We start from the raw sequence: 72,089 nt of genomic DNA on the forward strand, positions 1-72,089 counted from the left end.
ATTGGTGCATTCACAATCCCTCAGGTAGACATAAAGGCTCTCCAAGTCCCCACTAGACCCAGGAGCCCAGCTGGCTTCCCCTAGTGGATACCGCCCCAGGGCCGCAGGCGGAGCTGCCTGCCCGCCAGTCCCTCACTGTGCGCCCTCAGCCGGCACTCCTCAGCCCTTGGGCGATTGATGGCACCAGGTGCTGCCGGGCAGGGGGTAGCACCTGTCAGGGAGGCTCCAGCTCTGCAGGAGCCCATGGCAGAGGGGAGGCTCGGGCATGGCGGTCTGTGGGTCCTGAGCCCTGGGAGGCAGCTGAGGCCCAGCAAGAATTCGAGCGCAGCGCTGGCTGGCCGGCACTGCTGGGGTACCCGGCACACCCTCTGTAGCTGCTGGCCCAGGTGCTAAGCCTCTCACTGCCTAGGGCCCGGCCCAGCCGCTCCAAGTGCAGGGGCCGCGGAGCCCGTGCCTGCCCGGAACTCACACTGGCTGGCGAGCACCTTGCAGCCTTGGTTCCCGCGGGTGCCTCTCCCTCTACACCTCCCCACAAGCAGAGGGAGCAGGCTCTGGCCTCCGTCAGCCCAGAGAGGGGCTCCCACAGTTCAGCTGCGGGCTGAAGGGCTCCTCAAGTGCGGCTAGAGTGGGTGCCCAGGCCGAGGAGGTGCTGAGAGCGAGTGAGGGCTGCCAGCACGTTGTCACCTCTCACCTTTCCCAAGAACATCAGTCCTAATTTGATGGAAGATAAGTGACAAAAGGAATAGAAGTCTGGCTAGATCAAATACAGAGAAAGGATATAAGGATATAATAAGATGATACAAGATTTAGAAACATAACATCATTTTATTGTGTGTGTATATATATATCTTTTGTACTTCATATTTTTTCGTGCTATGTTACAAAACATTAGAGAAGTCTACTGTTTTATTCACTTCCAGGTGATGAGAAGTCAACTCAAAATCAGTACTCATAATGTCAGTCCGTGCCTTTCCGTTCCTAGAAGAGAAGTAAGGTAGCATTGAAGATGGAAGAAGGTCACCATAAGGAAAAATTCCCAAAGCAGGAAACAAGCTTTGTGTACCACCATTCCATCCTATGCATCCGAGGTACACTGGGTCTGGCACAAATTACCTCCTCAATTAATAAATAAAATCTCTAAATAAATAGTAAGTCTAGGAATAGTTATTTATTTTTATATATTCATTCCTAATGTTGACAAGGATCTAATTCACTTAAAGTTTAGTCCATATTACATTATCAAATTCAAAAAAGAAGACTAAAGCTTAATACACCCAATGCATTCTTGCCCTTCAATGAAAAGATTCCCTAGCTTTGAAATTAAAAACTAATAAATTTAAGTAAAACAACATAACCTATAAAATCAAATGTTCTAATCTACCTTTTACATTCTGAAACTTGGAGAGTAACTGAGTTTTTAGTGCCTGAGAATAGGAAATCAATCCCTAACAATTTTCTAAGGGATCATGGGAACCAATACATCTAGGTCTCTCAATGGGAAAGAACTCTGAATTAAGTGCTAACAAAAGCAGCACCTTACCAATTTAACATGGGAGGCAGAATTAGCAATCATGGAAAACATACAAAAGTGGCAGATGAGATGATAGTTTAGAAAAAAAAATTTACACAGCTAGATGTCTACCAATCCCAGTCAACCTGGAAGCTTTCTCCCCAAGCCTACTTTCACTCTGAAGGATGTAAGTAGGGACTGGCTATAAAAATTGCTAGTTGCCTGGAGGCTTCATCTGGAATGACATGAATCTCATGTATCAGCCAAATTACACTCTGCTTTGAATTCATAAAAAATGTTTTCATAATGTGATAAAATTTTGAGTTGTGTCTCCAAACTGTTGAGTGGACACCACCTGAAATATAAACTGAAATACCTTGTATAAATGAATCCTCATTTTCCATCAACTCTGGAAACAAGAGGAGATAAAGGACAAATAATCTGTTTTTCCAGACCCAGCAAGATGTTTACCAGATACCATTCCACTGAGCCAACACTGAAACATGAAAACAATATTTATTTGCTAACTTGAAGTTAGCTACATTCATATGCTTGCCGTTTACTTCATATTTTTAATGGACACGTCTCCATGTCTTATTTATTTTTCTCAACACGTTCTCCTCAAAGTCAGAGCCTCTGCAGAATAGTTACTCAATTAACAATTAGTTAAAATGTACTTTAGCAGATTATTATTATATCTCAAAATTCTAATAATGATCTGCCAGGAATTTCAGGGTGGGTGTGAGTAAATTTATGTTCATCTTAATTCCTCTATTTTTTCAATATAAAGAGGAATTAATAGAGAAAAATTATAGTAAAATTTAAAGAACACAAATGAAAGGAGGAAGTGAATGCAGCATTATTACTGCAAATACTTCCTGCTTTAGGACAACGATCCTCAGGAGGACTATAAAATGTATAATTTATCTTTCACTTCTCTTTACACAAGATATATTTGGTGACCAACTTCCTCATGGCTACCTTTACTTCCTTGTTTCTCAGTGTGTAAATAATGGGATTAAGTAAAGGGAATATTACAGTATGAAACACAGATATCACTTTATCTAGGGAAAAAGAGTCAAATGGGCGAGCATAAATGTAGATGGATGGCCCAAACATTAGCACCACAATGGTAATGTGGGAATAGCAGGTGGACATGGCCCTGTTGGTATTCTCACCTGAGCCTGAATGTTTCTTGAGCATGGCCAGAAGGAAGGCATAGGACATTAACAGAGCAATGAAACACACCACAGAGATCAGACCACTGCTACAGATCATCACTAACTCCTCTGGGAAGGTGTTGGCACAGGCGATCCGGACAACCTGTGTGATGTCACAGAAGTAACTGTCTAACTCATTGGGCCCACAGAAAGGAAGTCGAACAATGAGAGCCACCTGTATTATAGAATGAATGAAGCCGCCCATCCAGGAGAGAGCCACCAGGATACAGCAGAGACGTCGATTCATGATGGTAGCATAGTGGAGGGGTCGGCAGATAGCAGCATAGCGGTCAAAGGCCATCACTGTGAGCAAGAACATCTCCGAAGCCCCAACAAAGTGTAAGAAGAACAGCTGTGCAATGCATCCACCAAAGGAAATTATCTTCCTCTCCACAAAGAAGTCTATGAGCATTTTAGGGGCTGTAATGGAAGAGTACCAAATATCAAGGAAGGCCAGATTAGCCAACAGGAAATACATAGGAGAAGCCAGATGAGGGTCAAGCCTGATGGCGCAAATGATAAGGATATTTCCCGGTAGGATGAACAAATAGAAGGATAGAAATATAACAAATAGGACTAGTTGGACCTCCCGAGTCTGGGATAGGCCAGTGAGAACAAATTCTGTCACCTTGGTGTAATTTGCAGTTTCCATTTCTTCAACTTACTTTTTTCATAATATAGCTATGAAAATTAAAGAAACTATAATTAGTCCACATAGTATTTAACTAGAGTTATATCACCGCTTTCAAAATTGTCATATGTTCCCTATCATTAACAGATTACATGAGGATACATTTGGTTTCCCATTTTATATTTGATAAACCAAGAGGGAGAGAGTATATGATGAACTTATAAATTGGAAACATTAAAACTATATGAAGTGTGGCATGTATTTGAAATTCAAATCTCAGCTTGTTAATGTTAACAATCTTACTTTTTGTGAAATTCGGCAATGCACTACTTCTTCCCCCAAACATCTGCGTTAGTAAGAAATATGTGAAGCTACTTCTGAGTGTAGCCAAATTTTAGACTGGCAATCAGAGATGTGGCCTCTTTTTTCTAGATCTTTTTTTATTGTGAAATCTTGCCAACCTGCACACTTAGGCTTGCATTCTAATAGTACACATATAGATCTAGCAGTATTTTAGTTGTAATACAGAAAAGAGGTCCCAAGGCTTCATGAGTAGTGAATGGACATATTTTTCCATAACTGAAACCTGTACAGCTTGATCCTTGGTAACAGGCAACCAGCCACAATCTACAGCTATGCAAAGCCCTATATAAAAATTCTTCTAGCTGTGACCAGATTTATCAATACTGGATACTACACTGACTATAAAATTTTCTCAACATTGCAGGAATGTAAGTGGGTGTAGTGATCTGAGAAATGGGTATGCTTGCTACCCAATTTGATACTGAGCTGATCTGCTCTGCTGTTTCAAGGTGACAATGGGAATAATATTATTTTTAAAATTTTGCTTACTGCCCTGTATTGAACCTGACACCACTAAGTAGAGCAAAACTTGTCAAATAAAAATGAAATAACAATTCACATTACCAAACATGCTTTTCTTTAAGTAAGGTTACAAACTGCCCCACCAAAGTAAGTTTTGTTGTAACCAACAGCCAATATAAGAGAGTTGTTTCTTTTCTGCTTTTCTGCTGATGTGATATTTTTTGGTATTGCCTCTCTTATTAGTTTTTTTTTGCTTTGTTTTGTTGGGTTTTTTTTTTTTTTTTTTTTTTTGAGATGGAGTCTCACTCTGTGGCCCAGGCTGGAGTGCAATGGCGTAATCTTGGCTCACTACAAGCTCCGCCTCCCAGGTTCACGCCATTCTCCTGCCTCAGCCTCCCGAGTAGCTGGGACTACAGGTGCCCACTACCACACCCAGCTAATTTTTTGTATTTTTAGTAGAGATGGTGTTTCACTGTGTTAGCCAGGATGGTCTCTATCTCCTGACCTCGTGATCCACCTGCCTCGGCCTCCCAAAGTGCTGGGATTACAGGCATGAGCCACTACACCCAGCCTAACCTCTCTTATTACTTAAAAAGTTAAACATAAAAAAGAATATTTAAAAAGTTAAGGTTCTGTAATACCAAACAATGTGGCTGTGTCCAAACACTTATTGGCACTATGTATACTACTGAGTAAAGAAATTAAGTGTGCCATTTTCAGAACCTACTGACTCAATTTGTACATAATTTTAACATAGATAAATGACCTTCAGTATCTTATAGAAGCATTGCATTTTGAAGAAGGGATGGCTTACTACAAGCAGACACAAAGAAAAAAAGACCAGTGTTTTCCAGGAATCTGGTAGCAAGAGGAAGAAAGGTAAAAATATTCAGAAAGTGAGTAGTGTGGGACTATTTAGAAAAGGGATCAATTTCCCCATGTCCATAAATTGCCCAGAGTGGACCTCACTGAGTTAATTAAGCATATTTAGTAAGATAGAAACATTTTAAATTTGACTTAGGAAGATTTTAATCAAAAGAAAGATAATAAGTTTATCCAGGATGACATATTTCCTGAGATTCCACAAAACAATGATTTTACTGTACTTACCTGGAGGAGGCAGCTCATAGCCCCCATAACTAATAACACAACAGGTATAGCTTATAATTATATACTTGTTGTGTTATTAGTTATGAGGGTTATGAGCTAGTTATATACTAACTCATTTACATTCACTGATAAGTCAACTATGAGGTTCCAACAATCAAATAAATTTCTACCAAAGGCATCTGAAATAATACAATTACTCAGCTCATTTACATATTTTGCTATTATGCTATGTAGTTTTTGACCAGATGGAAGTGATTATTTGTTCTTAAGTAAATAATTGCCCCTTTATTATTGAAAGGAGATGAATATTTTAAAGCAGTAAATACCATTACAAGACCATATGCTTTTTTTTATTATTATGGGGACATGATACAGTGATTCTGAGTGTCGTCATACAAATCACCCCTTCCTCCTCTGCTCTGCTCCGTACCCATTCCACCAAAACACAAGTAGAAAATGGCACTGATCTAGAAAGAATTGAGGTGAATGAGTGTTGATGTCTTGAAAAGACAAACATACATCAGGTATTATGGAATAGAAAGGGTGATTTTACCAGAAAAAGTGTCAAAGATTTTCTTTTGTACCTCAGTGTTCAAGATATGACATAAAATTAGAAACCAATGATGTATACTTTGCATTAAGAACCAAAATCAACCACATTTATTCCTTAGGACAAAAATACAAAGGATTCATCCCTCCACACTCCTTGATGAATGTCTCTCTCCTCTACCCTTCACAAGTGTGAAGTGGAAAAGAAATATTTTGCTGGAGCATCTCAATCCGATAGTCAGGCAGCCAGTCAAACCCTCTACTCCCAAAGCTAGTAATGCTCAGCCACTACTCATAACACACACACACACACACACACACACACACACACACACACACACCACTACACCATTTCACTTCCTCAAGGAAGAACAAACACCTAGTTTCCCTACATTAACATAACCATGACCTAAAATACCATAAAAGACGCAACAATTCTTATTCTGTCCAGCACTTGTCATTTAACGCATGTCAAAACAAAGCTATCTACATGTGATAGTAAAAAGTATATTCCTAAATATAGAGCCTCTGTGTCACTTCTATAAACTATTCGTTTATTCCACAAACATTTAGAGAGGATCTACTATATGCTACCTGCTGAGACACAACAATGAACAAGGAAGATTCAATATCTGCCTCATCAAACTTCCATTCTGAAAATATAGACAGACAATAAATAAGTAAACAAATAAAAATAAAATATAAATAAGTAAAATAATTGCTACTAGTGCTAAAAGACAAGCAGAAAATAAAAAGGGGGTGATGGTAGAGTAAATGACGATGGTGTGTGTGATGGAGTATTTTAGAAAAGGTTCTGAGTTGGTGACCTTTTGCTAGCTTTGAAAGTTTGAAGAAAAGCATTTTAAGAAGAGAGAATAGTAATTGAAAAGGCCTTGTGGCATGAAAGAGTTTCTAAGAACTGTAGAAGACCCGCAACTGGTAGAAGAAGAACAGAATAAAGAGTTAGTTAAAGACCAAGTAATGTAACCCACAATAATAAAATTGGATTTCCAATTTTCTTTCAATATGTTTTACAATAAAACTTGGGAGAATAGCTTAATACAATTTGCAATTTAGAAATATCACCCTGGCTGCTATGTGAATAAATTGGAGTAAGACAACATTGCAGGAAAAAAATACATGGCTTAAACTAACAATACAGCAATAACTATTTGGAGAAAGGAATAATTTGTTTAGAAAATATTTAGGAGATGCAACAGGCAGGATTTATCAGTGGATCATATGTTGCTATTGTCATACTACCAAAGGCAGCTGGAATTTAAACTCCACAATGGCAATTTAAAAATATTGTCTTTCTATCTTCTGTGTCTAAAATGAGTCTCATCTAGCACACTCCAGGTCCTTAATAAAATTGGGCTAAATAAACTATACATACTTGGGTATGCACGGCAACACCCCAAGAAAGGCTGGGAATTGTGCCAAGAAAACCCAAAGCAAGCAATTATGTTTGTGGGAAATTCTTGGGGGAGATAAGCCACTCATGAAGACTGACTTAGGGCATTTTTTTCCAAGGTTGCCATTTAGGAGGGGATGTCTATTCCAAATTAGTGCTTATTCTTAGAGCAGTGGTTGCATAAGTTGCTTAAGAAGATTTACTTCATCTTACATCCACCCACCTACTCCTCCTAAGCTTCTGCTCCTCTTTTAACAACATCTAGAAAATTCCCATTCTTAATCTGCAGGGACATAGTACCTAGAGGATGACTATGAAAATACCAGGGAGTACAGGCGCATTCCCTGTAGGTGAGTAAACTGTGAAATCTCCTCAAGAGAACCAATGCTTTGGGGGAAAACAAGAATCTGGGTGATGCTGAGGTCATGAAATCTTCCTCTATGATAGTTTCTTCGTAGCAACAGAAGGGATTTTAACTAGAATTTTAAGAAATGCTCTACCTCTAAAATCCTATGATTCCATTAAAGTAAAAGTAGGTTGAGAGTAAAATTATCAGAAAGGTAAATTAAGAATGATTTGGGTAGCAATAGGGAGAAACAGTGATGTAATCACCATTGTGGGTATATACAACACTTAGAAATAATGTGAATTAATTTTCCTATTTTTAGGATATTGAGCTCACTTATTCTTTAGGATGGCGAGGAAGGAGTATACAGAAGCATCTTCACCATATAGATAGGCATATGGACGCCCAAGGACCTCGAATATCATAAATAAATCAGTAGCAGAAAATATCAATATGTAGTAATTACATTGATTTTCTGTATGCATTGTTGTGCACAGTAAACTAGGCAAGAAGAAACCATTAGGATCAGAGGAGGGCTGATCTCAATATTAGAATATTTTGAAGATCATTTGCTGCTTATTTCTGTCTTAATATACTTTAATATATTATTATTATATTTAATAATATACTTTAATGTTATTAACATATGTTAAAATTAATATATAGTAATATACATTAATATATTATTAAAGTATATTAAAAATATTTTTATATACAACTAATATATATTTTAATATATTCTTTTAATTTACTTTAATATATTAAAGTATATTAAAATATATTTTATATATAATATAAATTACATATAAATATATATTATAATTATATATTTACATGTATTACACATTTATGTTATAATATATATTATATATATTTGCTGCTTATTTCTCTTTTAATATACTTAGATATGGGATGTTAGTGGTGTCAACTGAAGAATGATGAGGTTCATAAATTTGGAAAGGAGGACCTTTATTTCTCTTAGAGTTGCAGCCTGCAGGGTGGCTATTATGACAGGCTGGGAAATATAGCCTCTGGCCAGGAGCCAGAAACAAATATTTCGAGGGAATGTCAAAAGGAGTATGTACTGAGTGAGATGGCCAAATATATAGGCTCAATAAGCTATAGGAGGAGTCATGAATATTTATGAAAGGAGAACCATGTACATGCACAATTGTGCTTCATGCCCCTTCATGAGTAACACAAAGTTGGTCTCTTGTCAGGAAGGAATGCTGGTTAATTGTTGTGTTAAAACCACAAAAAAGAGGGACAGCTTCAGTGGTTGGTTGATATCAGCAGTGGAGTCTTTCAAAAGAGCAGGTTTGTATTTAGCACTTAGGTAGGAAAGTCTAATGGCAGGTCAGTGAGGGCGGGGATGTAAGAAGGCACGTCTGACTGCCCATCTTGTCATGGCTGAAAACTCAGCTTTTAAGGTTATTCTAGTGTCCCCTTGGCCAAGAGAGGGTCCATTCAGTAGCTTGGGGAGCTAAGGGTTTCATTTTTATTTCTCAGTGCCTTCGTTCTAACCATAGCTGAACCACTTACTAGCTGTGTAAACCTGGGCAACTCACTTACCTCTCTTTGCCTCAATGTGCCTGATTAGTGCAATGGAAATAATGACAGTACCTACTTCATAGGTATTGTAGTGATTAATGCATATAATGCTCCCCGTATTTTTCCCAGACCCACAGTCCTGTTACATTGTTGATGTATCACTATTTTTAAATCCTTCAGCTATTCTCAGAAGGCTGTTTTCTAAAATGCCTGAAATTTTGAATGAATTTTGTATACATAAGTTCCACAGTAATGCCCTATTTCTATGGCTCCCATAATAGTACTCTGTTTACACCTCCATAAAAATTTTAACTCATTACATTGTAATTTTTCAGTTTGTATTTTGCAAAATATAACAGAAACTCTGAGCTTCTTGAGGTCATGAAGTATGTCTTATTTACATATCTAGTGCCTAAGGTAGTTCCTAGCATGCTATGGTCTTCAATACGTGTTTGTTAAATGGATGGATGGATGGATGGATGGATGGATGGATGGATGGATGGGATGATTATATGGATTTTTATTGAATAAATAAATCATTAGACTTTGAAAAAAATTAAATACCACAACATCTAATTGTTTTTATTAATTCATTTAGTCTTTCCCTACTCTGCTACATAATTCCTAATTTTGCTTTATAGAATCCTTTTATTTAAAATACATATTTCACCCACATTTATTTCAAGTAAGAGTCTCGTTGCTTTTAAGTTTCTTTTTTGCTTTTCTATTTATTTTCAAAGTTTTTACTACTACTAACACTAATCCGTTTGAAATGAAACATTTGAAGCCTCACCTTTCCCATCCCCTTCACAGAGATCATCCTGAAGAACTATAATAAGAAGTAACTGGTTTTCCTGACTTTCTTTCAGGAGTAAAGGGATTCAAAATTTTGGAAGTTTATTTTAATAATTTGTCACTCTCTGAAGACCCATAAATCAAAACAGCCTTCTCTGAGCTTGTTTACAAATGGTTCATCCTATGAGTATAAAATGACCAAGCTGTCTCCTCAATGCCCTGTTCAACCCTGACTTTAAAATGCTTTAATTATTGAGATCAAGGCACAGAAGAAACAATTTGTCCATCCACTGCACAGCTAAGACCCACAGTTCCCTAAGACATTTCCTTACATGCTGCTTTCTGTTTCTTACTACTGATCTCTGCGCATTTTACATAGTTATTCCCATAATTATATCTATCCTACTGTCTCAAAAATAGGATGGTTTATGTAAACTTTATAACAACATTCCACCTACCAATTACTGTGACAGTCTTGGTGCATTCAGGAACTATGGGGAGGAGGTAGAAGAAGCGTCTTCCACCATCCACTGTGGAGGACTTTATCCTCTATATGTTGGTATGTATCAGTTTCTGCCCTGATGTAACAGTAGACTAACTAGCAGCATGGGGTGTAACTACAAAATATCAATCCTCTGGAGGCCAGGGGAAGCCAGGTAGGAACATAAGCCCTGAGGGAATAATTTAAAAGTTGATCTGTGCTTCATCCAAAGAGCATAGAAACACAACTTTTAAGTTTCACAGAAGAAAAATGGCGAATCCTTACAGGATTAGGGGTGGAAAATGCTACGATGTACAATATGTGTTCTCTAGAGTATGATGTGCATTTTCAATTCTATTGTCCCAGAGGACACAATAAGTTGTGTTGGAACAGCTAGTTAACCAGATTTTTTAAAAGATTTATATTTTATAACTTATACTTAACATAAATTGCAAAGGAGTAATTTTTTAATTACTATAAATATAGACTATTTAAATTATTTTGGAATGAATAAAAACTTCTAAGTATATCCTGCCCCTATGAAGGAAAAACAATAGGAAAAGAGTTATAGCATATTTGATAATGAAATTTAAAACTTATCAATGGCAGACACAAATATAGGGGAAAATGTTAGAAATTAAAACAATTTAAAATTATTAGAAAATAAAGACAAGTTTAACAGGAAAATAATAAATAGAAAAAAGTAAATTTAAATAACTCCAATTTATAAGAAGCACTTAAAAATCAGTCCTACTATGGCAAAAATAATAATGATAATATGCAGTTTCCCAGTGGGCGAAAAACTTGAAGACATTTCTCTAAAGAAAATATACAAATGGCCAACAGGTATATGCAAATATGTTCAGCATCACTAGTCATCAAGGAAATGCATATCCAAACACCAATGAGATATTGCCTCATGCCTATTAGCATGCCTATTATCAAAAAACAAAAGAAGCGTTGGCTAGAATTTAGGGAATTGAAACTCCTGTACACTGTTAGTGGAAACAGAAAATGGTGCAGTCACTATGAAAAATAATATGTCAGTTCCTCAAAACATTAAAAACAGAGTTATTATATGATTCAGCAGTCCCACTTTTAGGAATATGTCCAAAAGAAATGAAATCAGAACCTCAAAGAGTTACCTTCACACCCATGTTTACTGCAGCATTATTCACAAAAGCCAAGATATGGAAACAGCCTAAATGTCCATAGTCAGATGAACAAAGAAAATGTGTTAGACATCAGCTAGAATGGCAGAGTAGGTGATCTCAGTCTTTATTCCTCCTACAAGGAACAACAATTGGGCAAATATCCACAAATGAAAATAACTAGAAGAGATCAGGAATCCACTTAAGAAGTTTAAACAATAGAGCAGACCAAAAAAACCACAAGAATAACCACAAAAAAAAAATGGTAGAAAAAAACTGTTTCATTTTGCCTGCATCATCTCCTTCAGGCTGGCAGTGCTCAGCATGGAGAGGGCACTGCTCAGCTTGCAAGTTCCCCTTGCAGAGAAAAGGAGAGTGGGGTGAACCATCTTACACAGCCTACTGGAGCATTGCCCAAACAACCAGCTTAAGTTTCACCCATCCCAGATTGCTAGGGAGACCAACATAGCTGAGAAATCTGTAGACTGCTGGTAACAAAGAGAAATGATGAGGTCTATCAGTATCAGTCATGTGGTAGGAATCAATGCAGTCCCCAATAGCCTGATCTGAGCAGAATTCTGGTAGCCTTCTATACTGAGAACCTCAACAGTCCTCATGGATGTGACACAGGATTCTTTCAGTGACACTTTGCCAAGTGGAAATCTCCATGGCCAGCAGAGCCTCTGCTGAGGCTTCACTGAGGCCCCCTGAACTCGTTCCACTCACTTGGCCTGGCAGGCTATGCTCCACTTATGCTTACTCACCGAGATCCCATGACACCCACCATAGCTCAGTGCTCAGCCCATGGCTGGTCTGGGTGTGCTGTGACTGACTTCCACCTTGAGTACTGGTATCTGGATGAGGGGGGTGCAGCAGTGCCCAAAAACTCAAGAGATGCCAGCAACCATGGAGCCCAAAGAGATGTTACAGCTTTTGCTCTGGGAGTCAAGGTCTGAGCCCCCAGGAAGTGTTACAGTTCTTGTTCGTTCTCACTACCAGCAGCTTCAGCAAATGGGGGTGTGTCACAGCTCATTCAGTCCTACTGCCCACAGCTCAACAACTGGGGGTGTGTGGCACCCAGCAATTTTTTTTCACTCCTGTAGCTTAGTGAACAGGAGCGTGTGTTACAGCTCTTTTCACACCCACTGTTCAGCGGGTTGTGGATTCTTGTCCCACAACCAAGAGGAATGAAGCATGAAGACACCACAGAGTGAGCAAGGCTGATGAGGTTTTTATTGAGCGGCAGAAAAACTCGTAACAACAAGGGAGTAGCCAAAGTGGGTAGCCCTCTGTGTGAGAGTGGGGCTGAAAGCAGAGAGCCATCTGTGAGGCCGAGTCTGGGGTTTTTATGGGCTCAGAATGGAGGAATCTGTGCTGTCCATGGGCAGGCCTGGAAAAAACACCATTCGATTCAGTAAAAGGCATTGAGGAACTTCTCAGTTCGGTTGTGGACTCCACCTGCAACTGGCAGCTCGGTTTTCAGGCTTCAGGTTGTCTTTGGCTTGAAGGTTGGGATTCACCACGGACTCATCCCTGTCTGCCTAGAATCTGTCTGTCTCCTGCCTTTATCAGCTGCACATACTACACTGCTTTCACTACCAGGGAACCCACAATGATAATTGCACAAACTACAGTACTTAACTCCACAGAGGACTCCAGCAGGTTTAGTCACTGACAAAATCAACATCCAAAGATCACAAAGAAGCAGGAAAACATGACATCGCCAAAGGAACAAAATTAATTTCTAGTCACCAACCCCAAAGAATTGGAGATCTATAAATTGCCTGGAAAAAATCAAAATAATTACCTAAGGAATCTTGGGGAACTACAAGAGAACACAAATAAATAGTTTAATGAAATCAGGAAGACAATCCAAGAACAAAATGAGAAGCTCAATAAAGAGACAGAAAATATTTTTAAAGAACCAAACAGAAATGTTGGAGCTGAAAAATACAACAGCTAAACTAAAAAAAAAAATGTAATAGAGGCTTGAACATCAGACTAAATGAAGCAGAATAAAAAAATAAGTGAACTCAAGACAGAGTATTTTAAATCATCCAGTAAGTGGAGATAAAATTTTAAAAAATGAATAAAACCTACAAAAGCCATGGAATACCATCAAGAGAGCTAACATTAGAATTATAGTAGGTTCAGAAGAAAAATAGAGAGAGCATTAGATAGAAAGCTTATTTAAGGGAATAATCATGGGAAACTTAGCAAGTATCAGGAAAGAAATGATCATCCAGTTGCATGAAGCCTAAAGTTCTCCAGTCAATTCAACCAAAAAAAAAAAAAAAAAAAAATCCACAAACATACATTATCATCAAACTGGCAAAAATTAAAAACAAAGAGAGAAGCTTGTAAGCAGCAAGAGAAAAGAAGCATGTCATATACAAAAGGACCTAAATAAAGCTATCAGTGGATTTATCAGCAAGAACCTTGAGGATCAGGAGAGAATGAAATAATATATTCAAAGTGATGGAAGAAAAATAAAACTGCCATCCGGCAATATTTTTCCAGCAAAGCTGTCCTTCAGAAATGAAGAAGATAAATACTTCTTTAGGAAAAAAAAATAAAAGTTGAGTGAATCTTCACTATTGCCTGCCTTACAAGAAATTCTAAAGGGGGATTTTTAAGATTAAATAAAAGGCAGATAATTAGTAACTTTAAATATAAAACTAACTGGGAAAGTATATATATGGTTAAATTTAGAATATTCAAATACTATAATGGTGGTGGTGTAAATCACACCATCATTATAAAGTTATAAGGTGAAAGTATGAAAAATGACTATAGCTATAACAAATTCTTAAGACATATAAAAAATGTAAACTGTAACATCAAAAGCAAAATGTAAGAGAAGGGAAGTAAAAGTACAGAGCTTCTTTAGCAATCAAAGTTAAGATGTTATCATCTTTAAATGAATGGTAAAACAAGACGAATACTTATGTAAGCCTCATGGCAACCACATATTAAAAACCTATAGTAAATACACAAAAGATAAACAGAAAGGAATCAAAGCACACCACTGGAAAAAAAAAGGATCAAATCAAAAAGGAAAACAACAAAGGAGTAATAAAGGAATAAAGGATCTACAAAACAACCAGAAAACAATAAATTGACAATAGTAAATCTTTACTTACCAACTATAAATAAACAAATTTTGCCAATCAAAAGACAAAGAGTGGCTGAATTGATTTATAAAAATAAGATCCAACTAAATGCTGCCTACAAGAAACTCACTTCACCTTTAATAACACACATAGACTAAAAGTAAAGGGACAAAAAATAAAAATATTCCATGAAAATGAAAACCAAAAAGGAGCAGTAGCAGTTACATGTATATCAGACAAAATAGACTTTAAACACTGTCACAAGAGACAAAGAAGGTCATTAGATATTGATAAGTCAGTTCCTCAAAATAATATAACAGTTATAAATACAAATACATCCAACATCAGAGCACCGAAATATATAAATCAAATACTAACAAATCTAAAGCAAGAGATAAACAGCAAGGCAACAATAATGGAGAGCTTTAATATCCTATTTTCAACAATGGATAAATCATCCAGAAAGAATGTTATTAAGAAAACACTGTCTTGAACAACTTCAGCCTAAATGAATCTAACAGACATTCACAGAATATTCAATCCAACAGCAGAACACACATTCTTCTCAAGCTCACATAGAATATTCTCCAGGACAGATTGTATGTTAAGCCACAAACAAGTCTTAACAAATTTCAGAAGACTAAAATCATATCAAATATATTTTCTGACCATAGTGGTATGAGACTAAAATCAATAATAAGAGGAAAACTGGAAAATTCATGTACATATAGAAATTAAACAACCATCAATGGGCCAAATGGACATGACATACAAAAAGGTTTGGGATGCAGCAAAAGTAGTTTTAAGGGAGAAATGTATAGTAATAAATGTTTACAAAAATAAAAGAGGAAAGTCCTCAAATTAACAACCAAACATTACAGCTCAATGAACTAAAAAAAGAACAAAGCCAAAGTTAGTAGAAAAAAAGGAAATAACAAAGATTAGAAAAGAAATCAATGAAATTGAGACTAGAGAAACAGTAGAAAAGATCATGAAACTAAGATTGATTTTTGGAAATATAAATAAAATCAATAATACTTGATCTACACTGAGAAAAAATAAAATAGGAGATTTAAATAAATAAAAGCCAAAATGAAAAAGGAGACATTACAACTAATGCTACAAAAAATATAAAAAATCATAAGATAATGCTATGAACCATTACTAGTCAAAAGATTGGATAACCTAAAAGAAATGGATAAATTCCTAGACACATACAGCCTACAAGACTGAATCATGAAGAAATAGAAAATCTTAACAGTAATGAGTAAGGAGATTGAATCAATAATAAAATCTCCTATCAAAGAAAATCCTAGGACCTGATGGCTTCATAATTGAATTCCACCAAATATTTTGAAAAGAACTAATACCAATCCTTCTAAAATCCTTCAAAAAAATTGAAGAGGAGGGGATATTTTAAACTCATTTTACAATGCCATCATTGCCCTCATACCAAAGCCAGATAAGGACACCAACAAGAAAAATAAATTATAGGCCAATATCCCTTATTAACAAAGGTCCAAAAATCTTCAACAAACTACTGGCAAACCAAATATGCCAGGACATTAAAAAGATATTGCATCATGACAAAGTAGGATTTATTCCTGGGATGTAAGAATTATCCAACATACACAATCAACAAATGTGCTACACCACATTAACAGAATAAGAAATAAAAACCATGAGATCATCTAAACAAATGCAGAAAAAGCATTTGACAAAATTCAACATTCTTTCACAATACAAAATTTTCAACAAATAAATTATAGGAATGTACCTCAACACAATAAAGCCTGTATATCACAAGCCTATGATAAACATTAAACTCAATGATGAAAAATTGAAATGTTTATCTCTAAGATCAAGAACAAGACCACTCTCCCTACTTCCATTCAACATAGTACTGGGAGTCATAACCAAAGTAATTAGGAAAAGAAAGAAAATGCATCCAAATAAAAAAGTTAGTGTCTCTGTTAGATGACATGATCCTGTGTAGAAAGAATCCTGAAGACTCTACTAAAAAACAGTTAGAACTAATAAGCAAATTCAGAAATTTTGCAAACTAACAAAATCAACAGAAAAATTCAGTTGCATTTCTTTACACTAATAATGATCTATAGAAAAAATCAAGAAAAAGTTATGAGCACATCAAAAACAATAAAATACTTAGGAATAAATTTAACTAAAGAGGTAGAATATCTGTACACTGAAAAGTATAAAACATTAATGAAATAAATTGTGGAAGACACAAATAAGTGAAACATATCCCATATTCATGAACTGAAAGAATTAGTATTGTTAAAAAATCCATACTACTCAAAATGATCTGTAGATTCAATGCAATCCCTATCAAAATGGAATGAACATTTTTCACAGCAATAGAAAAAATAATTCTGATATTCATATGCAACCACAAAAGAGCATGAAAAGCTAAAGCAATCTTGAGTGTAACTACAAAGCTAAAGGTATTAAACGTCCTGATTTCAACTCCATTACAAAACTGTAATAATCAAAACAGATGTTGCTGGCATAAAAACACACAGACCAATAAAACAGAATAGAAAGCGTGGAAATAAACTCACATACATACAGTCAACTAATTATTTCAACAAAGGCACCAAGAATATACAATGTAAATGACAGACTTCTATAAATGATGTTGGGAAATTTGATATCCATATGCAAAGAATCCATGCCTCTCTTATTCCAATCACAAAAGTTAATTCAAAGTGGATTGTAGACTTAACATAGGACCTGGCCCCATAAACTCCTAGGAGGAAGCATGGGGAAAAGTTCCTGGACATTGGTCTCATCTTTATTTGTTCGATGAAAGGGAAATCTACAGAATGGGAGAAAATATTTTTATACTATACATCCAATAAGGAGTTAATACCAAAAACATATAAAGAACTTATACAACCAAATAGCAAATAAATAAGCTTCTAAATAGGCAAAAGATATTTTAAAAATGATTTCATAAAATGGGCAAAGGATCTGAATAGACATTTTTCCCAAGAAGATACACAAATGGCCAACAGGTATATGGAAAAAAATGCTCAAAATCAGAAATAATCAAGGCAAATCAAAACCTCACTGAGATATCACCTACCACCTGTTAGATTGCCTTTTATCAAAAAATCCAGTGATAACATGTGTTGGCAAGGATGTAACGGAAACCTGATATGGTTTGGCTGTGTCCCCACCCAAATCCCATCTTGAATTGTAGTTACCGTAGTCCTCACATGTCATGGGAGAGACCCACTGAAAGGTAATTGAATCATGGGGGCAGTTTTCTCGTGCTATTCTTCTGATGGTGAGTAAGTTCTCACAAGATCTGATGACTTTATATGGGGCTTTATCCTTCACTCAGTTCTCAATCTTCTCTCTCTTGCCACCACGTGAAGAAAGACATGTTTGCTTCCTCTTCCACCATGACTGTGACTGTAAGTTTCCTGAGGCCTTCCCAGCCATGCTGAAATGTAGGTCAATTAAACCTCTTTCCTTTATAAATTTCCCAGTCTCAGATATGTCTTTATTAGCACTGTGAGAACAGACTAATACAAAGCCCTTGTAAACTTTTGGTGGAGATATAAATTAGTACAACCATTATTGAAGGCAGTATGTTAGGCTCCTCAAAAAAAATAATAATAAACCTCCCATATGATACAGCAATCCCACTTCTGGGTGTGTATGCAAAAGAAATAAAACCACTATCTTAAATACATATCTGCACTCTCAAATTCTCTGCAGTATTATAACACTAGCCAAGATATAAAAACAACTTAAGTGTTCATCTACAGATGCATAGATTTTTTAAATGTGGTACAAATACACATAATGGATTATTCAGCCTTAAAAAGAAGGAAATCCTGCCATTTGCTACAACATGGATAAACCTGGAGGACATTATGCTAAGTGCAATAAGCCAGACGCATAACAACAAATACTACTATATGATATCGCATATAGGTGGAATCTTTAAAAAAAATCAAACTCATAGCAATGAAGAGTAGAGTGGTGGTTAGCAGGGGCTAGGAAATGCCAGGAAAAAGAAGATGTTGGTCAAAGGGTACACACCTTCAGCTGCAAGATGAGTAAGTACTGGAGACCCAGTGTACAGTAGCTTCAAATTTGCTAAGAAAGTAGATCTCCGCCGAGCACGGTGGTTCACACATGTAATCCCAGCACTTTGGGAGGCCGAGGCGGGTGGATCACAAGGTCAGGAAATCGAGACCATCCTGGCTAACATGGTGAAACCCCGTCTCTACTAAAAATACAAAAAAAAAAATTAGCCGGGCATGGTGGTGGGCGCCTGTAGTCCCAGCTACTCGGGAGGCTGAGGCAGGAGATGATGTGAACCCGGGAGGCGGAGCTTGCAGTGAGCCGAGATGGTGCCACTGCCCTCCAGCCTGGGCGACAGAGCGAGACTCCGTCTCAAAAAAAAAAAAAAAAAGTAGATTTCAAGTGTTAACACACATATATACACACATTATACACAAATGATAATCATGTAACATGATGAATATGTTAATTAATTTGGTTGTGGTAATCATTTCATAAGTATGCATATGCCCTAAATACATGCAAATTTTATTTGTAAATCATACCTCAATGAAGCCTGAAAAAATTGTAGTATATATATGCAATGGATATTATTCAGCCTTTAAAAAGCAAGATACAGAAGGACAAATACTGCATGATCTCACTTATATGTGGAATCTAAAATACTCAAACTGGAGGTGGAATGGTGGTTGCCATGGGGTGGAAAGGAAAGGGAGAAATGAGGAAATATTGATTAAAGTTTACAAAGTCTCAGTTATGCAAAATGAATTTCATTGTTTCTTTTAATGGAGAGTTAATGCACAACATGGTGTCTGTATTACAATGCAATACTGTATTGGACAACTGAAATGTACTAAGGGAGTAGATCTTAAGGGTTCACACCATACACACAAAAAGGTAACCCTGTGAGGTAAGGGATGTGTTAACTATCTTAAATGTGATCATCACTTCACAGTGTATACATATTTCAAAACATCAAGTTGCACACTTAAATATGTACAATTCTTATTTGTCAATTATACTTCAATAAAACTGGGAAAGGGGTATGAAGGAGAATAAGCTAGACCATGTGGCCACATGCTGGTTGACCTCCCACTATAGGTCATTCCTCCTTTCAAATGGCTATCATAAATCTCTCTTCTGGGGGTTTCTGTATTTCCTCCCTCTCTCAGTCCCTTCAGGCACAATGGTTTAAACAGCTCCATCGCATCTTACCTCTGATTATAGCACTGGCCTGTGTGGTACTCTATGCCTATAAACTCACAGACAGCATCTCTTTAAATAAATCTTTATTAACCTATGTTAAGTGTGTCATTAACTTCCTGATGGAACTCTAAATGATACAATTTTCCACAAATGTATCCTTCCTTGAGTGTATAAACTTGTTTCAAACTACTGACTGTACCTTTACAACTAAGATGCTTCAATATATTAGATAATATAAATTTTCACCCTCTCCTTTCTGTTTTAAGAACCTGGGGGGCTTCCATCTTCTGCTTTCATCCATTTATGTTGCCTCTTATGCCTACTGTACAGCTGTCATCTTAAGAGTGCCTTTGATCTCTTTGTGGTTCATAAGCATGATGACTGAGTTTTTGCACTCCTGCATGAGATGTATCTCCTTCAAACCTTATGACGTGCACATTACCTGACTCACATGAAGAAAGATAAAGGAAAAAGAAAAGAGATTGGGATCTTTTTAAAAATAGCTTTAGCCACCCTGCATTGCATATATTAATTTATTGATCTCATTTCTTCCTCTTGTTTTGCTGGGACACATTATCCCATACTTTCAGAAACAAAGAATACTTGTGAAGTAAACTTTATAAATTTTTGCGTGACTAAAGCTTTATTCTATCTTCCTGATAGATTTATTCTATATAGAATTCTAGGATGAAAATCAGTTTGACGAACTTGTCCACTGTATCCTAAGGATGAGTTTGCTACAGAGCATACTCATGCCATTTTAATTTCTGCTCATTTGTGAGCTATGTGGTTTTTTCTTAATAATTTTACAGTATTTTCAATCATTAAGATGATAAAATTTCATAGTAATGTGCCTTGGGATTTTTTTAAATCTTGTGCTGGGCATTCAGTAAATCTTTCGTATTGAGAAAATTAAGCTTTTCTGTTCTCAGAAATTCATTTTCATTGTTTCTTTTAAATCCATCCTTCTGTTTGTCCTCCTGGAATATGTGTGAGTTGAATGGTTTGCCCCCAACTTGACTTCTCATGTTTCTTGTTTTTATCTTTCCTATTTTCTATTTCTTTGACATTTTTACTCTACTTTCATAGAGACTGTACTTTTATGACTTCTTTGACTACTTGTTTTCTTATAATGCGTACTAATTTATTTTAATTTTGTTTATTGTTCTTTTTTATTTTATTTACTTTCCAAAAATAAGTTTTTCAATATTTTTTCAATGCATCGTATTCTTATTTAAAGATTACAAATATTTTCTTTCATTGATGAGAAGATACAGCTTTTTAAAGTTTTTTTTTCCCTGAATTACCTCTAATTCTACCAGTTTCCTTTTGGTTTTTTTTAAGACTGACTTTTTTCTTTTTTCAAAACCCTTATGTAAATGTTTAATTTATTGGTAGGCTTCTGGTTAGGGTTCCAGTAGAAAGGTAGCCATTTCTTTTGCAATCTCCAAAGGCAGATGTGACATTAACATTCATTTTCTTAAGCAAAGGTGCCAATATTCTGTCTGTGACTCATATGCCACCGATGGCATCTGGGAGCAGAAAGAGAGGATGGAAGATTGAACTGTTCCTTTCTCTTAACCTTCATTAGCAGCCCTGAACCTCATCTCCCCCGACCTGGCATCCTGGCATCCCAATCATCATAGGGATTCCAGGAAGAGAATCTCTGCCCTTTTCCTCACTATTCCTCTGTTGGTAATTTAGACTTAGCCTTCCTGATGCTGTCAAATCAGTTACTACTTTTTTGTCTTACATTTTCCAAACTTTTGTTGAAATGTCTTGGCATCTAACTCCTGTCCTGTTTTGTTCCTGTGGGTCTAAGCCATTTTTTTCTCACTGCAAGTGTTGTTGTTGTCATTGTTATTGTTATTATAATACTTCGCTCTTAGGAGGAAAAAGGAAACCTAATGTATTCTATCATTTTAAATATAATTTGTGTGTTTGTTGTTTATCTTAAAAAATCAGGAGTTAAAAAAAGGATAGAATTACCCTTTTGCAAAGGGAAAGTAATATGAAAATAACTATAAGGCAATGCAGTAACTATAAGGAAATTTTAATCATCAAAATGTTCATGGTGATCATGTATGAGACGGCTGGAGTAGACAAACCATTTTAAAGACTTTTCAAAAGTGCCACCAACTAACTACTATTAATATCAGATTGTCCACACTGGGCTTCAAAAGGAATATCTTTTTCTTATAAGGTCATTCTAAATTATTGAATTGAAGTTTAAAAGAATCTGAGGCAAGTCAATGCAATATTTTAATTGGACCACCATAAATAATGTCAGGTCCCCATTACTAAGGAAAAAAATTAGAAATTTGAGTTATAATCAACAGATTCTGACAAGTACCTACTGTGCAAGCCCCTCTGTTCCATACATGGAGAGTAGAAAAGAATATACATCACTTATATTCTTCATAAGTGGTGGATACCAGCTAAAAATCCATTAAAAAAGAGAAAAAAGTAAATGATATTTTATAAATTATATACATGATTGCTTAAGGCATATAGAAAATAAATGTTGAATAAAAATAATCATGGCAGAATTCTTGAACAATATGAGTCATGAGATAAGAACTAAGAAAATTTCTCAGGAGAAAAATGCCTTTCCCGGAATACTGAGAATACTTATCTGTTTTTCAACTTTACTAAGAATACCACAAAAAAGAAAATGTGTTTATTCCATTTTGTTCTTTTAAAGAACTGAAGACAAGTTCAACTAAAAATTTATAACAGAATTACATCTCCTTAGTCATTTCAATAGTACAAATATCAACTCATTTTAGTTGCTTTAATCTAGTCTGTGTATTTATTGCCAAAAAAGAGTAAGATTTCTTTCAGTAAAAATAGTATTATAGTAATGTAGTAGAAGAGTATTCAGATTTTCCAAGAGGGTCTTTAAAGAAATTGCTGTCCACCTCAAAATATGTAAAGTTATATTTTCTTTCCTGTACAGAAACCATCCTTCAGGCAATTTATTGATTGTAGGAAGTATATATTTCTATGTCTGCATTTGTTGTATTGCATTATAATTATCTCCTTGCAAATCTGTTTCCCCAACTAGATTTTGCAATATTTATAGGAAAATACTAGAAAAGGAAGAAAAAGAAAATGAAGTAAGGAAGGAAAGAAGGAGGGAACGACAGTGCAGCTTCTGGTAAATTAGACTTCTTTTTCGAAGAGACATGATCTGGTGTGAAGATATGACCAGGAATATCTTTCTCTTATAACCCCGTTCTAAATTATTGATTTGTAGCTTAAGAGAGTTTGATGTGGATAGAAGGGATCTAACGAGGTTAAATGAGCTATTGAGTAGCAGCGTTAATGCTTTTACTCTAGAAGTAAGAGAGGATAAACCTTGCCAAGCATGGAAAGGTTTAAGTTTAGCCTGTCTAAAATAGCCTCAAATTATTTCCTGTTAGACAAAACATAAAAGCTGCATTTAGGAACAATTTTTTTTAATTATTAATAAATTAGGGATCATTGAAGGTATCCACTAATTCTCTGATTTTGCAATTCTGACAAACTATCCTCTCTGCTTTTCCTTCAAGGAGATCTTGCTACTCCATAGGCGCCTCATGGCATTCTTTACATCCTCATTCCGCAGCGTATAGATGAGTGGGTTCAGCATTGGGGTGATGGTAGTATAGAACACAGACACAGCTTTATCCAATGGGAAAGTAGTGGATGGACGGAGATAAATAAAGATACATGGAACAAAGAAGAAAGTTACTACAGTCAGATGAGATCCACAGGTAGAGAGAGCTTTACGTCGGCTCTCTGCAGACTGTTTTCGAAGACTAAACAGAATGACTGTGTAGGAGGCCAAAAGAATGAGGAAACACCCCAGGGAGATGAGACCACTGTTGGCAACTACCAACATATTTACCAGAGTTGTATCAGCACAGGCAAGTTTTAGGACTGGGTGGACATCACAAAAGTAATGGTCTATAACCTGAGCATTACAGAAGGGCAGCTGGAAGGTCAGGAGGGTCTGAACAAAGGAATGACCCAGGGCCCCCAACCAGGACAGTGATGCCAGCACAGTACAAGCATTAGCACTCATGATGACAGTGTAACGGAGGGGTTGGCAGATAGCAGCACAACGATCAAAAGCCATGACGGTCAAAACAAAAATCTCAGCACAACCAAAAAAGTGGAAGGTAAACATCTGAGTTATACAGCCCCAGTAGGAAATAGTCTTTTTCTCAGAAATAAAGTCTGCAATCATCTTGGGTGCTGTGGCTGAGGAATAGGCAATATCCACAAAAGACAGGTTACTGAGGAAGAAATACATGGGTGTGTGCAGTCGGGAGTCAGAAAAGACCATAAGCAAAATGAGCAAATTTCCCACCACGATAACAACGTAGAAGAGGAAAAATAAAACAAAGAACATCAATTGCATTCCAGAATCTTGGGAAAGTCCCAGGAATATAAACTCAGTGACATTGTTGGCCACTTTCATGGGGCCCCAGGCAGGACTGGTGGAGTGACTCTGGTTCTCTGCAAAAATAAATATATGTTATAAATCATTGTAAGCATGGTAAAGCCTAACAGTAAGAGTCTTGTGAAAATACCTACACGATGTTAAATATGGTAGGGAAAGTTCTTCATATTTCTTGAGCATAGTTCATGAATATTTTTCTTATTATTAGCTTTATTTCTACAGTATTGACTCACATTTGAATTTCTTCCATAATTAGTCTTATAGTTCCTTTTCTCCATACAAGAACCTAGAGAATCTGAGACTTTTTTATTGAGTTTAATGTTTTTCCCTAATCAGTGCTCTCTCTCCCCACCTCCAACTTCTCTTGTCAGAAATTTGCTTTGGAGTGAAAACTTTGTTTATTTAATTAAGTAATTAATTTTTTGAGGCAAAATAAAAGCATGAAGTCAGAGTATAAGATCTGATGTATAAAATTTCAGAATCCTTCAAAGATAATATATACTACTCACCTATAGAAAAGTAACATTTTATTTAATCAAGAGAGGAAGACTCAGATTCCAATTTCTCAATTAGATTGAAAGTCTCAATTCAATTAAAAATTAAGTCATTTTTGGTGCTTATAAATCAACATTGAGGAAGTCTGAATCATAAACCTTGATCTGCAGGTTGAAAATTCCATTTTGCTTGCCAATAAGGAATACATGAAAAGTGATCAACTTATACAGAGAAATACTTTTTTCTATGTTGCTCTGAAGAGTTGAAACATTTAAAAGTTATTGAGTTCCGTATCATCCTCAATCCCTTTGCAGGTCCCTGTCATGCTCAATCCCTTTGCCTTGAAAAAAACCCAGATAACTCTCTGTCCTTGTTATCATAGATAAAAATTAGGAATGAAATTTATCATACAGATAATGTTATAAATGATAGTTTAAAAATAAGTGTCTGAAGCCATTTTATAAACTGTAATAGGAATGCTTACATCATACAGAGAAAATAATGCTTAAAAATAATCAGGAAAAAATTCTTAAAGGAGATTAATATTAGACAAGATCTAAAGTTTCTTGAAATAAAAATGGCTTTTATGAAATATGAAAATTACAAGCTATTTTCCGTCTTTACTCAGAATACCTCTTTTCTGCATGGACAGCAGAAAGAGCACTGCCCAGAAGCTGAATGGTATAAGTTTGAGTGCCCTCATCAGCTTTATAACTTTGGATAAATCTATTTATCTTCCCTGAATCTCAGCTTTCTCATCTATAGAAGATGAATGATAAAATTTTTTACCTCACAAAACTGTTTCAGAATTCAAATGAGATCTATAGAACACGTTTTGAATTTATGAGGTGTTTCCTTTTAATTTGAATCTATCAAGTGGAATCTCTCCAGTAAGCACAATTTATAATTTGGTCTATTTTGTTATTATTTAAAAGCTATATAATGTAACTACTAGAAAATATTAAAAACATATATGATTTTATTTCTGAGATAATAGCTATAATATCTGCCCATATCCATTAAAGAAATATCATTAATAGTTGCTAACATTTACTGAGCATTTTACCATGTGCAGAATCGTGTGCTAAACTCTTTGCGTATGTTACTTCATTCCATCCTCACAATAATATCATAATTTTTATTATCTCCATTTTACAGAGCAGAGCACTAAAGATTAAAGAAGCAAATTGCCCAATATAATTTTTAGTGAAAGGGCTGGTATAATTGTAGTATTCTTATTCCAGAACACACCTAACTTACAAATCCTTAAATAAATGATAGGTAGATAGAAAGATTAGATAGACAGACAGATAGATAGATAGATAGATAGATAGATAGATAGATAGATAGATACATACATACATACATACATACATACATACATAGATACGTAGATAGATACATAGAAACATAGATACATAGATAAATTTCTCATAAAAGAACTGAATTTATTATTTATTTTATTTTATTGTTATTATTATTTTTTGGAAAGGAAGTCTTACTCTGTCGCCCAGGCTGGAGTGCAGTGGTGCAATCTTGGCCCACTATAAGCTCCACCTCCCGGGTTCAAGTGATTCTTCTGCCTCGGCCTCCCGAGTAGCTGGGATTACAGGCACTTGCCACCACAAAAAGAACTGAATTTAAACAATTGCTTTCTTATCGTGCAAAGTCCTTCAATTGGAGAATATGTTTCACATTCCTAAAATCATTGAATAGTTTGTGCCCCTTACCAACAAAGCCAAATTGTGCTCAGTCATCACCAGTTGGCAAAATCATTAGGGTTGAAAAAATGCTTAGGTAAATAGAAAACACTTATAATGTACTTACTATATACCAACTTTGATTCTAGATGTTTTACATATTATAGCTCATTTAATGCCCATAATGATCTTATAAAGTAGTATCTCACTCCTATTCCCACTTCAGAAATGAGGAAACTGAAGTACAGAAAGAGTAACTAACTTGCCCAAGGTCATAGAGCTAGTGACTGGCAGAGTTGGTATTTGAACCTAGGCAATGGGAGTTCATGATTTATTTTCCTAACTACTACGCATATCCTAGGTCTGATGGCATCAAAGCCACCAAATATGTTTCTCATTTGAAAGCCTTCAACCTTCTACAATAATCAAAAGACTCTTTTTCTTCTAATCATGAAAAGTTTTTTTTTTAATTATATATGCTATTTAGAGACAAAGACTATAGCTACAACTGGCAAGATCATCACAGCATAGAGTCTGTGCCCAACTCTTCTCACATTAAATTTACAGTGGGGATGTAATAACAAGTGATGGGATACTGATCATTAATTCAGTCATTATTTGATTTGGCAAGTATTGTCAATCAAGTGGAGGAGGTCCACATGTAAACTGTGACAGTTCTCTGGGAAAGGGCTCAAGAAGGAAGCCCAGGAGAGATAGGATTGCCTTTTCAAATGCTGTCACTGGGTGGAATTCTGATAGATGAGTTAGAGTTAACCTGATGAGGAGGAGGATTGCAGGGTGTGGGCACAAAAGAGTAGACAGGGCAGGAAGAACTTTGCAGGCCTAGCAAATAGAATATGTGAAGGTAAAAATCATCACACCATCCTCTTTGGGGAGTGCCAGCAAGTTGAGTATGATTCAGCACAGAATCCACATAGAAAAGTGGCAGAAGATGAGGCTGAAAAGAAGGCAAGCCTAGATTACAGAGTCTTGTGTGTTAAGCTTAAAAGTTAGCAATTGATCTTGAATTAATTGGGGTGCCATAAAGAAAGATCATGGCCACAGGAGGAAAGTAGCTGCGATGGAAGCTGGGGAAGAGAAGTTGTAAAAAAGAAGATGCCTGGAACCCCAACTTGTCTAGGTTCAAATTTCTGCTTCACCATTTACTAACTTTATGACTTTAGGCAAGTTACTTCACTTCCCTTTGCCTCAGTATTCTCAAGTGTAAAATGTGGATAAGAATAGTACATTTATATAGAGTGTTGTACATATTAAATAGATATTACATATAAAGCACTTATGTGCATAACATACTTTAAGTGAATATATAATTATCATTATCCATCTTAGCTATCAGAGAAAATGCTGATTGGAAGGAGAGACAGACACCTAGATAGGAGTCATCTTAGAACACTAACCTCCTTACTATATTAGCCTCTTGATTCTCATCTATATGCATGCTCATGCTTGTCCAAATCTTAGACTGTGTATCTACTGCTCACACTCACCCTCTCAAATATATTCCTTTCACTGGAGCAGCAACGGAGTACATTCTATATCCTTGCACAGATGTATTCAAGAGTTCAAGCATGGATGCCCAAAGATGTTTGGACCGCTGCTGTATTCACCCTGAGTGGTGACAACTCAACTTTATCAAGACTCCTCCTGAGGAGTTTATCAAATTAATCAAAGTCTAGGACTTAAGATCTTTTTGCTATCTTTGCTGGGAGAAACAGCACAGGATTTAAAGATAGAACAACTCACAGCTCTGCTTCTTCAGGCTATGTAACATTAACATAATTTTTCTAACATCTATTAACCTCCCCTGTGACATAATGCTACCCATGGTAAGACTCAAATTAGACAATGGACAAAAAAATCTATAAACAATCTGCCAGACTAACTCTTGATCATTTTTGTGGTAGAATTTCAGGAACACCGGTATCAGACATCTGAACTCTATGAACCAGAGCCTCTATGGGATGGATTGTTTCTACTGGTCTACCCAGGTTCTTAGGTTAAACTTGATCTCTCTAAGACAATGCTAAAGAATATATATTAGTTAAAATGGGATTTGTGTAATTAAAGAAAAAAGTTTCCTCATTTATTTAACTCCATGAGCCGATACAAATTATTTCCAATAGAACAACTTCAAAGAATGCAACTCTTGGAATCTTCTGGGAAAGAGATTGTCTTAGTCCCTCTCCTGAGAGATTTACAAAGGGCAGCCATATACTATTCTGGATCTCTTTCCTAACAGCAAGTTCTATCTCATGGAAAACTTTTCGTACAATAGTGTTCTTGACTTCAATATCCCTCATAGAGACATTATGACACATGTGCATGCTTTTATGTCTCTTGTTACCTGACATTATTTTATTACTTATTAATCCTATCCTGTTCCTCTAATCGGCCCCAATTGAGGAAACAATTTACTAATCTTTGTGGAGCTGAAAGATAAGGAAAAATATTGAAAAAATCTGCAAATGAGTTAGCATAGCACAATGTATAGATTGTTTAAGGTATCATCGATTTGATTTATATTTCATAAGTACCAATATTAATGCATCCTTTCACTTAATAAATATTTACTAAACTTAATGCGACCCAATTCCTGACATAAAACCATTTATATTAGAGCAGCAGTTTTAAATGACCTCCCTAAATCATCTGAGACTGAAGCATAATTTATGTTAAGTCCTATACTTATCTATGTATAAAGGATTTTAGAGATTGTTTGATTTTATCACACTCATCTAACCATTGGGAAAAAAATAAGGTACAGAGAGGGGAATTAAATTATCTAAGTTTACTGATGATGATAAACCTAGTAAACCTAGGACTGAATTCCAATTGAAATTATATTGACACACACTTTAAATTGTAATATACTATTTCTTAAATTAATTACTAGAACAGACATTATAAAGCAGGTGAAGAATTTATAGAAGTAAAGAATTTATCTTCGAATGTAATTTGAATCAATGACAACTGACCTTGCCTCTTTCACTGGTGGTTAAGGTATCATTCTAGATGGAAAGCTTACCCTGGACTTTTTCTTGAGTGTGGTCCCACCGCATGGATTTGAACAATCCAAGATCTTGGATCAGAAAAGCCTTTGAAATAAAAATGTGATCGATACCAAGATACGCACACTAAAAGACTGAGATTTATATAATGATGCTTCTCTTATATACGTGCCACATTTCCTCTTGTACAGCCTAAAAAGCGGTCTTGAGTTTGTTTTCTCTTTCTCTCTCTTCTTTCTCTCGCTGTCTCTCCCTCAGAAAGATAGTATTTTGTGAGTTTACAGCCATGCCATAGCTTCTGATCTTGGTATGCAAAAGATTTCTACGTTCCTGGATGCCAAAGGGAAGAAACTCTCAGGAATCTTTATGCATCATCAAAACCCTGAGGGAAATGATGGACAAGTGATTGGGTAAGCAGCTGGAGAATATGATTAGGCAGAGAAAGTGCAAGTGTAGTCTCTACTAAATAACTCCTTGTAAAACCATGCTGAAAGCTGGCTGAAAATAAGGCTTTTAATTAGGGTATTGAAGATGAAGAGTTGGTCAATATTTCCAGCAGAAGCAGCAGCATGTTCAGAGGCATAGAAATATGAGGAAACTGCACATAGTTCAGAGGTTCAAACAGTGGAACAGGACTGAGCAAAAATTGGAATTAGGATTGATAATTGATCTTGGAACAAGTTTTTCTACTAGAACAAGGCCTAAGGTGTAGAGTGGTGGTGTAGTATGAGAAATATTATTATCCTAGATTTTCTAATCACCATGCAGAACCTATACCCCGATAGAATCTCATAATATGTGTGCCAGAATCTGAGGTAGGATAGAACACGGAAACAAGAAAGTATAGGTTTGATGAAATAAGAGGGAGAGACTGGTAGGGCTAGGATGTATATGTTAATTGACTCAACTGAGCCATTTTACTATGTAGACATATTTCAAAACATCATGTTGTACATGACAAATATATACACGTTTTACATGTCAAGTAAATAAATAAGAAACCATGCACAGATGTGGGCAGAGTGGAGGGGGAGTCAAATGTTCACTTAAAGAGATAAAAACTAGAACTGCACTGTATTTATGTTATAGATTTCACCATTTCCTCTAAGTAATGGAAGCTCATCAAGTATTTTCAAGTATTTATTTACAGAATAATTTCAAAAAGCTTTTTGGGAACATAAAGAACATAAGGACAATAAATTAAATAACTGCCATGATAAATAAAAAGTGGACAACATGAGTAAGCCATTTCCTTAAGGAAGAACAAAAGAAATCTGAATAAAAGGTACAATGTAATTAATAATAATGCATCAATATTGGTTTATTTGTTTGACAAATGTACCATAGTAATATAACAATAAGAAAAATAGCATGAGGTGTAATTATATTCTGTGATATCCAACATTTATGTAAATCTGTAACTATTCCAAATTTTAAAAATTATTAAATTTAAAAATGATTTTATAAAATCTTCGAAAGCATGTTGTAAGCCAGAAATTTGGGAGGGCCTATAAACATCTGCTTTATTCATTCCCTTTCATTCCTTTTTTAATTTCAACTTTTATTTTAGATACAGAGGGTACATGTGCAGGTTTGTTATGTGGATTTGTTGCACCAAGGTAGTAAGTATAGTATTCAACAGGTAGTTTCCCAACCCATCCCCCACCCTTCCTCACACCTCTTGTAGTCCGCAGTGTCTATTGTTCCCATGTATATGTCCATGTGTGCTTAATGTTTAGCTCCCACTGGTAAGTGAGAACATGTAGTATTTGACTTTCTGTTCCCGAATTAATTTGCTTAGGATTATTGCCTGTAGCTCCATTCATGTTGCTGCAAAAGACATGATTCCATTCTTTTTTGTGGTTGCATAGTATCTAATAATGTATAAACCATATTTTCTTTATCTAGTCTACCATTTATGGGCACCTAGGTTGATTCTGTCTTTACTGAATAGTGCTGAGAAGAACATACAAGTGTATGTGTCTTTTTGGTCTTTTTGGCATAATCTATTTGTCATAATCTATTTATATATATATATATATATGTATATATGTAATAGAGAGAGAGAGAGAAATAGGATTGCTGGATCAAATAGTAGCTTTGTTCTAAGTGATTTGAGAAGTCTCCAAAATTCTGTCCACGGGGCGAACTAATTTACATTCCCAACAACACTGTATAAGCACTCCTTTGTTTTCTATAGGCTCACAAGCATCTGTTGTTTTTGACTTTTTAATAATGGCCATTCTGATTGGCATGAGATGGTATCTCATTGTGTTTTTGATATGAATTTCTCTGATAATTAGTGATGATAAGCATTTTTTCATATGTGTGTTGGCTGCTTGTACGTCTTTTTATTGAGAATGATCTATTCATGTCTTTTTCCCATTATTAATAGGGCTATTTGTTTTTTGTCCATTGTATTGTTTAAGTTCTATTTACATTTGGGATATTAGACCTTTGTCAGATGCATAGTTTGCAAATATTTTCTCCCATTCTGTAAGTTGTCTGTTTCCCTTCTTGATAGTTTCTCTTTCTGTATAGAAGCACTTTAGTTCACCTAAGTCCCACTTGTCAATTTTTGGTTTTGTTGCAATTTCTTTGGGGGACTTAGCTAATTTTTTTCCCAAGGTCAATGTCAAGAAGAATATCTCCTAGGTTTTGGTCTAGGATTTTTATAGTTTGTGGTCTTACATTTAAATCTTTAATCCATACTGTTAGTTTTCTTATATGGTGAAAAGCAAGGGTCTAGCTTCATCCTCTTGCACTTTTCACCTCAAGGAATTAGAAAATAAAGGACAAACCAACTCCCTAGCTAGCAGAAGAAAAGAAATAACTAAAATTAGAGAACAGCTTAATGAAATTGAGGTGCAAAAATCTATACAAAAGGTCAATGAAACCAAGAGTTAGTCTTTTGAAAAAATAAGACTGATAGACTGCTAGTTAGATTAAAAATAATAAAAAAGAAGATCCAAATGATTATAGTCAAAAAGGACAAAAATGACATTACAACTGATCCCACAGAAATAAAAAAGATCCTCAGAGAATACTGTGAACAACTCCATGCACATAAATTAGAAAATCTGGAAGAAACTGATAAATTCCTGAAACCTCACAATCTCCTAAGATTGAATTAGGAAGAGATTGTAATCCTTAATAGACAAATATCAAGCTCTGAAATTGAATCAGTAATTAAAAAAAGAAACTCTACTAACCAAAAAAAGCCCAGGACCAGAGGGATTCGCAGTTGAATTCTACCAGACATATAAAGAAGAAATGGTACCAATCCTACTGAAACTATTCCCAAAAAAAAATCAAAAAGGAAGGGTTCCTCCCTAACTCATTCTATAAAGCTAACATCAGCCTATTGCCAAAATCTGGCAGAGACAAAACAAAGAAAGAAAACATCAGGCCAATATCCTGATGGACGTGGATGCAAAAATCCTCAACAAATACTAGCAAACCGAATTCAGCAGCACATCAATAAGTTAAGTCACTATGATCAAGTAGGCTTTGTTCCTGGGATGCAAGGTTGACTTGACATATACAAATCAATTTGATTCACTACATAAACTGAATAAAAAATAAAAACGATATGATCACCTTAATGGATGCAGGAAAAGCTTTTGATAACACTCAACATCCCTTCATGATAAAAATCCTGAACAGACTTGGTATCAAAAGACCATATCTCAAAATAATAGCCATCTATGACAAACCCATAGCTAACATGATATTGAATGGGCAAAAGCTGAGACCATTCCTCTTGGGACCTAGAACAAGACAAGGATGTCCACTCTCACAACTCCTATTCAATATAGTACTGGAAGTCCTATTTACAGCAATCGGGAAAAAAAGAAAAAAGAAAAGTCATATAAATAGGAAAGGAAGAAGTCAAACTATGTATTTTCACTGATAATGATTCTATAGTTTAAAAACTCAAAAGACTTTACCAAAAGGCCACTAGAACTGACAAACAATTTTAGCAAGGTTTCAGGATACAAAATCAATGTACAAAAATCAGTAAACATTTCTATATGCGAATAATGCCCAGGCTGAGAGTCCAATCAAGAGCGTAATTGCATATACAATAGCCACAAAGAAAATGAAATACCTAGGAAAACATTTCAGCAAGATGAAAGATCTCAACAAGCATAACTACAAAACACTGATCAGAGAAATCAGAGACAACACAAATTAACGGAAAAACATTTTGTGCTCATGAATTGAAAGACTTAATGTCATTACAATGGCCATATTGCCCAAAGCAATATACAAATTCAATGCTATTCCTATCAAACTATCAATGTCATTCTTCACAGAATTAGAAAAACCTCTTCTAAAATTCATATGGAACCAAAAAAAGAGCTCAAATAGCGAAAGCAATCCTAAGCAGAAACAACAAAGCCAGAGGTATTACATTACCTGACTTCAAACTATAAGTCTACAGTAACCAAAACAGCATGGTACTGGCACAATAAAAAGACACATAGGCCAATGAAACAGAATAGAGAATAGGTGTGTGGGACAAAGCCACACACTTACAGCCCTATAATCCTCAACAAAGTAGACAAAAACAGGCAATCTTCATTGAATAGGATAGCCCCCTATTCAATGAAGAGTGCTTAGATAACCAGCTAGCCATAAATAGGAAAAAAAAGACCTAAAATATAAATATTTTACATAATTTTGAGGGCATATACATCACCTAACATAAAAGTTATTATGCCAAGGCCAGTTTCAATATGAATAAGGCAGTTATTAGGAATTTTGCTGTCACCTGATAATGGTCTGGAGTCAGGTTCATCTTTCTGTTCTTTGATTCTCTAAGATTAAACAATTGTACAATATTCTTTCAGTCTTGTTCCCCTTTCAATTTACGAGAACAACTAGTAATAATAATAACATAATCAATCAATATATAATGAGTTCTGACCATATGTAGACATTCTTACTAGAGCTTTGTAAGTATTATTTTGTTTAGTTTTTCCAAAAACCCTGTGAGTTGGGTTCTTTTATTGTCCTCGTTGTACAGACAAAGAGGTATTGAGAGGTTGTCATTTGCCCTCTAGTATATGGTGGAGCTGAGCCATGATAAGACCATTTGACTACAGAGTCCACAGTTTGGACCTCTCCATTCTACTCTCCTCAATCGTCTGGGCTCACACATTGCCTTAAAATGCTATTCGCCTCCCACTAGTAGACATTGAGAGACGTAGAGTCTCAATTAGATATTTGGGTGATCTATTGATGCTTAGTGGAAGGCCCAAATGGGAAGATATCTACATTTCCAGGCACATAATAGCACACAGCAAATAATTGTTGAATTAATAAGTGGATAATAACAATAAATGAAGAAATACTAAAAGATCCAAAAATCACTAGCAGTTTTTTATTAGAGGAACATCTTGCAGGAGATGTTTTCTCTAAATCTGGTGTAAATATTATGATGGCATGCTGGTGTCTCTCTAATAATACCTTCTAGTTTCTAGGGCTTTTAGAGGCAGAAATTTGGCAATGGGTGGGTAGGGTTTCCTGGTTTATATTGGCCCAGTTACAGTGTCTACTTTAGAGTTAGGCTATAAATGTGCTTATCTTTAGTTCCCATGATGTGTCTTGGAAACATGAAGTAAATAATTCTCCCATGATTTCATGAATCAGGCTTGTCTTTGTCTCCTATGAGTTATTTCAGTACCTGAGAGGGCCATAAGAGCCGTACAGAACAAGAAAATCCGTCCCAAATGTCTATGAGACCCAAGGCAAGAGTACAAATGAAGCCCATGTAACATATGACTAAAAGCTACACAGCAAGCTAACAAAATGTAAATAAAATATCTTCTCATAGCCTCATAACTACTAGAAGGCCAGTTTCCAATCCAAAATCCCCAGGCTTCTTAAATTTCTGCACCAGAATGTCAGCATGAACAGAGCAGGCCTTTGACTGTGAGACCTTCAGTCCACCTCTTCTCTAGTTCCAAACCCCACCATAAGGGGTCTCTCATGTATGAATGTGGACCCTGCTGCCCACATGTGGAGGCTTTGTCCACACGTTTTGCATACAGGGCCCCTCAATACCTCTGCAGTCTAGGGATGCACACATGATATGGTCCACTCTTAGGAGGAAAGACCCAGAGAAGAGGCTCAGGCAAGCTGTGAAAGTGGGCTCATGGTATCTGAACAGGAAATTCTGGAGGACTAGGTACCTAGATAATAACAGTCATGTGCAGTCTCAAGAAAGAGAAATTTTATCATTATTAATAAAAAGAATTTTAATATATATAATTGGTTAAACAAAGAGAGACTTGAAAATGCAGAAGGGAATACAAAAAGCTCTTGCTTTTCTTAAAATAATGCTACCAATTCCAGCTATCAACAGGACATTTAAAATGATTTGCCAAGACTATACATTTTGCTATGAAAGAAGAACATCAGAAAAAGGGGATGTTGCAGCCGGCTTATACTAAGAGAACGCCTGGAACTCTATGTCCTTGAAACATGCCTGGTAATCCCTAGCACCACTCAAACCTTTCTGTTAACTCACACGCTACTCTCGGGCAGTTTCCAGCTCTTCAGGATGTTCAAAATACTATCTTTGGGATATCATACTGCTTTTCGGGATATTCATTGTATGCAAAAAACTCTGAAAATGTTGAGTGAAGCGAAAGAGGAGAACATGATGTTCCAGGTGTTTCATTCTCACCCTCACCCATGCTATTTAGAAATCTCCCAAATGGCAGCCTAGTTCCTAGTCTGTGAGGAGTCCTTCTGTAGCAATATATACATATACACATACATACATATGGCTTCTTAAATATAAAGTCATTAACTCCCAACACAAAAATAAAAATACATTTTTTGTCCCTATATCAAGAAAGCTCTTACAAGGCTAGGGGTATCGCAATTTTCCAGTATATCCTAGGATTAGATGGAGTTTCAGACATTTTTTTCAGAGGTGTATTTTTCAGCTAAGTAATCATAAAAGCCTCTCTATGTCAATTAATTAGGAGATAAAGTGACAAAATGTAAAAACATTGTTAAAAGTTTGTTATTATCTTATACAGTAAATAGAATAAAGACATTTTCACAGCCATAAAATATTGCAAGGATCCTACATCAGAGATAGATAATCTTAAACATAAATGTTTAAGTTAACCTTTTTAGGGATCTTCCAGCTCTGAAGCTCCTACACAGGTATTATAGAAATTAAGTAATCTGGCCGGGTGTGGTGGCTCACGCCTGTAATCCCAGCATTTTGGGAGGCCGAGGCAGGCAGATCACCTGAGGTCAGGAGTTCAAGACCAGCCTGACCAACATGGAGAAACCCCGTCTCTACTAAAAACACAAAAATCAGCCAGGCATGGTGGCCGGTGCCTGTAATCTCAGCTACTTGGGAGGCTGAAGTAGGAGGATCAGTTGAACCTGGGAGGCGGAGGTTGTAGTGAGCCAAGATCGTGCCACTGCACTCCAACCTGGGAGACAAGAGTGAGATTCTGTCTTAAAAAAAGAAAAAAAAAAAAAAGACATGAGAGAAAGAAAGAAAGAAAAGAAGAGAAAGAAAAAAGAAAGAAAGAAAGACAGACAGAAATAAAGAAAGAAAGAAAAAGAGAAATCTGTATAATTGGGATAAATACTCTTTCTGAGGAGAAATAAAATATTAACTTCATTATGTAATTATAACCTTTCTTTTTCTTTTTCTTTGAGACAGAGTTTTGCTCTTGTTGCCCAGGCTGGAGTGCAGTGGTGTGATCTCAGCTCACTACAACTTCTGCCTCCCGGGTTCAAGTGATTCTCCTGCCTCAGCCTTCCTGAGTAGCTGGGATTACAGGCACGTGCCACCACACCCAGTTAATTTTGTATTTTTAGTAGAGATGGAGTTTCTCCATGTTGGTCAAGCTGGTCTCGAACTCCCGACTTTAGACGATCTGCCCACCTCGGCCTCCCAAAGTGCTGGGATTACAAGCAGCTTTATTGATTGATTACGTTTTTTCTAGGTGGTCGTTGGCAAGTCACTTAACTCTGAGTTCATTCTCAAAAATGAAGTTAGGTAACATTATTTATTCCTCAAAGCATGTTTGAGACTCAGAGGTAATAACTGTGAGCATCTCAAGAATAAGTGCTTTCAACCACAGTTCATTTCTTCCTCCTTTCCTTTAGAGGTTAAAATTCTTAAACATTATGGTCAGTTGAAGAGCCAGCTTACCTATTCATCCCCACTGTAATTCCACTCAAAGAGAAACTCAATGTGAAATTGGGTACCTCTTCTTGAGAAGTCTCTACAACAGAATACTGACAGCTTCCATCACCCCAGCACTCCTGGACTTCCTTTCTCTCACACATAAACTTTGTTAAGAGCCTATGTTCATTAGAGTGATGCCTGACTGCATTTCTAAAATTTGGGACACTATGGAACATAGTTCCAAGGTAAATACTACTACATAGGGTGGTTGTTACTGTTCTCAAGCTTTGTTAATAACAGAACAAAGAAATTCACACTACTTCAGAAGAGGATCTGATGAGACCTCAGAAGGAACTTCCTAACACTAGGAATCATTAAACGCTGGAGGAACGGAACACAAAAAGAGATATATCTTCTTTCATTTGAATAGATTTTAAAAGTGGAACAAATTGAATAAATGAAGAGTATTTAGAGACATAAAGATAGAAAAGTTGATCTTTCAAGGTGTCCTCTAATCCTAGGACTCAATTAATGCTTGTTATCATTTGTGGCCAGTAAATTCTCCTGAGTTCCCGAGCTCCCTTGATTATGGTCAAAAGGCATAGGTGGCGTTCTAGAGTGCCACCTGTGCTTTTAAATCGTAATCAAGAGTGATCCATTATAATCTGTATACTGTCTTCTCTTTTATACCAAAGTCATCAAAATGGTTTTTACACATGTACAAGATGAGTTAAGAGTCTTCCAAGAAAGAGTATGTTTTTCAAATCACCTCTTCTGCTCATTCTTTAACAAAGCAATGGAATGCCACATGGTTTTATTCTCAGCTTCTTCATAGCTGTCTTCATATCAGCATTTCTGAGTGTGTAGATGAGGGGGTTCAACATAGGTGTAATCACTGTGTAAAACACGGAGAATATCTTATCCACAGAGAAGCTGCAGAAAGGCCTCAAATAGATGAATATACATGGCATGAAGATCAGGCTGACCACTGTCAGGTGAGAGGCACAGGTAGAGAGGACCTTGTTCTGGCCCTGGCGGAAGTGTGTTCTCAGGGTGATCAGGATGATAGCATAAGAGAATAGTAAGACCAAGAAGCAGACAAGAGACAGCAGACCACTATTGGCTATCATGAGCACCTCTACCACATAGGTATCCATGCAGGCCAGCTTGATGACCTGTGGGACATCACAGTAGAAGTTGTCCAGTTCATTGGGGCCACAGAAAGGCAGCTGGATGACTAGTATGATCTGCATGATAGAGTGGATAAAACCCCCACACCAGCAGGCAAGAACCAACCAAAGGCATAGCTGGGGATTCATGATTGTAAGGTAGCGCAAAGGATTACAGATGGCAACATACCTGTCATAGGCCATGACTGTCAGCAGAAACATCTCACTGGCTCCTAGAAAGTGGAGGAAGTAGATCTGGGTCAGACATCCTGAAAAAGAGATGCTCTTGCTCTGCTGTAGGAAATCCCCTAACATCTTTGGCACAGTAACACAGCTCAGGCATAGGTCAATGAAAGAGAGATGACCTAAAAAATAATACATAGGAGATTGGAGCAGGTGAGCATGGACTTGCACTGTTACCACTATCAAGAGGTTTCCCAGGACAATAGCAATGTAAAAAAACAAAAATAGTAAGAAGAGAAATAGCTGCAGCTCCCAAGAAGATGATAGGCCCAGAAGAACAAATTCTGTCACGTTGGAATCTTGTTCTTTTTTCATCAAGCCAAGAATATCAAGTGACCTAGAGAAAGAAGAATTAAATCAGAACAAGGGAGATTTAAGGTAGATATAGATAGATAGATAGATAGATAGATAGATAGATAGATAGATAGTATATAAATTATATAAAAATTATTTACGCAAGATCTATGAGGTAGTATAGGCAGTACACTCTTACATTGATAGAACAAGGAATTTTGTTCGTTTCTTCCAACTCTTTATTTCTGTAATACTTTTAAATTGCATTAACAGTAAACTAGAAAGAAACACAATGACCTGGACATGAGGTGATAAGTGCATGTTAATCTTTCCATTTCTTTTAATAGACAGAATAATGTCCTCTAAGGACAAAAGTTCTGGAATGGAATATCTAGATCCAATGCCCAGCTCCACCATTACCAATGGAGTACTCTCAGGCAAGGAAATAAACCTCTCTGAGTTTTATTATTTGGTCATTCAGTTTAATGCAGAGTTAGTAATATCTCCCAAGATTGTTTTGAGAACCAAATGTAATGCCTTTGAGCACCATAAAAAAATAACTAGATCTCTCAAGATGAGGAAATATCTCTTACTCATCTTTGTAACCACAGCACAATACTTACTGCATAGCAGAAGCTCAATAGTTTATCAAATCAAAGGAAGAATGTTTTGTAAACAACAAATTGCTATGTTGTTCAAAGGTTAGTAGTTACTACGAATAAACGTATTAGGAAACAAACCATTTAGGAAGGATTGAAAAAGAGCTCATATTTTTTTGTCTTTACTATCCCAGGTCACAGAAATTGGGAAGTTTGTAAAAATGAGGTAAGAAGAAATAGTCTCAGTCTTTAAGATATAGGAAAGCATCAGACTCAGAATGAGTAGGACAATGATTAAAAGACACTAATCACCAAGAGAAGAGACCAGGGGCCATGACCCACATCATGGGGGCATGCACAAAAGCCCACCATGACCCTTTTATAAAACAGAGTAACAAGAGAAATCAGAGTTGTATTGCTTCTGGACTTTTCAACAACCATAGATCCATAAGAAAATAAAGGATTTGCTAAGATATTGTTAGATCCATTTTCCCCTGCTCTACACTCATACTCATCCCCAACGTTTGGTGAGAGTACCTTGGATTACAAACAGAAAATCAGAGAACGTTGATACATTTCTTCCATTGAAGTAGTAGATGCTTCTCTGTCTAGAATATTTTTTATCTAGAACCAGCTATAAGCAAAATATGAAGTAAGACAAGATTTTATTTTGTGTCCCAAGCTTCGTAATCCATGTTGCACTTGGTTCTATCGAGTCATTCAGAGAATGTTACCCAATAAAATCCTTCATACTAGATATCAGGTATTTACAAAGACAATGCAGAAAAGTACTTAAATTCTAAAAATAAAAGCCCCTAATGACAAGAAAACTTTCTCTAGGATATTGTTCCAAGATAAGCCAGTAAGAGAGAGATTCAGGGCTCAAGCCACCTTTGGATGCCTCTGTCACACTATGTTTGTGACCATCCTCCAACTGCCTATATAACCAGGTGCACAGGTGCATCTAAATCTATAATCTCATAACTAATAGAAGGAATCACCTCACTTTCTATAATCAATTGGAAAATAAAACAAAGCAAGAAATACAAGTTAGGGAACGATTTGCTATTATACGTACAGCCCTACTTGAGCTCTGCTATATTGAAAATTCTCCAATCTTTTTTGCATGCACTAAGGATTGCAAATTTCCATAAGAAAACATCATTTTGATGTTCTTTTCAGTTATCTAAAATGCATAATTAACAGGGGTCAAGTCTCATTAAAATTATGGGTCTAATTTTAAAAAATAATCTTGGGAAAACTGGAAAAGTCTGAGAAAGAGAAACCAAAGTTATTTTTTTAATTAAAAAAGGTTTCTAGAAGCCAGAAAACAATGGGAACACATAGTCTAAAGTACTGTTATAATTTAGTCTCAGAATACGGCTGAGAAACAATGTCATTATTTCCTAATGTAAAGGCATAGTATACCCAGGGCGTATGGTACACTTGTTATTTCCACCAAACATGTTGAGAAAGAAACAATTATATTAAAACAGACAATATTAAAACTAAATAAATCAGAAGGATAGATTAAATAAGAGAAGAATATGTAAAACATGTTTTAACCCAAATTACTACAGTAAATTTATAAACCTGAGTTTACGGCCTACTTGTTTAAAGTAAGATTTAATATTAGGAAATTTCAGTACTGTAAATATTCTGGACAGTCCCTAGGTGATTATTCTGATAAGATTTTGATTAAAAACATCAAAATCTTTACAATTACTTAAGATAAAAATAGGCAACTCTGTATGTTAGTTATTCGAGTTTTAATCAAGGTAAGGGCTGGATTCTGGTTATTCTTGGATTTTTTTTACTGACAATAAATTTGCAATCTTCAGCCCATATGAAACATAACACTAAACAACACAGAAAGCTTCCTTTTAGGTTGAATAACATTTCCACATTTGGTAGTCACCTCCCAGCTTCTGTGTTTCTGAAGTCTGATCACAGTAAGAAACTAAGCCTGTGACTGTTCTGTGAAGAATGAAAAGAACACGACACCTATCAACATGAAGGAATGTCTACACCCCAAAACTACCCCCAATCACAACATAATTTCCCTTGCCAAAGCCCTGCAGAGCATGGAAAGCCACATTCAAAAATACCAGCTCCATTACCCCATTAGCAGTAAGATCAGGCCCTATCAAGCATTTCATGTTTCAGAGCCTAAAAATAACCTAAGAATGTGAAAAAGTCAATAAAAATTTTAAGTACACAAAATGAGCCAAAATAATTGAGAATGCTTAATGCAAAATGAAAGTCTTTATGGAAGGACCCTGCTTTGAGAGAAGAGGACAAACTAAAGCTCCTTAAATAATCAAAGGCTACTTGTGTGCAGCTGAGCAGCTGGTCACTCGTCTTTCTAAACAGGGAACCAGAGATGTTTATGAGGAAAATATGAAGAATAGGAGTAAAATTTTTCTCCTGGTACTTGTGCATGTGTGTGCTTTAAGCATAATAGCATACTATATTTTGCTATTATGTTTGTCTTGTATTTATTTTGGTCTGTGTGGAACTAAATGCATTATTAGAGGAGGAAATTTGACTAGCTCAACAATAGAAAATGATTTGCTAGCTGGAGTTTCAATTCCATATGAATTCCTTCTGGAGGCATTTGATGCATTTTTAAATTTCTCCTGAAAACCAAGAAGTGGACACCATTAGTTGAAGATGGTACCTACAGTGGTATTCTCTATTGAGAAAGAAACAATCTTTCTAAACTTCTTTGCCCTTGTTTGAAACATTGCATTCTATATTGCACCTGTGGAAAGTAAAGAAGATTTTAGTAAAAAGAAACTTTAATAATTAAAGAAATGGAAAACGGAATCTAGAAGGGACTATAGCAGAATTAGGTAGTCTTAAGACAATATTGCCATGAAACCCTTGCCTTCAGTTATGTGAATTTGGTCCTATCTTATCCAAATCTTGCAACTACCTTCTAAGATGCCATTAGCCCTAGAATTCTTGATGCTATAGGAATTTCACTGTTCCGTGAATGTTTCTAAGAGTAAATTTAAAACAACAAAACTCAAATGATCTCTTAAATGTAAAAATGATCAATGCCAGAGTATATAGAGAAAAAGAGTGAGGACAACAGTAAACATAAAAATAGCATCAGAGTCAGACAGAGGAGCAGGAAGGGGAGGGGAGCTTTGAATAAATATATCTGAGAAACCTACATCTTTGCTTGTCAGAAGCTATGTGGTTTCAAGGAAGGAAGATGTTTTCCTGCCATTCATCCTACCAACCCTGTCTTCAGCTTCAGGCCAGCAAAATGGGCAATCTTCAGATGACCATCGCAGCTGCCCAGTGCATGTCTTAACTGCTTCCTTATAAGCCAAGCCCTAGTTGAGGGCTGGCTGTATGAACTGGAAATATCTCCGATCCCTAGGACTCTAGCTGTATCTGAGGTTTTTATGGTTCTTACAACACTGCTTAGCTTAATGAGCCCTGGGATTCCCTAAGCTGCTGCTGTTTGAGTTGTATTAAATTTAGTTCTTGCTAGGAAGCTGACCTTGGGACCTGCAGGCTCTGAAGCAATTAGAACTGCTTCATAACGGAACCCACTTATTTTACTTACTTTGGATTGATTAATTTGTAATTTGTCATTGATTTATTTGTATATGCCATCCATTTTCCATGCCTCAGTCTGTATCTGAAGAAGATTCTCACTGGTTTTTCTCTCAACCATGCTCCTTGAAGTAGCAGAAGCTGAAGGATAAATACCATGCTAAGGTATTTATCTCTGGGATAATTCCAGGGATAGCTTAGTATTTATCCTTTAAGGTAATATAGAGTCTTGATACAACACCTGATCTCTTGAAACCTCGAGCAGCTTACCTACTGGCATTTATTCATGGAGTGTATCCAGAAAACACAGCTGTTGTCATTAGTAATTTAATTTTTTATAGACTGACTGTCAAATCTAATTTTTTAAATATCATAAAACATAATTCTCAAACAAATACATAATGAACACATCAAAACCTGTATTTAACTAATTAATGAAGGATAGCAGGATAACAAAACCTGTTCAAAAAAGAATATGAAAAGTGTGATTTTACATAATCAGAGCAAAAAATGAACACTAAAATAAAATTGTTAAATTAGACGTAATCCAGTTAATGTCTCATGACACAGATTTACCTATATAACAAACCTGCACGTGTACCTCTGAACTTAAAAGTTAAAAAATATCAACATGACAAAAATATTCATTTTATTTCATACAGCTCTAAAAAGGGGAAATAAGACCTTAATCTTTGGGATTATCTTTTCTACCACACTAAAAAGATACAATTTAGCAGTTTTCCATAACATCTAACTATATGTAATTATACAATGTCTGAGATTCCATAATTCATATATAATAAGTTAAACAAAATCACATTTGCTAGAGAGTCAGATGACTCTTAGCTGGGCTTGCTAAACAATGATTTTTGTTTTGTTATTTTTTATTTCTATTGGTACATAGTAGGTGTATATATTTATGGAGTATGAGATATTTGGGTACAGGCAAATAATACATAATAATCACATCGTGGTAAATGGGGTATTTATCCACTCAAGCATTTATCCTTCGTGTTACAAACAATCCAATTATATTGTTTTCGTTATTTTAAAATGTACAATTAAATCATTATTTACTATATTCACCCTGTTGTGCTATCAAATACTAGATACTATTTGTTCTTTATATTTTTTATCCCTAACTATTCCCATTTTTCCCCATCCCACACTTCCACCATCCGTCTCAGTTTTTGGTAATCATCATTCTACTCTTTATCTGCATGATTCAATCGTTTTAATTTTTAGTTCCCACAGATAAGTGAGAATATGGGAAGTTTGTCTATCTGTGCCTGGCTTATTTCACTTAACACAATAATCCCCATTTCCATCTGTGTTGTTGCAAATGATCTCATTCTTTTTATGGCTGAATAGTACTCTATTGTATATATATGTACCACATTTTCTTTCTTCATTCATCTATTGATGGAAATTTAGGTTGCTTCCACATCTTGGCTATTGTGAACAAAGCTAAAACAAACAGTCTACATCTAGCAATGAGGTTGCAAGATCATAAAGTAGCTCTATATTTTGGGGAGAATCTCCAAACTGTTTTCCATAGTGGTTGTACTAATTCACATTCCTACCGACAGAGTATGACAGTTCCCTTTTCTCCTCATCCTCATCAGCATTTGTTATTGCCTGTCTTTGGATAAAAGCCATTTTAAATGGGGTGAGATGGTATCTCATTGTAGCTTTGAGGTTCATTTCTCTGATGATCAATGGTGTTGAGCACCTTTTTATATATCTGTTTGCTATTTGTATTGTCTTTTGAGAAATCTCTATTCAGATCCTTTGCCTAGTTTTAAATTAGATTATTAGGTTTTTTTCCTATAAAGTTGTTTCCTGGTTATTAATCCCTTGTCAGATGGGTAGTTTGCAAATATTTTCTCCCATTCTGTGGGTTGACTCTCCACATTGTTGATTGTTTTTCCTTGGATGTGCAGAAGCTTTTTAACTGGATGTGATCCCACTTGTCCATTTTTGCTTTGGTGGCCCATGTTCATGGACTATTTCTCAAGAAATCTTTGTCCAGACCAATATCTAAGAGAGTTTCCCCCAATGTTTTCTTTTAGTAGTTTAATTTTTTAAGGTCTTAGATTTAAGCCTTTAATCCATTTTAATTTGATTTTTGTATATGCCAAGATATAGGGGTCTTGTTTCATTCTTCTGCATATGGATATCCAGTTTTCCCAGCACCATTTATTGAAAAGACTGTTCTTTCCCCAATGTATGTTCTTGCACTTTTGTAGAAAATGAGTTCACTGTTGATGTACAGATTTGCTTCTGGGTTCTCTATTCTGTTCCATTGACCTATGGGTCTGTTTTTTATGCCAGTACCATGGTGTTTGGTTACCATAGCTCTATAGTGTAGTTTAAAGTCAGGTAATGTGATTCATCCAGTTTTGGTTTATTTGTTCAGGATAGCTCTGGGTATTCTGGATCATTTGGGCTTCCATATCAATTTTAGGATTGTTTTTTCTATTTCTGTGAAGAGTGGCATTGGTATTTTGATAGAGATTCAATCTGTAGATTGCTTTTGGTAGTATAACATTTTGACAATAACTGTTTCAATTCGTGAACAAGGAATATCTTTCCATTTCTTTGTGTCTTCTTTAGTTTCTTTCATCAATGTTTTATAGTTTCATTGTAGAGATTTTTACTTTTTTGGTTAATTCCTAGGTATTTAATTTTATTTGTAGCTATTGCAAATGGGATTACTTTCTTGGTTTGTTTTTCAGTTCACTGTTGACATATAGAAATGCTACTGACTATTATGTGTTGATTTTGTATCCTGCAACTTTACTAAATTTATCAGTTCTAATAGTGTTTTTGTTGAGTTTTTAGGTCTTTTCAAATATAAGACCACATCATCTGCAAACAAGGATAATTTGACTTCTTCCTTTCCAATTTGGATGCCTTTTATTTCTTTCTCTTGTCTGACTGCTTTAGCTAGGACTTCTAATACTATAGTAAATAAAGTGGTAAAAGTTGGCATTCTTGTTGTGTTCCAGATATTAAAGGCTTTCAGTTTCTCTCCATTCAGCATAATTCTGTCTGTGGGTCTGTCATATATGGCTTTTATTATGTTGCAGTTTGTTCCTTCTATACCCAGTTTTTTGGATTTTTATGATGAATGGATGTTGAACTTTATCAAATTTTTCAGCATCAGTTGAAATGATGAGATGGTTATTCTCCTTCACACTGTTGATTGTGTATCATATTGATTGATTTTCACCTACTGAACCATTCTTGCATCCCTGGGATCAATCCTACTTTGTATGTTGTCATTTACTTGTGGAAGCTAAAAATTAAAACAATTGAACTCATGGAGATATAAAGTGGAAGGTTACCAGAAACTGAGAAAGATAGTGGCTGGGGGGATGGGAAGGCAGGTAGGGATAGTTAATGGGCACAAAAGGTAGTTAGAAAGAACGAATAAAATCTAGTATTTAATAGCACAAGAGGGTGACTATCATCAATCATAATTTAATTGTACATTTCAAAGTAACTAAAAGAGTGTAATTGAATTGTTTGTAACCCAAAGGATAAAAATGCTTGAGGGGGATGGATACCCCATTTACCATTATGTGATTATTATGCATTGCATGCCTGTATCTAAGTATCTCATGTACTCAATAAATATATGCACCTCCCACGTACATACCAAAGTTTAAAATAAATTTTAAAAAAGAAAAGAAAAGGCCAGGCACAGTGGCTCACACCTGTAATCCCAGCACTTTGGGAGGCCAAGGCAGGTGGATCAACTGAGGTCAGGAGTTCAAGACCAGCCTGGCCAACATGATGAAACCCCGTCTCTAATAAAAAATACAAAAAAAAAAAAAATTAGCTGGGCCGTGGTAGTGGGCACTTGTAATCCCAGCTACTCAGGAGGCTAAGGCAGAAGAATTACTTGAACCCAGGAGGCGCAGGTTGCAGTGAGCCCAGATGGTGCCATTGCACTCTAGCCTGAGCAACAACAGCAAAACTCTGTCAAGAAAGAAAGAAAGAAGGAAGGAAGGAAGGAAGGAAGGAAGGAAGGAAGGAAGGAAGGAAGGAAGGAAGGAAGGAAGGAAGGAAGAAAGGAAGGAAGGAAGGAAGGGAGAAACTACAAGGCAATAACTTGACCATAGATGCAAAAATTCTCAACAAAATACCAGCAAACTGAATCCAACAACACATTAAAAAGACAGTTCACCACAACCAAGTGGGTTTTATTCCAGGAATGCAAGAGTGAGTCAGTACAAGTGAATCAAAAAGTTTGATACATTACACTAATAGAATAAAAGACAAAAACTATACAATCATTTCAATAGATGCAAAAAAAAGCATCTGATAAAATTTATCCTTGCTTCATGATAAAAATTCAACAAATTTAGGCATAGAAGGAGCATACTTCAACATAATAAAGGCCATATATCAGAAACTCACAGTGAAAATCATACTGACATAGGAAAAACAGAAAGTCCTTCTTCTAAGAACAGAAAAAAGAGAAGGATGCTCACTTTCACCACACCTATTGAATGTAGTACTGGAAGTTTTGGCCAGAGAATCAGCAAGAGAAAGAAATAAAAGGCATTCGAATTGGAAAAGAAGAAGTTAAATTGTTTCTCATTGCAGATGACATGATCTTATATAGACAAAAACATAAAAACGTTATCAAGACAACTCTTAGAAGTGATAAATGAATTCAGTAAGGTTGCAGAATACCAAATCAACATACAAAAATAAGTAGCACTTTTATGTGGTAATAATTGTCTGAAAAGAATTCAAGATAACAATCTTATTTATAATATCTACAAAATAAAAAAATATAACTCTTAGGAATTAATTTAACCAAGGATGTGAAAGATATCTACAATGAAGCCATAAAATGTTTATGAAAAAATTTGAAGACAGAAATAAATGGAAAGATAATCCTGCATTCATGGATTCAAATAATTAATATTGTTAAAATGTTCACACTACCCAAAACAATCTATGGATTTATCGAAATACCAATGACATTCTTCACAGAAATAGAAACAACAATCCTAAAATTTGTATGGAACTTACAAAAGACCTGGAATAGCCAAAGCAGTCTTGACCCAAAAGAACAAAGTTGGAGGCATCACACTACCTGACCTGAAAGTATACTATAAAGCTATAGTAACCAAAACAGCATGATACTGGCATAAAAACAGATGCAAAAACCAATGGAATAGAATACAGAGCCCAGAAATAAATCCACAGGTGATACAGTCACCTAATAATATTTTGACAAGGCTGCCAAGAACACACAATGGGGAAAGGTCAGTATTTTCAATAAATGGTATTGGGAAAACTTTGTATCTATATGCAGAAAAATGAACTTATAAACCCTTATTTCATACCATACAAAAAAATCAACTAAAAATAGTTTAAACACTGAAACATAAGACCTAAAGCTGTAAAACTAGTAGAAGGGAAAACATAAGAGAAAAACTATGCAACACTGATGTAGGCAAAAGCTAAGGCAAGAAAAACAAAAATAGACAAAGGAGGTTACATCAAAATAAAAAGCTTCTGCTTAAAAGAAATCACAGAACCAAAAAATGACCTACAGAATTGGAGAAAATTTTTGCAAACTATGTATCTGATAAGGGGTTAATATTCAAAATATATGAGGAACTCAAGCAACTCAATAGCAAAAATCAGCAACATCATCAAATAATTCACTTTAAAAGTAGGCAAAAAACCTGACTAGACATTTTTTAAAATATGACATGCAAATGACCAAAAAGCATATGAAAAAATCCTCAGCATCACTGATCATCAGGTAAATGCAAATCAAAACCACAATGAGATAGCACCTCAGCCCAATCATGATCAAACAGACAAAAGATGGCAATAGTTGGTGAGAATGCTGAGAAAAGGGAATGTTTATACACTGTCGGTGGTAATGCAAATTAGTACAGTCATTATGAAAAACGATATGAGGTTCCTCAAAAAATTAAAAATATATATAGTATATGGTTAAGTATATAGTAGGCATTCAGTAAATATTTGTGGAATAACTAAATGCCAATTAAATTTCTTGTGCGCTACATAAAATTCAACTCAAATATCTCTAATAACTCTGCAGGTATAAATATTTGATGAGCAGAGAATGATTTTTCTTCAAAATAGATATAGAGAGTATTATGGTAAAGCTTACCACTGTAGCTATAATGACAATCCCTTTTACTACTTAATTATTCCTCAGGAAGCTTTGACAATACATGGACACAAAAGAAAAAAGAAAAGATAAGATCTGCTTCCACATTTTCACTATTCTTTAGGGGATAGTAAGAACTGGCTTTTGACTGTGAAAATTGAAAATGATATCCTCTTTTAAACAAACACTATCAAAACATCACAAGAGAGACAGAGCTCCAAGTCCCAACAGGCTATGATGCAAGTAAATAGACATATATAATACACTCACTTGAGCTTGCATTTTGACCATTAATATATGCTTTGAAGGTGGGGAAAATCTTTTAGGGTTTACTTTTTGCAACCCATGAGAGATTACAAACAGGATCATGCAATTCCTTGGAAGTTCTTCACGTGTCTTTGGCTGTGTGGAATAATATTTTGTCTCCTGTCCCTGACCTTCTCAGCATTCATTCAAAGAGTGAGTGGGAAGTATATAACACGTGAGTCACCCAGTTTTTTTTTTCAAAAATAATAGAAAATGTTTTCTTCTTGTCTTTGAGAAAACTAAAAATATATCTTAGAGTGAAATGCTGGCAAAGAATGAAGCTGAAAAATACAAGTTCTTCTTCTTGTTTCCCTGAATTCTGGAGGATATTTTTCAATTATGGTTCATATCCCTTTAAAATATGAATAGCCACATATACAAAAAGAAGAGGATTTCAAATGAAGATGTATATTAACTGATGAATTGATGGAGAAGGGTATATTTTGATAATTTTTGTTACTTGGTAAGTAGAAGAAATATGGCATATTTCTCTTTCCAGCAATATTTTCTTTCTCAAGCCCAAATACTGATTTTCAGTTCCATTACATTAATAAGACTTGGTATTATACAAATTACTTATTATTTAAGCAACAAAAATCTTCAGCTTGTATGACTTTTTCTTATTTTTGTTGTTATTTGGGCTAGAAGTTAACCAGAGAGTGATCAGGGGAAAGGTTTCATGTTTCAGGTTTGCCTAGATAGGAAAGGCCTCAGAGAACCACCACAGTGAGATGCAAAATAGCACCAAAGGTCAAAGAAAGAAAAAGGAACATGTGGAAGAAAGCAGTGAATAAAAAACATGGAACATTCATAATATAAACCTTATCTGCCTTTCTTATTTTCCCGCAGCTGACTTGGTCATGGTTAACAAATAACAAGCACATTGAACTTGGCCACATTCACTCAGACCAGCTGCTCTCCCTAACCTCAATGTCATAATGGGCATATGAAGTTCATATATTCACCTGGAAGCATATAAAAATATTTAGAGCAATTTAAGGGCCAAAGTGTGGCACACTTCTTCACAGCATATAGTGTATCCAGCTGCCTAAAAAGAAAAGAATGTATTTTGTATGCTAAACATTGGTAGAGATACATGAAACAGCATAAAAGACCATATATCTTCTAATGACCTAGTTCTTTCTTATTACCACTTTAAAACACTACAAGTAACCTGGAGTAGCTGAAATTGAAAGTAAATATTAATTTGTGCCCTGGCATGGCACTATATTGAGAAAGAGTATTTTTAAATATCTTGTTTTGTATTTTATTTTTATATCACTAATGAATCATAATGAATCAGGTATTCATAGTCCTGTTGAAAGAACTTCATACCCAGATAAATATAGTATCAATAATGCAGGTAGACAGAAGAAAGGGTAGACTCATTGTATATAGGTAATTTATTGGAATCACAAAAATTTGCATTCCCGGTTTCAAGTCTAGTGGTCTTAGCAAGGAAAAAAAAACAAAACTCTCCACAATTCATATTTTCCCTGCTTTTTATTGTTGTGATTTATTAAAATAAATATGTGTAGGAGTTGAGTCATGAAAGTCACACTTTTGTTGTTTAAACAAAAGTCCAATTGTTTACTACTTTATAATATACATGATAAAGAATTTTGGTTGTTTCCAAGAAGAACCAGCATGTTCCATTTCATGTTTCAATTACCTCTGCCATCTCCATGTCTTCCAGACTAATGAATGTGTCCAGCATAGAAACTATCAACTTTGTTAGCTCCTTTATCCTCACGGGCTTTCCCTCAAGCCCAGAAATGCAGTTCCTCTACTTCAGTCTCTTCTCAGTAGCCTATACTCTCACCCTGATGGGAAATGCAGCCATTGTCTGTGCTGTGTGGTGGGACCGGCACCTTCACACTCCCATGTATATCCTCCTGGGAAATTTCTCTCTCCTGGAAATATGTTATGTTACTACAACTGTTCCTGAAATGCTGGCCAACTTCCTCTCCACAAGCAAGTCCATCTCATTCATGAGTTGTTTTGCACAGTTCTACTTCTTCTTCTCTTTTGGGTGTGATGAGGGCTTCTTCCTTTGCATCATGGCCTTTGACAGGTATCTTGCCATCTGCCGCCCTCTACATTATCCACGCATCATGACTAAACAAGTATGCACTGGCCTTATTATCTTTGCCTGGTCATGTGGGTTTGTAATCTTCCTGACTCCAGTTATTCTCATTTCACAGCTATCATACTGTGGCCCAAATATTATCAACCATTTTGTTTGTGATCCTGTCCCATTGATGATGTTGTCCTGTTCTGAAGACATCATCACCCAGCTCATTTACGCCACATTCAATTCTGTCTTCATGATTGGCACCTTTCTCTTTATCCTTTGTTCCTATGTTCTGGTAATTCTGGCTGTAATACGGATGTCCTCAGAGGCTGGCAAACAAAAGGCTTTCTCCACTTGTGCTTCTCATTTGGCGGTTGTCACCTTGTTTTATGGCTCTATCGTGGTGATGTATGTTAGTCCTGGATCAGGACACACAGTAAAAATGCAAAAAATCATTACCTCATTCTATTCTGTGATTACACCTCTCTGCAATCCTCTAATATATAGTCTCAGGAACAAAGAGATGAAAGATTCTCTGAGGAAAATCTTCAGGACTGGAAAGGGTGTTTATAAATAAGAGATAATTTCCATTTATCAAATGGAACTTAATTAGACATGAATATTTGTCTACAGAATCATTGTTTTATTTAAGAACTGCTATAATAATGACCCATTAACATCTTAAACACCACTAACCATAATTTGCAATACTATGGTCTTAAGAAGAAAGCTTCAACGGTGAATTAGATTTTGTGTTGAAGTGAATAAAAAGCATGTAAAATTCTGTGTCTAAGCTAATCAGAACCTCTATATGTAATTCAACTTTTTAAAAAAAATACAGATGTCCATTTTGTATTACTGAGCTAAAGCAATTGATAACACATGTAACAGATATCATAGACTGCTCCCACAATTAACACTGTAATTCCATAATTGTCCACCAGGACATACTGGCTGAAAAAGAGTCAAGTTTTTAGATGTTCATCTTGTCAAAATGTAGCAAGTGGGCTTTACATTATGGAAATAGATTAATAGCCTTAGTTTGATATTCAGTGTTTTTTCAGAGAGTACACAAAACAAGAATTAGGAATTTAAAGCAGTTTAGTTACCTGGAATATAGTGCAGGTAAGACCTAAACAAAAAGGTGAGCACTACTCAGGCTATAAGCTTGCTTTGCCGTAAACCCAGTTTAAACACAGGTTTTGATATCATAATTAATTTAGTATTAATACTTTGTGACTTGTGTACTGCTAGGCAATACTAAAATAAAATTCTTAAAATCCATTTTATAAATATTTGACTAACATATTGCTTTGATTTTGATCTTTGCTTTGTTCTATGGCCATTTTTTCCAAATACAACTCTCAAAAACATGATGAAAAGGAATCACAATATGAAATGTAATTTACAGAATTTTAATTTGTAAGCCCTCATAGTTATTTGCTCCGCAAAATGAGGTGCAGCTGCAATTAGTTTTTGTGTCATAAAGAACCTGTGTTGAGAATATTTTCTGGGTTTGAAAGGCAGGATTTATGTGAGTCCTGGGGAAATGGGTGGTTGTTTTATTATACTTCACATGTGAAATGTAAATTAAATAGCTAAATACTTGCCTGAAAAACTCTTTTATATAGGAAGAAAATAGAAACAATTTAGAACTTCATTCAAACTGACTTAAATGGTGGCCTCTCTTTAAAGTGCTGACAAATTTAACACTGAGTTTCACCTTTCCATGCCAGTTTTGTTTATCTTTCTTAATTATATGAGAAAAAAAGGGATAGAAATTCTTAATAAAATACGTCAATTGTTATGAGCATGCACCATGCCCATATTTGCAATTATCTTCAAGTTAATCATTAACTAATCTTATCTTACCGATATTAAATTCTATCTCATATTGAGCTTGCTAGCACCTGATAGAAAAAATGGCAAACTATTTGATACAGTAAAAAGCATTTCCATAAGATACAAACATGCCTTCATTGTGACAGTATCTCTTCCTCAGTTTGTCCTCTGACTGGGCCAGGTCCCTGATGGGCACAGAGTTGAGAAACAAACATCTGCATACTTTGTGCTTATTCTCATAGGCTCATACATATGCCTCCACCTCAAATTTCCTTAAATCTGATTTTTCTGTATTTTGGGGGAGCTTTTCTTAGTGAAGTTTTTTTACAACAATCTTTATTCTACACATATCCTTATCTTGCATAGCAAGCTATTTCTCCCAACATTCAAAGTGGACAACTAAGTATATTGCTCCCAGATCATCGGTTTATGAGGATTTCCTCCATCACTACATTCTATGGCTACCCTTGAGAGGTGTTAAACTGCAGCATGCAGTCATACCTATGGCTTCATGGTGGGAAATAGATAGATTTCATACAACCAACTAATAAAGGAGGAAAGAGCCTCAGGCTTCGCTCACAAATGGATTGTCTGAATATATACTTGGACAAGGAAAATATTGACTAATGCTGCAGCTTAACGCCTCTCAAGGGTAATCATAGAATGTAGTGATGGAGGAAATCCTCACAAACCCATGATTTGGGAGCAATATACTTAGTTGTCCACTTTGAATGTTGGGAGAAATAGCTTGCTAGGCAAGTAGAATAATGATTGTTGTAAAAAAGCTTCACTAAGCAAAGCCCCCCAAAAATACAGAAAAATCAGATTTAAGGAAACTTGAGGTGGAGGCCTATGTATGGGCCTATGAGAATAAGCACAAAGTATGCAGATCTTTGTTTCTCAACTCTGTGCCATTAGAAAGTATCCTCCAGAGTGGAGGCACTCAATAGCTAGGTGAAAAGAATGAGTCATCTAAAAATGTCAGTCAACTCTGATTTCATTCACCTCAGTGCTTATAAAAGGGAATATAAAGAAAGTTTTATACATGGAAAATATGCACGAGCCAGAAAATATGGGCATTCTCTTACCAAGGTTGGTGACAAGTCACTGAGCCACTGATGAGCCACTGAAGATGCAGCCTTGATGAGAAACCAACACTAAGCCCTCAATATGGCATCAATCTTTGAGAAAACCAGCCAGCAATGGGTGGCAAATTGATTACATCAAATTTCTTTTACTTTGGGGGGTGCAAAGTGACATGAAAGAGCATAGTCAACCTCTACTTCTTCATTTCTTTTTTTTTTTTTTTTGACACGGAGTCTCACTCTGTTGCCCAGACTGGAGTGCAGTGGCGCAATCTCGGCTCACTGCAAGCTCTGCCTCCCGGGTTCATGCCATTCTCCTGCCTCAGCCACCCGAGTAGCTTGGACTACAGGCACCCACCACCACGCCTGGCTAATTTTTTTTGTATTTTTAGTAGAGACGGGGTTTCACCGTGTTAGCCAGGATGGTCTCGATCTCCTGACCTTGTGATCCTCCTGCCTCGGCCTCCCAAAGTGCTGGGATTACAGGCGTGAGCCACCGCGCCCGGCCCTACTTCTTCATTTCTTATTCACTCCCCAACCCCCTATGATCTTGCTTTCTATCTCCTCTGTTTGACTAAAACTTCTTTTCATCATGTTTCTGTAGAGGATTAACAATAATCATCATATGGATATTTTATCTTAGGTATAAGAAAGTATAGTAACTCAAAGAGGTTTTTCAATCTACCATTGTTTTCATTAGTCAACATTATCTTAGCCAGTGAAGATGTGAACTCTACATTTTGTAATTCTGTGTTGTTTGGGTTTGAAAACCTTTGCTATAACCTGGGAATAAGTTGTCTTGGATCAGTTGCAGCCTCTTATGAACAAGAGTAAAGATGAAAAAGTTGAAAAATGTGTATTACCCTATAATTGCAACCCGAAATCTAGCTTATTTTTCATGTTTCACATGAAATAGATGTTTAACCTAGTAGTTCTCAACTTTAATATCCATATCAATCACCTATGGATCTTTTCAAAACGCAGATTCTCTGTGACATCAGGAAGATTGAAGAATAGGAGGTCCCAGTTTTCCCTCCCCTTCATAGAATGTTCAATTAGCAACTGTACACAGACAAAAACTCCTACATGAACACTTCAAAACTCATGATTAAGCCTGAGAAACCTGTGTGAACTAAAGAACCAAACAAAATGCCACATGAGAAGGGTAAAAAGAATAGTCTCACTTTGACCACATCACCTCTCCCTCTCTCCCAAGTCAGCACACCACTTAGAATTTTTCTAGGCCCACAGTTTCTACAGTAGGAAAAGAGAACTAGAGGTGGACATTCACGTTCCCTGCATTCCAAGATACTTCCCAGGAAGCCTACTCTGGTCTCACCTTGGAAGGAGCATGGGGTAATAAAATGGCTAGACTACTATGGTCAGGTAGAAACAGAGCAGGAAGGCAGAGCTCATAGTGACAAACATGCAGATCTTGGTGGTAGCTCTATGTAACGGCCATCAGTGGTATGTGATTAGGGGTATTAGCCAACAGTGTAACAAACCAACAAAGTCAAGCTGGTTGCCCCTGGAAATAGGAAGTTCTACCTGGCTTGAATCCCTAAACAATCAGCCTCCATGCCAGCCCCAGATCCCATCACAAAGCCCAGGGAGGGGAGATGACCACAGCACATTTTGATAAAGTACAAGGGCTAGACCTGCCCCACTCAGAAGCCCAGACAGTAGTTTGGCTTAGTCTCAAAACCCACAACAGGGACCCAGCCAGGCAGGGAGATGCATATCACAGCCCATTTTTAGCACAGTGTAGGGTCTAGAACTGCGTTACCTGGGGACTCGAACAGTGGTTCAACTCAGCCTCAAAATCATCCCCAAAGCCCACTCACAGAGAGAGATACCTGCCACAGTGCATTTTGGCAAAGTGAGAGGGCTATATATACCCCAACAAGGAATCTAAATGGTGGTTTGGCTCAATCTCAAAGCCCACCCCAATGTCCCACCCAGGCAGGAAGGCAAACATCAAATGTGCATTCCCACCAAGTATAGTAGTTTTACTCTCCATCTTGAGCAGTGTCTCCACCTAATTTTGTGAGTAAGCCTGCAACCCCAAACAACTGCAGAACTCAAATAGTGGTATCATTTAGCCAGGAAATACATCCTGTGGCCTGGCCCAGTCAGAGGCAATCACCATCCAAGCAAGCAATTTTGTCTGCTTGCAGAGCTCATTTAGTGGTCTTACCAAAAATCAGAGCCCAGCCAGTAGTCCCAGCTGAACTCAGAGCAAAGACAAAAGCTGAGCCATCAGGAGAACCTGAAAGCAGAAAGCAAGCTCTACTTTCCCAGGGTTAGTACCAGCTGACCAATCTAGAATCAAAGTCTAGACTAAATACTGAAAGTCTATCCCTGCCAACTAATACCTCCTCAAATGAACAGACGCCAGTGCAAGAATACAAGGATTGTGAAGAATTGGGGAATGATGACACCTCCAAAATAAACTAATAAAACTCCAACAATGAACCCTAAAGAAATGGAGATTTGCAAAATGACTGACAAAGAATTCAGAAAAGTCCTCTTTAAAAATGTAGTGAACTACAAGAATATAACAATAGATAATTAAATAAAATTTGGAAAATAATACACAAACAATATAAGCTTTTTGACAAAGAAATATAAATAATAAAAATATAGAAATCTTAAAGAATAAAATCACTGAAATGAAAGTGCAATAGATAGCTCTAACAACAGGCTCAATCAAGCAGAAGGGAAAAAATCAGTAAGCTAGAGACAAAACATTTAAAATAATTCAGTCAGAGACCAGGCACAGTGGCTCAAGCCTGTAATCCCAGCACTTTGGGAGGCTGAGGCGGATGGATCACGAGGTCAGGAGATCGAGACCATCCTGGCTAACACGGTGAAATCCCGTCTCTACTAAAAAATACAAAAAACTAGTTGGGCGAGGTGGCGGCGCCTGTAGTCCCAGGTACTCGGGAGGCTGAGGCAGGAGAACGGCGTAAACCCGGGAGGCAGAGCTTGCAGTGAGCTGAGATCACGCCACTGCACTCCAGCCTGGGCGACAGAGCGAGACTCCATCTCAAAATAATAATAATAACAATAATAATAATAATAATTCAGTCAGAAAAAAATAAAAAGAATGTAAAAGAATAAAGAAAGACTCTGGATATGAAGGAAAACTATTAAGACCTAATATTCATCTAATAGGAGTTTTCAGAAAGAAAAGAAATAGAAAAGAGACCAGAAAGCATATTTGAAGAAGAAATTCTAAAAAATTACCAAATCTGGAGAAAGTTGCTAACATCTAAATACAACAAATGCAGAGGTATGCAAACAAGTTTAAGCCAAATAGGAATTATCCAAGATGTATAGTAATCAAAATAACAAAAATTAAAGAAAAAGGAAAACATTCTGAAAACAGCAAGTAATAAGAAGCACATCACATACAAGGGAATACCAAAATAGCTGTCACTGGATTTCTCAGCAAAAACCCAGGAGACGAGGAGAGAGTAGGATAATGTATTCAAAGTGCTGAAGGCCAACAAGACTACTTAACCCAGCAAAGTTGTCCTTGGCAAGTGAGAGAAAAAAAAAAACTTTTCCAGACAAACAAAGCTATGGGAGTTCATTACCACTAAATATATCTTAAGAGAACCACTAAAGGGAGTTATTTGAGCTAAATTAAAAGGCTGCTAATTAAAAACATAAAACATATGAGAACGCAAACGCATTGGTATAAGAAATACAAAGTCATAACCAGAATATTCTAAGACTGTAATGACAATGTGTAAAGCAATTTTTTTCCTATAGTACAATGGTTAAAAGACAAACCTATTAAAACACATAGAGCAAAAATAGTCAATGGATACCCATTAGAAAATGATGTAAATTTTGACATCAAAAACATAAAATGTGTGAGAGGAGAAATAAAGTGTACAGATGTTGTTGGCAAATAGTGTACAGTTGTTGTTGCTGTCAGCTTAGAATAGTATATCACATAAAAATAAAGACTACAAACATCACCCAACACTACATAAGTACATGGAAATTAAGTGACTTGCTCCTGGATAACTTCTGGGTGAACAATGAAATTAAGGCAGAAATAAAAAAAGTCTTTGAAATAAGTAAAAACAGAGACAAAATATGCCAAGATCTCTGGGATGCAGCAAAAGCAGTGTTAAAAGAAAAGTTTATAGCACTAAACAATTACCTCAAAAAGTTAGATATATCTCAAATTAATGACCTAGCATCAAACAGAAGAGCTAGAAAAATTAAAACAAAGCTAGCAGGAAAAAAAATAACTAAAACCAGAGCAGATCTGAATGAAATAGACCAGAAAATTAATGCCAAGAATCAATGAAACCAAAAGTTGATTCCTTAAAAGGATAAACAAGATCGATGGGCTGCCAGCTATAGTAACAGAGAGAGAGAGAGAGAGAGAGAAGATTCAAATAACCACATTAAGAAATGACAAAGGTAACATTACAAATGATCCCAGAATACAGAATATCCTCCAATACTATTAGGAACACACCTCTATGAACACAAACTACTAAATCTAGAGGAAATGGATAAATTTCTGGAAATAACCTCCCAAGATTGAATCTGGGAGAGATTAAAACCCTAAAAGACAAATATTAAGGTCCAAAATAGAAGCAACAATAAAAATCTACCAACCAAAAAAGTCCTAGACCAGATGGTTTCACAGCCAAATTCTACCAGATATACAAAGAAGAGCTAGAACCAATTCTACTGAAACTATTCCCAAAAATGATGAGAATGGACTCCTCCCTAACTCATTCTATGAAGGCACATCTCTTTGATACCAAAACCTGGCAAGTAAAAGTTTATAGCTACAAGTGCCTACACCAAAGAAGTAGAAAAATTTCAAATAACCTAGTGATGTATCTTTAAAAACTAAAAAAGCAAAAGCAAACAAATCCAAATTATTAGAAGAAAATAAATAATAAAGGTCAGAGTAGTAATAAATGAAATGGAAACAAAACATACAATACAGAAGATCAACAGAGAGAAAAGTTTGTTTTATGAAAAGATAAACAAAATCAACAAAACTTTACCTAAGAGAAAAAGGGAAAAGACCCAAATAAATAAAATTAAGACATAAAACCAATACTGCAGAAATTAAAAGGATCACTTGCAACCATATGCCAATAAACTGGAAAATCCAGAGAAAAATAGATAAATTCTTAGACACACACAACCTACCAAGTTTGAGCCATGAAGAAATCCAAAACCTGAACAAACCAATAACAAGTAATGAGATCAAAGCCCTAATAAAAAGTCTGTCCGCAAAGAAAAGCCCAGGACATGATGGCTTCTCTGTTGAATTTTACCAGATACCCATAGAAGAATTAATACCAGTCCTACTCAAACTATTCCAAAAAATATAGGAACACAGAATACATCTAAATTCATTCTATTAGGACATTATTACTCTGATACAAAACCAGAAAGAGACATATCAACAAAAGAAAACTACAGACCAATATCCGTGATGAACACTGGTGCAAAAATCCTCAAGAAAATACTAGCAAACTAAATCCAACATCACATTAAAAAATTAATTCACCATGATCAAGCGAGTTTTATTCCAGAAATGCTAGGATGATTCAACATATGCAAATCAATAAATGTAATTCATCACATAAAGTTAAAAACAGAAACCATAGGATCATTTCAATGATGTTGAAAAAGACAACCATAAAATAGGAGAAAATATTTGTAAACTATCCATCTGACAAGGGATTAACAACCAGAATTTATAAGGAGCTCAAACAACTCAATAGGAAAAATCTGATCATCTAATTTTAAAATGGGCAAAAGATCTTGCTCAAAGGAAGACATATAAATGGCAAACAGGCATGTGAAAAAGTGCTCAACATCATTGATCATCAGAGAAATGCAAACCAAAACTACAAGATGAATCATCTAACCCCAGTTAAAATGGCTTATATCCAAAAGACAGGCAGTAAGAAATGCTGGCTAGGGGCAGGGCGCGGTGGCTCACTCCTGTAATCCCAGCACTTTGGGAGTCCGAGGCGGGCAGATCACAAGGTCAGGAGATCGAGATCATCCTGGCTAACACGGTGAAACCCTGCCTCTGCTAAAAATACAAAAAAAAAAAAAAAAAGAAATGAAAAAAAATTAGCCGAGCGTGGTGGCGTGCGCCTGTAGTCCCAGCTACTCGGGAGGCTGAGGCAGGAGAATGGCATGAACCTGGGAGGCGGAGCTTGCAGTGGGCGGAGATCATACCACTGCACTCCAGGACCTGGGCAACAGAGCAAGACTCTGTCTCAAAAAAAAAGAAATTCTGGCTAGCATATGGAGAAAGGGGAACCCACTGTTGGTGGGAATATAAATAAGTACAATCACTATGGAGAACAGTTTGGAGATTTCTCAAAGAAAACAAAAATAGAGCTACCATATGACCCAGCAATGCCATTGGTAGGTATATACATAAAAGAAAGGAAATCAGGATATCTGAGAGATACCTGCATTCCCAAGCATACTGAAGCACTATTCACAATAGCCATGATTTGGAAGCAACCTGTGTGCCCATGAACAGATGAATAAATAAAGAAAATGTGGTTAATATATACAATGGAGTAATACACAGTCATGAAAAAGAATAAGATCCTGTTATTTGCAACAACATAGATAGAACTGGAGGTTATTATGTTAAACAAAATAAGCCAGGGACAGAAAGACAAATTTTCCATGTTCTCACTTATCTGTGGGAGCTAAAACTTAAAATAACTGGATTCATGGATATAGAGAATAGAGTAATGGTTACCAGAGACTAGGAAGAATAGTAGGGTTAAGGGGAGGAATGGATAATGGGTATAAAAATGCAGTTAAATGGGATAAATAAGATCTAGTATTTGATAGCACAACAAGGTGAATTTAGCCAAACATAATTCATAGTACATTTAAAAATAACTAAAAGAGCATAATTGCATTGCTCGTAACACAAAGAAAGGGTAAATGTTTGAAGTGATGGATATCCCATTTACTATGATGTAATTATTATACACTGTATGCCTGTAGCAAAATATCTCATGTACCCCATAAACATATACAGTCACTGTGTACCCATAAAAATTAAAAAAGGAAAATATAAAATAAACAACCTGATATTACAACTCAAGTGACTAATAAAAGGAAAGCAAACTAAACCCAAAGTCAGCAGAAGGAAAGAAATAACAAGGATCAGAATGCAAATAAACAAAATAGAAACTAAAACTATAATAGAAAAGAACTCAATGTAATAAAGAGTATTTTTTCAGAAGGATAAACAAATCAACAAACCTTTAGCCAGACCAAGAAAAAAAGAGAAAGGACTCAAATATTAATACAATCAAAAGTGAAAAGGGAGACATTACAACTGATACCATAGAAACATAAAAGCTCATCAGAAAAAAAAAGCTTATAAGAAAGTATTATGAACAGTTGTACACTAACAAATTGAATAAAGTAGAAGAAATAAATTCCAAGATACATGAAAGATACCAAGACTGAATCAAGAAGAAATAGTAAGTATGAACAGATCAAAAATGAGTAATAAGATTGAACTGTAATAAAGTCTCCCATCAAAGAAAAGCCCAGAATAGCTTTACTGTTGTATTCTACCAAACATTTAAATAATTAGCAATCCTCAAACTCTTCCCAAAAAATTCTAAGAGGAAGGAATACTTCCCAACTTTTTTTAAATGGCCAACATTACTCTGATACCAAAGACAGACAAGAACAAGAAAAAGAAAAGAAAAATGACAGATCAATATCCCTGATGAACGTAGATGCATGAATCCTCAATCAAATACTAGCACACTGAATTCAATAGCACATTAAAAAGATAACTTACCATGCTCAAGTGGATTTACCCCAAGGATGCAAGATGGATCAACATACATAAATCTATAAATGTGACATACAACATTAACAAAATGAAGCCCCAAAATTATATAATCATCGAATTAGATGCAGAAATAGCATTGGAAAAATTCAACATTGTTTCATGAAAAGATTCTCAACAGAGTTGGTTTAGAAGAAATATACTTCAACACAATAAAGACCATATATTACAAGCCTACAGCTCACATTATACTCAATGTACCCTCCAAATCTCAGGTTTAATTGTGATCCCCAATGTCAGATGGGGTGCCTGGTGGGAGGTGTCTGTGTTATGGGGGTGAATCCCTCATTGGATGGTGATGGTATCCAACCCAACCCTCATGAACAGGTTTGTATTTTACCTATAGTAGAGTTACCATTAGATCTGATGGTTAAAAAGAGTATGGAACAACACCCCCCCACACACACAACCTTGCTCCCTCTCTTGCTATGTGACACACCTGCTTCTCCGTTGCTTTCTTCTATGAGTAAAAGCTTCCTTAGGCTTCAGAAGCTAAGCAGATGCTGATGCCATGCTTGTACTGCCTGCAGGACCATGAGCCAAATAAACCTCTTTTCTTTATAAATTACTCAATCTCAGGTATTCCTTTATATCAATGTAAAATGGACTAGCACAAATGTTATTGGTGATTTATGCAATGGCCATTTTAAGGGTGTGGTGGGGGGAAGCCATATTTAAATATATTGGAGGTGAGGAAGACATGAGGAAAAGATGAAGATTCCTTACTGTCTTTTAAGTATGGCAGGCACGCTCCTGCCTCGTGGCCCCTATACATGCCATCTCCTCTACCTGGAATGCTCTTTTCCCAGATATTTATATTTCTTTCCCCCACACTCCCTTCAAATCTTTGACCAAATATCACCTTTTCAGTGAGGCCTTTCCTGACTAGCTATTGAAAATTCCACCCAGGGGAATTGAAAGATATTGGTTGAAAGATACAATGTTTCAGCTAAACAGGATGAATACATTTGGAGATCTGTTGTACAGCATGGTGACTGTAGTTAATAGTCATATGTTATACCATTGTCCCTAAATATCTGCAATATCTGTGGGCAATTGGTTCCAGGACTCCCCAAGGACACCAAAATTCTGGGATGTTCAAGTCCCTTATATAAAATGATATCATTTTATATTTGCATGTAACCTATGCATATTCTTCCATATACTTTAAATCATCTATAGATTATTTATAATACAAATAAAATATAAATGTTTTATACATAGTTGTTATACTTTTTTTTTATTGCTTTTATTGTATTTTTTGTGGGTTTTTTTCCTAATGCTTTCTATCCAGTTGGTTGAATGCCTGAATGTGGAACTCATGGAAACATAAGGCCAAAAGTATACTTGAAATTGTTAAAAGAGATTTTAAATGTTCTCTCACAGTAAAATGAAAGTATGTGGAAGTGATAAATATGTTAATTAGTTTGAATTAATCATTTCACCACATATACATATCAAAAAATCATCTTGTATGCCACAAATACATAGTTTTTTAATATAAAATAAAAAATACTCAATCACCTATTATAAAGCAAGCACGTATTGAACAAGTGCCAAGCTAACCTCACATACTGGATAATGAGTCCATGGAAAGTAGCCTTGAGCCTTGCTTAAATGGGAAAAGACCCAAGTGACAGAGTAGCTCCCTGTGGAAAATTGTAACTGGTTTAAATGACAGCTTAAACTCCAGAATGTCTCACCAAACAGTCAAACATATCTCTGTAAGGACAGAAGTAAAACAATGCTAGTTTTGTGAATTGTTTTTTCTTCTCATGTGAATCTATATACTGTTTTTGTCAATTACATCTTAATAAGGCGGGGGGGGGTGGGGGAATGCACCTCTGCCAGCTCCCACACACACTCCTATTGACCTGACATTTCTAATTTTTCACCACGTTTACTCATCACTCCCTAACATACTATATAGTTTACTTATTTATTTACCACCTGTCTTCTCCCTTTGGAATGTAAGTTCCACATAGGAATTTTTGTACATTTTCTTCATTGCTATGTGCACGAGCATTTACAGTAGTCCCTGGAACATTCACAATCAATTGTTATTGATGGATTAACTAATCAGTTCTGAACATTAAAATATAAATATGAATAATATAAACATGTATAGTAAATTTTATACTTAAATGCCAATACTACTCTATGAATATAAGTATGATGAAAGGAAAAATTTTAAATGTTAAGTGGTTATATTGTATTCTTGTGGATACGTATGTTTTCTCAAATTTTTCTATAATAAACTTGTAGTTACACTTGTAAAATATCGAAAGTGAGTATTTGTTAAGATAAATGTACGTAAATAAATTTCATAATTTCTGAAATGGCCATTTCAGAGGTGGTGGGGAGGTGAGGAAGAGATGAGGACTCCCTGCTGTCTCAATCACGCCAGGCGTGCTCCTGCTTTGTGGCACCTATACATGCCGTCTCCTCTGCCTGGAACCCTCTTTCCCCAGACGTTTATGTTTCTTGCCTCCACACTTCCTTCAAGTCTTTATCCAAATATCACCTTTATGAGATTTCTGAATTTTTTATTCATCTATAACATACAAAAAGTACATTGTACAAATCATAAGTATATTGCTCAATGAGTTGTTAGCAACTGATAACTCCTGTGTAAAGGTGCCCAGTTCAAGAAACTGAATGTTATCAGCATCCCAAAATCCCAACCTTTTCAGTGAGGCTTTCCCTAACTACCTACTGAAAATTCCACCCAGGGGACATGGGGAGGCATTTGTCAAAGGGTAAAATGTTTCAGCTAAAAAGGATGAATAAGTTCTACTGTACACCATTAACCTTAAGAGAGATCTCAAAAAGGAAAAGAACTCACAGAAAAATTGCTGTAAAGGCTATACATGAAAGGGGCAGAAGGGAGGTGGAGGGAGTGCAGAGAGCTGTGGGCTGAGTCTGAGCCTCAAGGCTGTTTCAGCATAAAATACTACAAAGACTGTTGATAAGCAAGCCTGTCCCCCATTTACTAAGCTTAGGCAATTAACTTTATGTATCAAAATTTTATTACTGCCCAACCCTGATTTAAGGACTCAACACTCTGACTTGAGAAAACCTAAAGTACAAAAAGTTACCTCAAAGGTGGATGAGAATCTCTAAGGAGCTCAAATATATGTCTTCAATGTGTTCTAATTGCAAGTTACTTACAATCTGGCAAAACATATTGGGAGAGAGGAGTAGTAGAATGGTAAAAGTCAAACCTAACTTCAAAATATTGTAAATTATGGCTCTAAGATCATTCTTAACGACCCAATATGTGCAATGAGGCTCTTCTCTTCCTCCTCCAAGTTACAGACGGAAACACGAAAGACTAAGCCATTCACATTACCCGAGGGAAGGTAGAGGGAAAGGGCAGTCCAAGTGTCCTGACCTGTACTGCTCACAGGGGAGGCCTGGCCCACCAGTAAGTCTGGATACTTCCAAACCTATTCTTACATGGAAACAATATCTGGGGACCATTTCATTCCAATTGGTTTTGGGTCCTAGTTTCTGCCCAGTGGTCAAATCCAGAAACCCGGTCAGGACCTAGTTTCAATGAGTGGCTCTGAGCTTAGCTAATTAATGGCTTCCTGGCCCAAGAAAGGTTTCTTGTTTTTGTTTGTTTAATTAATTGTTTGCTATTGCACTAAAATACGTTGTCTTACCTGACAATGAGTGAGCTCAGGATTATCTTGGCACATTTGGTTATGTGGTTTGAGCCCTCCCAGAGTGTTACTGTCTACTAGCTACCCATTAAAGTTTAATAAGGTGGAAGACAATGAGCTTGCTAGAGATGTCACAGAGCCTTTGTTGCCATGGCAATAATTGTTGGACCAGAACACAGAGAAGAATGTAAGAGATAAGAAAGAGAAAATTGCAGGAAAAGCTGAAGCATAATAGATTTTTTTTAAATAGTCTCTAAAATTATAATAGAGTAATGTGTTTAAACTTGTGGGAAAAACTACTTTATGAGAAAGGCTAATTTTCCAACATCATCTTAAAGAGATATGGTTTTATGGAAGAATGGTTTCTAAGCTACACTTCAATTTTTTTTTTTTTTTAAGGCGGAGTCTCGCCCTGTCACCCAGGCTAGAGTGCAGTGGCATGACTTCTGCTCACTGCAATCTCCACCTCCCAGGTTCAAACGATTCTCCTTGCCTCAGCCTCCCAAGTAGCTGGGATTACAGGTGCCCACCACCATGCCTGGCTAGTTTTTTGTATTTTTAGTAGACAGGGTTTCACTATGTTGGCCAGGCTGGTCTCGAACTCCTGACCTCATGATCCACCAGCCTCGGCCTCCCAAAGTGCTGGGATTACAGGCGTGAGCCACCATGCCTGGCCTACATTTCATTTTAAAATAAAAGTAAACAAATTGGATTAATTTGGAAGCACACTGACTATTATAATACCAAGAAGTTCATATGAAGGCTGATAGCCATTAAAATGGCAGAAATTCAACCGAATTTTTAATAGATGATTGAGTTAGTGAGAAATAGTTTTGATGTGCAGTATGAAACCCCAAATATTCCAGGGGCTCCTGCAAAGTGTAAACTTGGAGTATCCTTGACTTAGAACTGAAAGAACAGCAGGATTGGAGGTGGGTGAAAGAAAGAACCTAGTGATCTAGGTAATGTCACTTTGGACAACATTTGCTCTAAATTGCTCCCAGCATCAGTGGGTAGAGCTTGGGAGGAGTGAGTGTGTATTTCAAAGCCCGGGGCTTCAGTCCGTGTGAATGAGACAATGAGGATTATCCTGCCCCCCTTGTGCTTCTGAGCCAATATGCCAGGGCTTGAAGAGGAGAGGAAGGAAATGAAGAAGTCACAGAGTGCCTGACTGAAGAAGCAAAGTGCAGAAACACATCCTCCTCCCTCCTCCCTATAGAAGTCAACCTCCCCCCAGACTGCCCATCACTCTCAGCATGGGATGGCAGTGTATTTACTTAATTAGCTAAAAGTGAATAGAGCTTAAAGGTTAGTCCTTAGGTAGGATTTTGCTGACATAGACTTCCTAGGACTTTTGTTCTATCGGAGTGGCCTGTTGCACTGTGAGCTTCTCGTGTCAAAGGTTAATGAATCTCGTCTCTCCAGAGTCTAATGTTCCAATGCATGTTCATTTAACCAGGCTGTTTATTACGTGTAGCGGTTTAGTGACAAGATTATTTAAGAACAAAAGCCCCAAAGATAACTTACATTGTTGATCAGAGTAAATTAAAGGCATAAACATTTAATAATACCTAGAAGCCATATTCAGAATAGATATAATTTTTACTAGTTATTCTAATCCTTTGAAAGAAACATCACAATTAGAAATGAAAAAGGCCATGTTACCACTGACCCCACAGAAATAAAAAATAACCATCAGAAACTACTACAAACACCTCTGCGCACACAAACTAGAAAACCTGTGAGAGATGGGTCACTTCCTGGACACACCAATAACGTGCTCCAAAATTGCATCCGTAATAAATAGCCTACCAACCAAAAAATATATATATTTTTAAAAGCTCAGCATTAGATGGATTCACAGCCAAATTCTACCAGATATGCAAAGAAGAGCCAGTACCATTTCTGCTGAAATGATTCCACAAAACTGAGGAGGAAGGACCCCTGTGCAACTCATTCTATGAGGCCAGCATCATCCTGATACCAAAACCCAGTAGAGACACAACAACAAGAAAAAACGTCAAGCCAGTATCATGGATAAACATTGATGTAAGGCAGCTTGTGATTAGTATCATGACAAAGACACAAAGATGGTAAAATAAAAATGCAAGGATGGGGCCGGGCGCGGTGGCTCACGCCTGTAATCCCAGAACTTTGGGAGGCCGAGGCAGGCAGATCACGAGGTCAAGAGATAGAGATCATCCTGGCCAACATGGTAAAATCCTGTCTCTACTAAAAATACAAAAATTAGCTGGGCGGGGTGGCACATGCCTGTAGTCCCAGCTACTCAAGAGGCTGAAGCAGGAGAATTGTTTGAACCTGGGAGGTGGAGGTTGCCGTGAGCTGAGATCACGCCACTGCACTCCAGCCTGGGGACAGAGCGAAACTCCATCTCAACAACAACAACAACAAAAATGCAAGGATGGAAAAGGTGCTTTGGTTAGGGGAAAAGGGGAAAACATTCCAGGGGAAAAAAAAATGTCTTTTGAACTGGACCTTGAAGGAGGGTTTTTACAGGTGTAGATGGAGATAAATAGAATTCCAAATACAGAAAATGGTCACAAAGAAGAGAACATAGGAAACTGAAGCTATTCAGAGAATGAAATGTTGTCGACTGTCTAGTTTATCTGTAAAAGAGAGTAGGGAAAGATAACACCAGGAAAATAATTTGAAGTCAATTTGTGGAGAACTTGGGAACTTGAAATCATTGACGGCTTTTGAGCAGACAACAAGATCAAAGCTATGTTTTAGGAGTTTCTAAGTGTTATGACTAAGTGATAATAAAGGTCTGAATAAACATTTTCCTCCTTAGTCTCTCCAAGTGGAAGTTTGCTTTTAGACAGATGTGTGTGGTCCTAGGGCATACATCCCTGATGTCCTCAACTACTTCACAGCACTTGGTAGGAGCATTCACTCACACACGAGTGTTCAATTACACTGTGTCGGCACCTAAATGCCATGAAGTAAAAAGAGAAGGGACACTAATCAATAAAAGTAAATACTTCTCTCATATTAAGTGGGAAGTCACATGTTCCTCTGAAGTATCTCTGTCAATTAACTTAAATGTTGCTACTTCTTATACTGTCTTCTCATATCTAAAGAATTCTGGGCCGGGCGCCGTGGCTCAGGCCTGTAATCCCAGCACTTTGGGAGGCCGAGACGGGCGGATCACGAGGTCAGGAGATCGAGACCATTCTGGCTAACACGGTGAAACCCCGTCTCTACTAAAAAAATATAAAAAACTAGCCGGGCGTGGTGGCGGGTGCCTGTATTCCCAGCTACTCGGGAGGCTGAGGCAGGAGAATGGGAGGCGGAGCTTGCAGTGAGCTGAGATCTGGCCACTGTACTCCAGCCTGGGCGACAGAGCGAGACTCCGTCTCAAAAAAAAAAAAGAAAGAATTCTGCCAAAAAAGTGCCATCCTTCTAAAAGTTATTTCTAAATTCTATAAGTTTTTATTCAATATGCTACAATGTTGGAACCTCAGTATTTTCCTCACTGGGCTCTATATCCTCCAATATATGCACAGTAACACCTAAATTGTTCCTAAACATTATGTCAGAACTTTGGGTGACATATTTTGTATCTTATTTCTCCTTAGACTGTGTCTTCCAGAAGATTTTTTGGAATCTGTCTGGTGGGCAAGCTCTTTGTAAATAATGATGCCTTAGAATAGTTGTCATTACTCTTTACTGATTCTTCAGAGAATATGTAATCATTAACTTTTAAAGATTCATTGGCTTGAAAGATAACCTTCCTAATGCTATAGAGGCTACATCCCAGGAGAATGTGAGTTTTATAAAGTGCATTTTTAATTTTGGGGCCACAGTAAAACTCTGTCCAGCTGGAGGCAGAATATGGTTTATAAAATAAATTATTTAGAGATTTGGTTCATGTGATGGCTTCACCTTTTGAGCACTGCTAAGAATCATGACACTCCTGTGTCAATCCCTTTTCATTCCATAATTTCTCAATGTTGGTTTATTAATGATTCTGGTTGGAAGCCTATTAAAGAGACATATATTACTAAAAGAAGCACAAACATAGCTTCTAGCTAGTCATACCAAAAGACTTCCCAGAACACTGGTATAGAGAGCAAGTTGAAAGAAAAACTTTTGAAAATTTGTGTTTCTGCTCAAAATGTAAGCCCTCTTGACATCTAGGACTCACATCCCTCCATATTCCTGAGGAAAAAAAAGTTTTTCTCAGGTAACTCAAATCCCTAAAGCATTTTTATAATAAGGTAGGAGGAAGGAAGTTTACCTACAACAAAAAAAGTGCTTGATTTCTGTCATTTAGTAAAAATTTTCAGTTTTACAAAAAGCATATAAGGAAAATCAATCTCAAAATTTTACGAAATACCTTCAAAAATAAAGTTTAATGTCTAGATCTTTGCACACTTTTGTACATAATGACTGAATCAATATGATATTGATTTTATCAATATAATAATCACTATATCAGTTTATGAAATTAAGGTAAAAGATTAATCCCCTAGTCCCCCACCCCCGAAAAGCCCCCAGTGTCCGATGTTCCCCTCCCATATCCATGTGTTCTCATTGTTCAACTTTTCTGTCCTTGTGATAGTTTGCTGAGAATGATGGTTTCCAGTCTCATCCATGTCCCTGAAAAGGACACGAGCTCATCCTTTTTTATGGCTGCATAGTATTCCATGGTGTATATATGCCACATTTTCTTTATCCAGCCTATCATTGATGGGCATTTGGTCTGGTTCCAAGTCTTTGCTATTTTGAACAGTGCTGCAATAAACATACTTGTGCATGTGTCTTTATAGTAGAATGATTTATAATCCTTTGGGTATATACCCAGTAATGAGATGGTTGGGTCAAATGGTATTTCTAGTTCTAGATCCTTGAGGAATTGCCACACTGTCTTCCACAATGGTGGAACTAATTTACACTCCCACCAACAGTGTAAAAGCATTCCTATTTCTCCACATCCTCTCCAGCATCTGTTGTTTCCTGACTTTTTAACGATAACATGTGCAGAAAGCTGAAACTGGATCCTTATACAAAAGTTAACTCAAGATAGATTAAAGACTTAAGTGTAAGACCTAAACCCATAAAAACCCTAGAAGAAAACTTAGGCAATACCATTCAGGACACTGGCATGGGCAAAGACTTCATGACTAAAATAGCAATGGCAACAAAAGTCAAAATAGACAAATGGGATCTTATTAAACTAACGAACTTCTGCACAGCAAAAGAAACTATCATCAGAGTGAACAGGCAACCTACACACTGGGAGAAAATTTTTGCAATCTATCCATCTGACAAAGGGCTAATATCTAGAATCTACAAAGAACTTAAACAGATTTACAAGGAAAAAAAA

The 72,089-nt window shown here is 36.3% G+C and overlaps 3 protein-coding genes and 1 non-coding gene across 5 annotated transcripts; 1 reads left to right on the forward strand and 3 right to left on the reverse strand.

Annotated features, from left to right (window-relative positions):
• Positions 1-2,347: 2,347 nt before the first annotated feature.
• Positions 2,348-3,481, reverse strand: OR4M1 (olfactory receptor, family 4, subfamily M, member 1). The gene has a single exon (NM_001193882.1). The coding sequence runs from the start codon at positions 3,380-3,382 to the stop codon at positions 2,441-2,443; it is 942 nt and encodes a 313-aa protein (NP_001180811.1). The 5' UTR covers positions 3,383-3,481; the 3' UTR covers positions 2,348-2,440.
• A 16,836-nt stretch (positions 3,482-20,317) lies between these two features.
• Positions 20,318-20,416, forward strand: LOC114680062 (small nucleolar RNA U13). The gene has a single exon (XR_003732135.2). It is a non-coding gene; the product is annotated as a small nucleolar RNA U13 (small nucleolar RNA).
• Positions 20,417-23,493: 3,077 nt separating this feature from the next.
• Positions 23,494-29,689, reverse strand: LOC702236 (olfactory receptor 4S2-like). The gene is made up of 2 exons (XM_015143197.3): positions 29,656-29,689; positions 23,494-24,470 (listed from the first exon to the last, which is right to left on the reverse strand). Exons 1-2 carry the CDS (start codon positions 29,687-29,689, stop codon positions 23,494-23,496), a joined length of 1,011 nt encoding a protein of 336 aa, XP_014998683.2.
• A 7,779-nt stretch (positions 29,690-37,468) lies between these two features.
• On the reverse strand, positions 37,469-43,399 carry OR4Q3 (olfactory receptor family 4 subfamily Q member 3). 2 transcript variants are annotated; one of them, XM_077937606.1, is made up of 2 exons: positions 43,299-43,399; positions 37,469-39,560 (listed from the first exon to the last, which is right to left on the reverse strand). In XM_077937606.1, coding segments are annotated over exons 1-2 (966 nt in total). In that variant the 5' UTR covers positions 43,301-43,399; the 3' UTR covers positions 37,469-38,596.
• Positions 43,400-72,089: the final 28,690 nt, after the last annotated feature.

The sequence above is a fragment of the Macaca mulatta genome, chromosome 7 (genome assembly GCF_049350105.2).
Source record: "Macaca mulatta isolate MMU2019108-1 chromosome 7, T2T-MMU8v2.0, whole genome shotgun sequence".
In the NCBI taxonomy this organism is placed as follows: domain Eukaryota; kingdom Metazoa; phylum Chordata; class Mammalia; order Primates; family Cercopithecidae; genus Macaca; species Macaca mulatta.

Bases quoted from the DNA above. Each gene is read 5' to 3' on its own strand.
- LOC702236 (XM_015143197.3), bottom strand. From the start codon at position 29,689: ATGCGGTGGGACCACACTCAAGAAAAAGTCCAGG. The intron at 24,471-29,655 runs GTAAGCTTTCCA...TTATTTTTGCAG, and splicing joins CACTCAAGAAAAAGTCCAGG to AGAACCAGAGTCACTCCACC.
- OR4M1 (NM_001193882.1), bottom strand. From the start codon at position 3,382: ATGGAAACTGCAAATTACACCAAGGTGACAGAATTTGTTCTCACTGGC.